General features: G+C 33.5%; 8 protein-coding genes across 14 annotated transcripts; 4 read left to right on the forward strand and 4 right to left on the reverse strand.

Annotated features, from left to right (window-relative positions):
• The first annotated feature begins 7831 nt into the window (after positions 1 to 7831).
• LOC136069277 (uncharacterized) lies at positions 7832 to 8701 on the forward strand. The gene has a single exon (XM_065777585.1). The coding sequence runs from the start codon at positions 7832 to 7834 to the stop codon at positions 8699 to 8701; it is 870 nt and encodes a 289-aa protein (XP_065633657.1).
• A 3635-nt stretch (positions 8702 to 12336) lies between these two features.
• LOC111999424 (protein REBELOTE) lies at positions 12337 to 19606 on the reverse strand. Of its 2 annotated transcripts, none has more exons than XM_024031546.2 (14): positions 19473 to 19606; positions 19255 to 19387; positions 19006 to 19066; positions 18667 to 18775; positions 18510 to 18561; positions 18312 to 18406; positions 17310 to 17375; positions 16162 to 16668; positions 14809 to 15108; positions 14317 to 14640; positions 13931 to 14137; positions 13488 to 13577; positions 13314 to 13406; positions 12337 to 12773 (listed from the first exon to the last, which is right to left on the reverse strand). In XM_024031546.2, the coding sequence occupies exons 2-14, from the start codon at positions 19361 to 19363 to the stop codon at positions 12630 to 12632; spliced, it is 2157 nt and encodes a 718-aa protein (XP_023887314.2). In that variant the 5' UTR covers positions 19364 to 19387; positions 19473 to 19606; the 3' UTR covers positions 12337 to 12629. The 2 variants fall into 2 exon arrangements, with proteins under 2 accessions (XP_023887314.2, XP_023887316.2); XM_024031548.2 differs by having other exon boundaries at positions 19255 to 19382; positions 19473 to 19604.
• An 825-nt stretch (positions 19607 to 20431) lies between these two features.
• On the forward strand, positions 20432 to 26076 carry LOC111999426 (uncharacterized). Of its 4 annotated transcripts, none has more exons than XM_065777610.1 (6): positions 20433 to 20565; positions 21244 to 21453; positions 21542 to 21723; positions 21857 to 21964; positions 22076 to 23919; positions 25847 to 26076. In XM_065777610.1, exons 2-5 carry the CDS (start codon positions 21354 to 21356, stop codon positions 22997 to 22999), a joined length of 1314 nt encoding a protein of 437 aa, XP_065633682.1. In that variant the 5' UTR covers positions 20433 to 20565; positions 21244 to 21353; the 3' UTR covers positions 23000 to 23919; positions 25847 to 26076. The 4 variants fall into 4 exon arrangements, with proteins under 4 accessions (XP_065633683.1, XP_065633682.1, XP_023887318.2 ...); XM_024031550.2 differs by having other exon boundaries at positions 21273 to 21453; XM_065777609.1 differs by having other exon boundaries at positions 20433 to 20559; positions 21273 to 21453.
• Positions 26077 to 34417: 8341 nt separating this feature from the next.
• LOC111999445 (protein IQ-DOMAIN 3) lies at positions 34418 to 40338 on the forward strand. Of its 3 annotated transcripts, none has more exons than XM_024031572.2 (6): positions 34418 to 34819; positions 35263 to 35410; positions 35554 to 35922; positions 36487 to 36714; positions 37592 to 37711; positions 39138 to 40338. In XM_024031572.2, exons 2-6 carry the CDS (start codon positions 35336 to 35338, stop codon positions 39846 to 39848), a joined length of 1503 nt encoding a protein of 500 aa, XP_023887340.1. In that variant the 5' UTR covers positions 34418 to 34819; positions 35263 to 35335; the 3' UTR covers positions 39849 to 40338. The 3 variants fall into 3 exon arrangements, with proteins under 3 accessions (XP_023887340.1, XP_023887341.1, XP_023887339.1); XM_024031573.2 differs by having other exon boundaries at positions 35266 to 35410; XM_024031571.2 differs by having other exon boundaries at positions 35332 to 35410.
• Positions 40339 to 41676: 1338 nt separating this feature from the next.
• Positions 41677 to 44551, forward strand: LOC111999411 (mitochondrial import inner membrane translocase subunit TIM14-1). The gene is given in 4 exon segments (XM_024031532.2): positions 41677 to 41904; positions 42848 to 42989; positions 42992 to 43025; positions 44062 to 44551. Coding segments are annotated over 4 exon segments (336 nt in total). The 5' UTR covers positions 41677 to 41901; the 3' UTR covers positions 44219 to 44551.
• A 5196-nt stretch (positions 44552 to 49747) lies between these two features.
• Positions 49748 to 51226, reverse strand: LOC111999410 (putative pentatricopeptide repeat-containing protein At1g53330). The gene has a single exon (XM_024031531.2). The coding sequence runs from the start codon at positions 51177 to 51179 to the stop codon at positions 49767 to 49769; it is 1413 nt and encodes a 470-aa protein (XP_023887299.2). The 5' UTR covers positions 51180 to 51226; the 3' UTR covers positions 49748 to 49766.
• A 6161-nt stretch (positions 51227 to 57387) lies between these two features.
• Positions 57388 to 57936, reverse strand: LOC111999421 (F-box protein At3g07870). The gene has a single exon (XM_024031542.1). It carries the CDS (start codon positions 57934 to 57936, stop codon positions 57388 to 57390), a length of 549 nt encoding a protein of 182 aa, XP_023887310.1.
• Positions 57937 to 61789: 3853 nt separating this feature from the next.
• LOC111999422 (F-box protein At3g07870) lies at positions 61790 to 62338 on the reverse strand. The gene has a single exon (XM_024031544.1). The coding sequence runs from the start codon at positions 62336 to 62338 to the stop codon at positions 61790 to 61792; it is 549 nt and encodes a 182-aa protein (XP_023887312.1).
• Positions 62339 to 71126: the final 8788 nt, after the last annotated feature.

Here is a 71126-nt window from a genome sequence, read left to right on the forward strand (position 1 = left end):
TGTATTTAAAATTATTTAATAAAGATAATAAAAATAAATAAAATATAAGAGAAGATTTTTATGAAACATTACTTATTTTAAAATAAATAATGAAACTCTTTTTTTAAAACAATTTTTGAAACATTTGAAAATTGAGTTTTAAATTTTTAATCCACATAGTATTTCAACTTCATTAAATATTTGGTAATAATAGAATTCCAATTAAAGTAAATTATGTTAATAATTTTTTTAAACAATAACTTTAAGTTGTTATTAATTAGAATGTACTTACAACAAGTTATATGGGAAAAAATGTTGTATAGTTTGTAGTACTTACACTGCAGTACAAAGTACTTTTTTATTTATTTATTGGAGAAAAACTTCAGTACAAATTACAAGTACTGTATATAGGACCCAAAATTTATTATTTAAACAAAAATTGTGATAGATTATTAAAATACCATAGCCTGTGTGTGTGTGTGTGTGTGTGTGGGGGGGATAAAAGATTAGAAAAAAGGCACTTAAGTTCTTAATTCTTTTTCTGAGTTGCATTTTGGTATTTTAAGCTGCATATTCAGAGAGTCGTGTTTTTCCATATACCAAAACAATCTATTTAACTAATTGGACTTTCATAACTAACATTATAAATTTATAATAAAACAGAAAGGAAAAGAAGTGGTTAAAATTGTTAAATTAAAAGAGAACGAGTTGGTTCCAATTAGCTCAACACTTCAATAGGTAAAGTTTTTTTTTTTTTTTGGTTGTAAAGATCAATTCTTATGGAGCCAATATTACATTATACAATTTCAATGTATGGTCCATATCTATCAAAAAAAAAAAAAAAAAAATATATATATATATATACACACTAAAAGGGAACCAAAAATTATGAATAAAAATATTGCAGTGCATTAATTTACATGCAGAATAGTTCTTTCTATTTATCTTATAGCTGGAATTTGGGACCCGAACAAAAGGGTCTGTGAGGATTTTGATTAGCCATTTGATGAAAATTTATTTGATTATTTGTTAAAAATACAATTGTATTTAGAAAAATAAGGTTAAAAAAAACAATACATAAACAAATAATTTTAAAAAAAAAATCAAAGAAAAAAAAATCCAAATTGACGCGAAGTGAAGAATTTAAATTGAGGTTATCAAATTTCAAAACATGGGGAATTTCAAATTTGTAGCCCATTTTCTGAGATGGTGGCAACTTTGTCAGCGTAAGGACCAATATTCTTTACACATTGGAGACTGTTGGCTCTCAAATATTGCATTAGTGCTTGTAAGTTGTAACCCAGTAAACAAGTTTATAAAGGAGACGAGGAAAAATAGTAAGCAAATTAAGTTGCTTTCAAAACAGCTAAAGATTTGGCTGTCAAATATTGCCTTTAGTCTTGGAACCCAGTAAACAAGTTTAAAAAAAAAAGATTTAAGAAAATTACGACTGACACTAGCAAGCAAAGAAGCTTCCTTTGAAAACAGTTAAAGACTTGTTGAATAGTTTATCTAAAAGTTTGTATCTGTTACAGTACTGAGCTTTACTAAATTTCGAAGTTGTTACCTAACCTGTTGAATCTGATATGTAGTTAATTTTGCTCCTCAATTTGGTCTCAACTCTCAAGTGCAAAAAATGAATGGTGGTCTTCAGCTTCCACGGTTTAATATACTATTACTAGTCTACAATTTATCAAACAAGCGTTTGAAGTTTGAATGGTACATTCGCTTCTAATTTCTATGTTGTAAATTACATACTCTCGTTGAATGTATCTTATGTTGTAAATTACATACTCTCGTTGAATGTATCTTGAGCTCATGACATCACTCTCCATCTTATTATCATGAGAAGAAGAAATGTCAATTAAGTCATGGCTCATTAGTATTTATATGTCAATTATTTATACGAAATAAACTATTTCCTTAATGTCAGTTATGTCAATTAAGTCATAACTCATTAGTATTTATATGCCAGTTATTTATACAAAATAAACTATTTCCTTAATGATTGTGTTCTCATATTAAAGAAAATAGGATTATAAACTAAGCAAAGCTGATTGTGAGCTACTGAGTTTAATTCATTAAGATGTTCAATTGAACTCGTTTATTAACTAAACAAATTAAGTTTATGAAACTCGATCTTAAATAGTCGAGCTCAATAACCAAAAAGAGAACCAACTTTGATTATGTACTGCCTCTACACGTTTCATTTCCCTCGACATATATATTGGTTAGTAATCGATTCTAAAAAAGAAACAAAAAAAAGAAAAATTAGCAATAGCCACCGACTAGACTAGACTATTACAAAAGTGAGTTTCTAAAGAATAATAAAGACAGTCTATGCTGCTGCCCAATTTTTATTTTATTTTTAACAAAAGTGTTGAAGCCGAATTCACTTTATTATTTTGGTACTTTATCTTAACTTTAATTAAAGTAGCAAGTAAACTTTTCAGCTTTTTCTTAAGAAAGATGAGAAGGTATTGCATGTTTCCGAAAGATGCAGAACCTTTTCAAGAAAGATACTAAAAAGATGAAATAGTACTACTGTCTCCTAAACATAAGGAGGTAAATTGTGTTTATCGCTGCATAAATTTTATATTAATAAACACCTTCGTCATAGGCACAAACCTATCTTAGAGCCTTCACAGTAATGATGGTGGTAAAAACCCATTAAAAAACTATTTTTAGCACATCAAACACTAAGATATATGCTATATTAATAGCAAACTACTATAGCATGTTGTTACTATTATTTAATTCATTTATCTTCATGGGTTGGAGAGGAAATGAGAGAGAGAGAGGTTACAAAGAAATTAATATGTTGGGTTGTTTATTTATATTATTTTAAAGGGTAATATGTAAAAAATAAACGATTTAATGTAGAGTGTATTGTAAAGTGAAGTGTAAAAATAAATCAAGTAACTTTTTGAGGTATTAAAAATTATATATATATTTTTAGCACATTTGATGTAAATGTAAATGCTTTTAAACACAATGAAAAATGTAGTCACACAACTCACACCTATTTTACTTTCATGCATATCCACCATTACCATAAACTTTTAACTCATCAATTTCAACTTACAACATTGACAAATTGTGAAATTAGAGGCAAATAAGCTCGCATTTTTTTCATTTTTTAAAAGTTCACTGTGTATCTCGTTGAGATAATAAATCGTAATTGGTGCAACAATGAAATCACAACATATTTCCCCTATTCGTTGCGGAAAAAAATGGGGGTGAAATTTTTTTGTGTAACAGACTAATAGGACTTACTATACACCGCAAAGACGAAGAAAAACTACAAAAAGAAGTCCAACGCGGAATTTCGGGTCCCACACCAAGTGCCAATTTTCTCAAAATTTGATTGTCGTCAAGGTGGGACCCTAACAAGAACTACACGACAAAACCCAACTCCCTGTTTAATGTTTGAGTAATGCTCACACAAAAAAAAATGCACAATTTTGTGCCATAATTCGTTATATGATGAGTTGTGATTGGTGCAAGTGTATTCTCACATGACCCACCATCACACTTATACCAATCACAACTTGTCACATAACAAGTTGTAATACAAAATTATGAATTTTTCTATGTCTTGAGCATTATTCTTAGAGTTTATTATGCTGTTTAATCTCATCNGGGGGGGAAGAGAGAAAGGAAGTTGTTGCAATTTAAGAATGATATACAAAAGTTTGTCTCTTCGACGTGAATATATTTAAGTTTCAAGCTTGTGCTTACACTGATTCATAGTAATACTTTGTTGAACGTTGTTTAATCACAACAGCCAGCTCTTTCACCATTCTCTCAAATTCATTGTTTTGGGCTTCATAAATCAAATCTTTTGGCTTGGGCTAAAATCTTACCCTACAATTGACGCCATCTGTGGGGAGAGCTTGAGCGAAAGTGAAAGCAACAGTGATAATGGCTGAACCAGGGCAACAACCAGCAGAATCTAGGGCATCCAACATGTTGATCTTTTCTTAATTTGGAGCAGAGACAGGATTGTGAAGGTAGTGTACACACTATGCATGTTGATCGAAGCCAGTCACATGGTGGAAGTCACATGTCTCATGCAGAGAAGAACCAGAATATGCAACTAGAAATTGACAGGCTAAAAAGGGAGTTGCGCCATGCAAAAAGGAAACAATTTCTTTGTATTCTGATGACGAACAGGACGTCACTTACAAGTAGAGATATCGAACACCAGTCAGTGAATCCTTTACCTATGAAGAAGAGCACTATCATGAGCGCTAACCTCGAAGTCCATCACGTGGCGGTGTGGGGAATGATGCTATGAGCAAGGTTTTGAACCAAATCTCCAAATCGTCTTCACACGCAAGATTGAAGAAGCAAGACTCCCTCGTCATTTTCATCAGCCGAGTTCACCATCTATAATGGTAAAACAGGCCCTGTGGAATGTGAGTCACTTTAACCAAAGGATGGTTGTCTACTCCAAAGATGAAACTTTGATGTGCAAGGTTTTCCCCTCCAGTCTTGGACCGGTTGAAAAAAAAAAAAAAAAAAATATATATATATATATACACACTAAAAGGGAACCAAAAATTATGAATAAAAATATTGCAGTGCATTAATTTACATGCAGAATAGTTCTTTCTATTTATCTTATAGCTGGAATTTGGGACCCGAACAAAAGGGTCTGTGAGGATTTTGATTAGCCATTTGATGAAAATTTATTTGATTATTTGTTAAAAATACAATTGTATTTAGAAAAATAAGGTTAAAAAAAACAATACATAAACAAATAATTTAAAAAAAAAATCAAAGAAAAAAAAATCCAAATTGACGCGAAGTGAAGAATTTAAATTGAGGTTATCAAATTTCAAAACATGGGGAATTTCAAATTTGTAGCCCATTTTCTGAGATGGTGGCAACTTTGTCAGCGTAAGGACCAATATTCTTTACACATTGGAGACTGTTGGCTCTCAAATATTGCATTAGTGCTTGTAAGTTGTAACCCAGTAAACAAGTTTATAAAGGAGACGAGGAAAAATAGTAAGCAAATTAAGTTGCTTTCAAAACAGCTAAAGATTTGGCTGTCAAATATTGCCTTTAGTCTTGGAACCCAGTAAACAAGTTTAAAAAAAAAAGATTTAAGAAAATTACGACTGACACTAGCAAGCAAAGAAGCTTCCTTTGAAAACAGTTAAAGACTTGTTGAATAGTTTATCTAAAAGTTTGTATCTGTTACAGTACTGAGCTTTACTAAATTTCGAAGTTGTTACCTAACCTGTTGAATCTGATATGTAGTTAATTTTGCTCCTCAATTTGGTCTCAACTCTCAAGTGCAAAAAATGAATGGTGGTCTTCAGCTTCCACGGTTTAATATACTATTACTAGTCTACAATTTATCAAACAAGCGTTTGAAGTTTGAATGGTACATTCGCTTCTAATTTCTATGTTGTAAATTACATACTCTCGTTGAATGTATCTTGAGCTCATGACATCACTCTCCATCTTATTATCATGAGAAGAAGAAATGTCAATTAAGTCATGGCTCATTAGTATTTATATGTCAATTATTTATACGAAATAAACTATTTCCTTAATGTCAGTTATGTCAATTAAGTCATAACTCATTAGTATTTATATGTCAGTTATTTATACAAAATAAACTATTTCCTTAATGATTGTGTTCTCATATTAAAGAAAATAGGATTATAAACTAAGCAAAGCTGATTGTGAGCTACTGAGTTTAATTCATTAAGATGTTCAATTGAACTCGTTTATTAACTAAACAAATTAAGTTTATGAAACTCGATCTTAAATAGTCGAGCTCAATAACCAAAAAGAGAACCAACTTTGATTATGTACTGCCTCTACACGTTTCATTTCTCTCGACATATATATTGGTTAGTAATCGATTTTAAAAAAGAAACAAAAAAAAGAAAAATTAGCAATAGCCACCGACTAGACTAGACTATTACAAAAGTGAGTTTCTAAAGAATAATAAAGACAGTCTATGCTGCTGCCCAATTTTTATTTTATTTTTAACAAAAGTGTTGAAGCCGAATTCACTTTATTATTTTGGTACTTTATCTTAACTTTAATTAAAGTAGCAAGTAAACTTTTCAGCTTTTTCTTAAGAAAGATGAGAAGGTATTGCATGTTTCCGAAAGATGCAGAACCTTTTCAAGAAAGATACTAAAAAGATGAAATAGTACTACTGTCTCCTAAACATAAGGAGGTAAATTGTGTTTATCGCTGCATAAATTTTATATTAATAAACACCTTCGTCATAGGCACAAACCTATCTTAGAGCCTTCACAGTAATGATGGTGGTAAAAACCCATTAAAAAACTATTTTTAGCACATCAAACACTAAGATATATGCTATATTAATAGCAAACTACTATAGCATGTTGTTACTATTATTTAATTCATTTATCTTCATGGGTTGGAGAGGAAATGAGAGAGAGAGAGGTTACAAAGAAATTAATATGTTGGGTTGTTTATTTATATTATTTTAAAGGGTAATATGTAAAAAATAAACGATTTAATGTAGAGTGTATTGTAAAGTGAAGTGTAAAAATAAATCAAGTAACTTTTTGAGGTATTAAAAATTATATATATATTTTTAGCACATTTGATGTAAATGTAAATGCTTTTAAACACAATGAAAAATGTAGTCACACAACTCACACCTATTTTACTTTCATGCATATCCACCATTACCATAAACTTTTAACTCATCAATTTCAACTTACAACATTGACAAATTGTGAAATTAGAGGCAAATAAGCTCGCATTTTTTTCATTTTTTAAAAGTTCACTGTGTATCTCGTTGAGATAATAAATCGTAATTGGTGCAACAATGAAATCACAACATATTTCCCCTATTCGTTGCGGAAAAAAATGGGGGTGGAATTTTTTTGTGTAATAGACTAATAGGACTTACTATACACCGCAAAGACGAAGAAAAACTACAAAAAGAAGTCCAACGCGGAATTTCGGGTCCCACACCAAGTGCCAATTTTCTCAAAATTTGATTGTCGTCAAGGTGGGACCCTAACAAGAACTACACGACAAAACCCAACTCCCTGTTTAATGTTTGAGTAATGCTCACACAAAAAAAAATGCACAATTTTGTGCCATAATTCGTTATATGATGAGTTGTGATTGGTGCAAGTGTATTCTCACATGACCCACCATCACACTTATACCAATCACAACTTGTCACATAACAAGTTGTAATACAAAATTATGAATTTTTCTATGTCTTGAGCATTATTCTTAGAGTTTATTATGCTGTTTAATCTCATCCCTTACAGGAATGACCCATAGTAGAGTAGAAGACAACCACGTTGAGATAAGCAGTGCAATCCCTAGCAAACAAGCAACCCAAAAAATAAGAAACATCCAAAAATTAAAAAGAAAGAAAGAAAGAATAAAGAGTCCATCTAGAAGAAGTAGAAGGCACATTGTCCATGTATGACCAGCTTTTAGACTAGCAAGACACACAAAGAGAAAGTACTATTTGAATTATTTCAGTTTTTGTTTTTGTTTGAGTCCACCTTTTAAAGTCTAAGCCTGCTTTTCTAGAAGACCAACCATATAGTACTACTACTACCATAAATTTAATTCACAATCTTTTATTCCTATTCCCTAATTCTCTAGAAGCCATCCCCATCAACCGCCCGGAGGTTCTCTCTCACTTCCTTTTTTTGGGAGCTTTCTGCTAATTATTCTTTCTATATATATATACAAGGCCAATTCCCTTTATTCAACAAACCAGAAGATAACCCAATAAGCAAAAACTATTTCTTCATTACTCTTATTACCTATTCAATTTCACTCATTTTGCTTATCCGATCATTCTTTGAGCTCAAGTATGGTAGCTCAAGAACAATATGTAGACCCAGTTGAGGAAAACACTGACTTTGAAGATCCATATGAGGGAGAAGAAACACTCTCTCTTTGTGATCTTCCTAACTACAGTGATGCATCCAACTGGGATGACTACTCCAAAGAAGACCAAAGCTTGTCCTCAGACAGCAATGAATTCTTTGAGTTCTTCAGCGAGGACTTCACTGCCTCTACTTGTTCAACAACAGCAGCAAACAAAAGCATCATCTTTTGTGGCAAACTCATTCCCTACAAAGAAGAGCTATCTGACCACCCCGAGAAACCTCATCAGAACCAAGAAAAGCAAAACCACACACCCAAGAAAGGGGTTTTCCGATGGAAATCACTCTCTTTCAACAAGACAAGAAGCTCTTCAAAAGGTTCAAAGCTTTTTCGATGGAAGTCACTCTCTTTCAACAAGACAAGAAGCTCATCATCAAAAGGGTCCAAAGGCAAAAAAGTTTATAATGACAAGAATGGCTCAAAGGGTTCCATTGCCTCAGCTTTGCCTGCATCAAAAAGCTACGTTTATGCAACTCGCAAGTGTGATTTATCAGTTGGAAAAGTGACAATGTTAACATCTCCAACAAAATCAAGGTGGTATTTGTTCATGTTTGGGATGACTAGATTTCCAACAGAGATGAAGCTGCGTGATATTAAGCTAAGGCAGAGTCGTAAAAAGAGCCCATCAATGATGTTTAGTTCTGTTGAATGTGATAACATGGTTAAAAGCAATGAGAGAAGTAGAAGGAAAGGGTTGTGGAGGCTGCTAAAGATTTTGGGGTCCAGGAGTCAGCATCTAAACGCTGTCGTAAAAGCTTCCTTTGGTTGCATTCCATCCACACGTGTGACATAGGGTGGTGCTAGTGCTAGTACGTGTGTCCCAACAAGCCAAGATTGACCATGTTGTACATGTGCCATGCAATAAGGGTCTGAATTTTGAATGAGAGAGGCAAGAGCTAGCCAAGAACAGAGTTGGTAGGTACTAGTTAGTGTATGATAGGGGACATTCTTGACTGGGCCATCAATGTTTTGTATCCTGGGAAAGTCAAATATTTTGTAGTAATAAATAATAACATATAAAATTGGGTTTGGTAATCGGTGATTATGTTTATTATTGATTGTTTGAGTTTACATTTCTGCCATGTCCACGTGATAGTTTTGGCACTGAAGCTGTCAAAGCAATAACTAGTAATTGCCAATGATTTCACGATCTACTGGTTAGTTTATATGAAAATTTGGATCGAGAATCCGTGATGAAAGTAACTCATCTTCTTGAATGATATCAATTATGAGAAGTACAACGAAGCTTAATGGTCTAATAGATAGACAAGCCCTTTTACCCTTTACCAGTTGCAAGCTTAGTTCCTCACCTACATTTCCCAGTCATAGCTTTCGAGCTTGGTAGGAAAATTCTTCGGTGAGCTAGCCGCCAACTAGTAATCAAGGCTCAACTCAAAAGTTCCACATAGAATATCTCAATTATGAGAAGTACCACGAAGCTTTTTTTTTTTTTAATTGTTATAATTAGTAGGGAGGAGAGAATTTTCTTTATAACTGAGGCTTGCAATGTTATTGAATTACAATACTTTTGGCCAGAATTGAGCAGGGCTGGCTCAACAATTTCGAGGGTCTTAAGGTAAAATTTTAAATTGATTATTTTTTTAATTTTAAAGTCTAAATTTGTACAAATAAAAATTAATTTATTACATGGTTTAATAAATTAGTATCACTATAATATAAATGAATTGATATAATATACATCAAATAATTAATTAGTGTGATAATTTATAATAATTGATAAAGTAAGAGTTTGCATTTAAAAAAATGTGATAACTTATTAATTAGTGTGTGGTCGTGTGGGGGCCAACTTAACTTAGGCCTTGTGATGGGTTGGGGCTTATAGACAAGACTGCACAGTGCTATGTGTATTGTACAGTCTTATCCTATCAAGTTGTGTGAATTGTATTCTGCATTTTAAGATACAATGTGACTTTTTTAATGTATACCTATTTTTTTTTTTTGTAATTTAAATATATAGATAAATATTATATATATATATATATAAATTTTTTAACAAGTGGGGGTCTTTTTTTATTTGGGGGTCTTAAGCGATTTCATCAATTGCTTATATGGTTCAGCCAGCCTTGGAACTGAGTTTTATGATATTTCAATTAAGCCGGCCTTGGAACTGAGTTTTATGATATTTCAATTAAGCATTGTTACAAGTATGACAATGCTAGCAGCCTAGCACTATTCCACTAAGCAGAATTATCTCAAGCATGAGTTAATTCAAAGGGAAGATGTTTAGAAAGTAATGATCTTATTTATGCTAACGAACGGAATGGTATTTAATTTTCGGGCATGACAAAATATTTGAGGAAAAAGTCTATGAAATAGGTATTTTTTTGTTGAATTTTATTTAACAACATACCCTAAACATAATTGTATAAAAGGCGTTTTAGAATTGTCATGTATTATTAAATTTCACAAAATAATGAATTTGAGTATGACTGTTATTGGTTTCTCAAAAAAAAGAAAAGAAAAGAAAAAGAAAAAAGTATGACTGTTATAAGATTTGTATAACAAAATTGTAATTGTAGGGTCAGTTTTTGTTGCCCAAGCCCAAAAGATATGGGTCAAAGGCCCAACGAACCCAGAACAATGAATTTGTAGAGAGTGGATCGAAAGTTTAGGCGTTGGCCGGCGTTCACGAAACATGAACTCCTTTCTTTCTTTGAAAAATACTTAGAACAATTTACAATTGGGGGATGCTCCTCGGACCATGGCCGAGGAGGCTTTTCCTTCCCTCCTCTCTCACCCAAAAAGAACCCCCTTTTACATTTTGCTCCCCTTTCTTATATATTCCTCTCTTCTTCCTCCTGTTGATCGTCTATTGGCCTTCCTCCTGACAGCCTATCCCATCAAAGGTCATCTCCGTGCTCAAGTGGTTCGCCCTGATCGATGTCGCCCTGTCAAGGGGTTACATCCCCATTAATGCTGCCAGAGGGGTTAGGTGAGCGCATTCAATGCCGAGGTGACAATTCGCCCAGGGCTTGCCCCCTCTTCGTACTGAGGTCTCGGACGATCGAGGATAAGGTCATCCTCGGACCCATCATGCGTCCTTGGCGTGGGCCATTTAGGCCTGGGTTGAAGTGGGCCAAGGCTGCCCGATTTTCTGGCCCCACAGTAATCTTATTATTTAAAATTTATTTTAAGTTCCTTTAAAGACCCTTTTTCTTTTAGGGGGGAGCAAATTAATATTTGGTTAGGGGTGAAATTTCTAAAAAGTTTTATTTCGAATAAAAATACATATAAGGCATCAAAATTTTTTTGAACTTTGCTCTAATATAATTATTTTCCTAAATCTACCCAAGAGATTTGGTGTTTTTTTGAAAAATTCTAGGATCACAACCAATTCCATATCAATTTTCATAAGTATATGAGACTTAATTAATTTCGTTAGACTTTATGGATGATAAAATGAAGTGACCATCACATTATCACATTAAAAAGACTTACCAACCAATTTGTGTCAATGATCATACGAAGGTCACATGATTTTTCCATTCATAAAAGCTAATAAAAGTTAGTCTAAGGAGTATTTGGCAGATAAATAAATTTTAGGAAGTTAAAAGAAAAAATTGAACTTATGTAAGGTATAACATATAAATTTAAATTTTCTTATGTAAGGTGTAACAACTCCTATAATATATAGTACAGCTTGTTAAAAAAATCAAACATATCTCTACTAGTATACGGCATAGACTTGATAAGCAAGACATGCAGAGACGGCGTGGACTTTGCCAGCCAAGGAATATCCGCTAATAATAAAGAAAATTCTCATTATAACAAAGGCTTTGAGCTACAAGACTTCTGATCAGAGCTGGGTTTTATGAAATTTATCCGTTTGGAAATAATTTATCTAGATTTTTGCTGAAACTTTTTGTTGAAAATGTGTATTTGTACTTTGAAAAAGTGAGAAAAAATTAGGTTTTAAAAAGCGTATAGCAATGCTAACACTATTCCACTAAGCAGAATTATCTCAAGCATGAGTTTTCTGATACCTAAGTTCATGGCACATTATATAGATCGTGAAATACTGCCCTGTTCGATGAAATTGTCTTAGAATATATCATTGTGCTTAGTGCTAGCTTTTATATATTAAAATAGACCTTGCACTAAAGACAGCCATTTATACTAAATTTGATAATTCACCAGTGAGATTAATTAGCGATTCCATGTCATGGGCACAATACTAATTCAAATTAAAAGACAAACTGCAGCCCTTTTTATTTTGAGCTGAAACCACAACATTGTGCGGCTAACATTTTTATAGTAATAAAAGCCAGAAGGCTAAACGTAATGCAATTGCTCACTTCTTTTGTTTTTTGTGTTTTGTAAATTCCTTATCTTGCAAGAACTGATTACTACATACTGCCATACCTGAATATATGAATGGTATATGGTATGGAACATATTCACCAGACATGGTTCAAAAGAATCAAAACTGAACATCACTTTCAAATATTAGGAACAGGACTCATTACTCAAGTCTAGCCCATCTGCAAATCTAAACAACCTTGAGCTTTGCATCTTGGTCTTACAATAAAAATTTCTAGAAGCCTAAGTTAGGTTTGTATCATTTCTTTTTTTAGTTTTTAAGTCTAAATTTGGTGTATATCAAATAATTGTAACATATCATAAATAATAGAATGATATCTGTCCTCTGAGTTTGATAGAGGATCAAAACCTGGTCATGACTCATGAGAAAACATTTATGTTCACACTTTAATTTTCTTTCCATTCTTTCTCTCATGAGAAAGTATTTTTCTTTTCACTGAATGTCCTTTGCCTTTACCACCCACATCTACCATGTCAGATGGATGCTGTTGTATATTCCTTCTGATTTTATCTGCTCCAGCAAACTGCAGTGAGTATTGTTGCCAAGCACAGAAATGTCAGATAAAACTAGAGTGTTGTTATGTCATATCAACATAAAACTAGAACCACATCATGGTTAGCCTTTAAAATCCAAACCATGGCTAGCTAAGAAAATCAGATAAACCCAGACACCATGAACAAAAGGGGGGAATCAGAGGGTGGCAGAAAAATCATGCCCTTTTTTATTTTATTTTATTTTTAATTATGACGTAGGAGAACTTCACTCAATTTAGTTGCACGTCACTGGACACACTGTACAAAAATTTTCATTGTTAATCAAATTCCTACGGGCATCTTACCCCCACTCACCATAACTAGTTACCGGGTAATCTAGGGGCCTTTCACCCCTAACGGGCTAAGCAATTTATCCTCTTGACCAGAAGGAAAATGCCTGTTATCTGCCTAAAGTTCACCATCTATTCTTGCTTGCCTACATGGGTCTATGCAATCATTCAAATCCATATTAAAAGGAAACATACCAGACCCAGCCAAGCGAACATTAAAAAAAGGGAGGTTTATGGCACCTTTTCATTCAAAACCAGATTTCTAGAAGCAGCCTTCTCCATGATGCTTCTGTAATACTGTGTAAATGGGAACTTGCCACTATGCTTCTCCAGCTGCACATTAACCATTTTCTGAACTAAGAAAAAGATTTATATAATCCATACAAAAGTATAGCTGACATTGCAAAAGCAAACCTGGAGAAATGATTCAACAGATTGCTGATCTTTGGGTGAAAAAGCCACCTCATCTCTTTTCTTCTGGACAAACTCTGTGTTGTGCTCCACCTATGGTGCCAGAAAAAAGAGTTATAAATAAAAAAATTGTTTGTGACCAGAAGTTGGTGTACCAAATTACAAAACTTAGAACTCTTGCCCATCTGTTATATTATTAGTCATGAAAGCAGTCCAGTCCAATCAATTAATGTTATGGTCATGAAATTACAAAAACCAACAAATCAATCATAAATCAGAATGAGCCATTATCCAATCTTAAGGTGATTGCCAGGGCCATCATAAATGGTGGGAAAATGCAACCACATATTGGATGGTGTTCAGGATTTGGCTGGTAGACAGCTGCTTAGTAGCTAAATTTCTTAGTCAATAAGAGATTCAAGTAATTCTTTAATCAGAGCTCGTACCTGATCAATAAAACGCTTCACCACACGTCTAAAACTCTCGATACTAGTTATCTCAATAAACTTCTTGAGCCGGACGAGAGGAATAGTTGCCAGTTCAGGAAAAGATATGTGGTAGCTCCATTGAGCAAAATGCTCTGCAAGAAGTTCAATGGCAGATGAAACACACTCTTCTTGGAAATTTCGTGATTTTAACCAGTGTTTTGGCAACTGTAACAATGGTATCTTATATCAATTACAGGAAAATACAGTAGGTATTATTCTAGAAAAATATGGACATCAGCAACCAACTGCTGTGCATCAAGTTCAATGGTGAAAACATTTTAACTATATAAGCAAGAGAGAATGTATGGATAGAATTACATCAGTACACATTACTACTTCCTGACCTTAACAGCAGATGAAAGGTTGACAGCCTTTTCGTTGCTCCTGCCCTCCTTACTAATATTATATTCTAAAACATCCAATACCAATGATGCAACAGGGATGAAAATCCCGCTAGAACTGGAGAGATGGTTCAGCCATTGGATGCATTTAAGTCTTAAGGGTAAATATCTTGGTCCGCTAAACAGGACAGCCACTCCATTTATAATCTGAATGATCATAAAAAGCAGTGGTTGAAGATCATAATCACGTATATTTGCTGCTATAAATGTTACCCAAATATCAATGCAATTAACGTATTGCCAACTGCATATTTTCTTTAGCGCTTCCTGGAAATAAACAATTAAAAACAAAGCATCAGAAAATGTCCCACCACATTTGATATCATGGCTCATGATAAACTAGACACTCATGAGCATCTATACAGAAGAGCAACAAGCAAATATGTCTGTATCCAATAAAACAAGCACCGAAGAAAGAGCATGTTCTTTCCATACCTTCTTCATTTGTAGACCCTGCTGCAGTGTCTTTGCAAGTTGCTTGATAGAAACCATTGCTTTCCTAGATGATTTCTGCATATCTAGGGAGCAAAGCTCAACCAAGGAATTCCTCAGAAATTGCATATGTTTAAACACAGCTGACTCCAAAAATTGGCAGTGACCAATGAAGGCCTTGTAAGTTTTAACGAAGCAGGTGTCAAAACAATTGGAGCTAAACACAGACGCCACATCTTTTATGATGAGAAAGGAATGTGATGATAGGGCTCCTCCACCTGTTGCCCACAAATGAACTGCAATCTGCATTAATATTTGAAAGATAATAAGAAACAATCTCGCATAGTATGTGATTTACATACAACACAAAAACCTTTAACTTACATTATAATAGCATGGATATAACTAGCACTCTTAAGGTTTTTGATATTTACAGGGTCCATTAGTTCAAGGTATAATGCACCTTTTTATTTGTCTGCACCCCTGTACTACAACCAACGCCACCACCAAGCCCTAGTCCCAAATTCTGGGGTATGCTATGAACCATCAATAGGCTAGTCAGGGTCAGCCATATGGATTTTTCTGTCATTCTAATCTATATTAAACAGTACTTTCTGTTATTTCCTTAGGTATTCATCTATCTTTTTTTTCATTCCCTCAACTTGAATCAACTCACTCTTTCTCACTAGTGCAATAATTGCTCTTCTCAAAACAATGACCAAACCATCTCAAGTGACTCTCTATCTTTTCATCAATAGCAGTCACCCCTATCTTTAACCAAATTTCATCATTTGAATCATATCTTACCTTGTATTTCCACTTATCCATCTTCACATTCTCATTTTATGAATATGTTGCTTCTTGATAGCCTAACATTCAACACCATTGAGAATAGCTGTTCTCATAGCAATCTTTAAAAAAAATTCCTTTTAACTTAATAGTTATACTATAATCACACAATATTCCCAATGCACTTCTCCACTTCACTCACCTTGCCCTTATCCTATAACGCACATCATTTTCAATTTCTCCATCTTTATGAATTAATGATCCAAGATATCAAAAGCTCTAGTTGTTTCATATCTCTTAACCATCAAGTCTCACAACCCACTCATATTTGTTTCAGCCTTTACCTAAACCTACACTCCATATAGTCTATTTTAATGCTATTTTAACTGGAAGCCTTTAGATTCTAAAGCATCTGCCACTGTACTGAATATGAAAAAAATTATTGATGCATTATTAACAATATAAAACGATAAAATTCTCAATACCCATCATAATATAAACATTGATAACAATGTTTCAACTGCATCAATGACAAACAAATTTGTATCATGAGCTTTTGGTGAATACCTTGATCAATCTGCGCAGTAAAGAGGGAAAAGCAGCAAAATATAAAATTGAACTTCTGAGTCTAGCTAGGGCAAAGGCCAATATCTCATAGTCGGTAACTTGACTCAGGAGAAACAGGGTACTCCTCAAATAAGATTTAATTAGTGGCCTCAGAGTTTTCCATTTTGAAGTATTCTTTAACCCCAAAATTGCTTCCTTCTTGCAATTAGAACTCGATATTTCCAGTAGCCCTCGAAATATATTATCAGCCTCATGAAGTACGAACATCAATATCTCACAGAAAGTTTCACTGTTCTGAATTCTACTCCGTGATTCAGCATCAAGGACGCCACTTGACTTGGTTCCATAGTGGCACGCAGCCCGATATCCATTTAAGAGACTAGTTAAGGCAGGCACACTGCGCTGCTCCTTCACTAGCTGACACCAACTTTTAACAGCAGAGCTAGTCAAGAACTTGCCCTCATTTGAGGCCATGCCTTCATTACTTATCTCATCCTCATCAGAATACTGTTACAAGCAAAAACACACTTAAGAGACGTTGAAATGGAAAAACCAGATAACAACATACATTAGTGTAATGATCAATGCGAGATTCCAAATGCTTATATCCGAGCAGATATTTTTCACTTATCAGTCATCTACATAAATACTCATTCCTAACCAACCAAGGTACTCTGTAGTTTCTTCTCTGTAACTCAAATTAAAAAAATCTATAACGTATTAAATGCTAAACATGGTAGATAAATTAGGTGTTGATTTGTGGCAACCAATTTCAGGTGGAAAAAAAGGGGAAAAGGGGGGGGACCCCATCCATGTGCAACTATGTAACACAAAAGCAAATTACAATAGCCACACTATGGTACTATGAAGCAGCAAATTTCCTTGAAACATGTAACTTTAGAAAAGCAATTAATCTAATACAATGCTGGAAAAAGGAAAAATCATGATCTTATGAACTAAAGGATGCTTGTTGAATGTGAGATTTCAATTCTTCTTTTCATTCCCTCTATATACTAAGCAGCCAAGTGAAGCATAAACAACATGGATACGAGTTATTTCTTTGCAAAAGTACATCCAAAATAAACCTGTAATCACCCCCAAAATGAGCACACTAATTTCCTGGATACCATATATATTAAACAACTTACAGTTTCTTCATTTCTGAAAGGTTGACCTTTATCATAGCTTTCCAAAAACTTAGCAAATTCTGGATCCTGGAAAAGTTTCAAGTTAATGCTTCATTAAGTAGATCAATAAACAAATAATAATTAGTAAACAGAAAAATTAACAATCATGGAGTAGAGAGAGAGAGAGATGTAATAACAAAAGAGAACAGCAGAACTGTCCAAGGCATAGAGCACATGTTTCACAAACATCACATACAGAAAACATAAGAAAAACAAATACAATACATAACGAGCTAAAAACATTGGTTTGCCCATTTCCAGTTAGGCATGAAACCTGACCAGGATTCATGCAGAATACATACTATCAGATGTAAGTCGGAACCCTAATGCTTAAAAGTGCAACATGGTACATGCAGAAAACTCAAAGTTAATGCAACGAATTTGTTAAACTCAAATTTCATGCTCCAAAACCCCAGCTATAATTGATCATTCAGAAAAACATTTAATTGAATTCATCATGCTCATTATTCTGCTTAAAATATCACATACAAACTGACTTACCAGGACAGCTAAAAAGAAAAATCAGTGGCTATGTAATTATTTCCTTTCATATGAAGAGTAAGGCCCATCACCCATGCCAACACCAGCATAAGCAATAGACACAGAAACGATAATATGAATACTATACTGTTGGGTGTTGATTCAATTAAATAAAGTTCACACATATGCTCAAAGCCCAAAAAAATCACTGATCAAATTTTAGAACAGGGATGGGGAGGGATTGAAAAAAAAAAAAATTAGCCCATACCAACAAAATGAAACTTTAAATTGTTCCTAAGAAAATTAGTACTTCCTCATTTACAATTGTTTATAAATTCTTCCTCATTATACATTCACAAAAATCAAGAAAGTTCTCACTGTGACAAAAATATCCAACAAATATAACATTAACTGAAAACATATACAAATTATTCAACAATTATAAAAATGATCAAAGTATGAATATCTTAACAACACGGCTACCTTTTCCTGCAACCTGTTCAATTTTTTTGTCTTCTGTACAAGATCTAAATGAATTTCGTTGTTTTGCACCGATAAATCACTACCTCCACTGCTGTCTGCATATGTATTCCATCAGAACATAAAGATGGTGAAAGGAGAGACAAAATTGGTACAGGATATATATATATATATATATAAATCAGGTAATACTGTCCTCACCTTTAAGATAATCCTCACTTCCACTTTCAGCAACATGTGCACAGCTTGAGTCCTGATGGCCCATAACAATAGTCAATCACATGAAGCCAAGTAAAGAACCAAAAAAATAAATAAAATTATAAACAACATTTTAAGCAATGATAGTATATTCCACAACCTCTGAGAGATATCCATCACTCTCAGAATCATCTCCTGTCACATCACTATCGTCCTCACTAAATATCGCATCAAGAGAAATGTCTTCAATATCTCCAGCTTCAGGGTTTCTGCAGGGGGGAAAAAAAAAAGGACATTTTCAACAACCGACTCAGAATTCGGGTATGGGTATTCCTCATAATAACTCTCCTTAGCATTTAATTGGCATAGCATTTAAATTTTAAACAAATACACACCAAATAATGTCTTAAGAGGACAACATGAGTGTTATGTTAATTATAAATTTTAGTTTCTTTAAAAGCATTTTATGGCTGGTATGCATCAATTTCACCTTTTTTACCTTCCATTAGAGAGCTCTATATCTACCTCATCTTCATCTTCAGCAGCATTATGCCGATCTCCTACAGCAAGTGAATCAATGCAACAAGCCCACAGAAATTAAATGAGTGAGAAACAAACCCAAACAAAAGCGGGAAGAAAAGTAAAGTCTTAGTCCCAATAATATGAATAATGGGAACAATAATATACACATTAGAGACAAAGGCAAATTGCTTAATTTATCAAATAGTATAACTGAAAAAAGCTTTACTTTTAGAAGCTCTCCTTTTGAACAGAGACTTGAGCTGCCTCTTTCTTTTGAGCACAGACTGAAGATTCTTCTTTGAGAACTTCCTTGCCTTCTTCCCCAGCTTCCCCATTCCTTTACAATATCAAACTCTGCTCTAAACAAATACTCAAATTCTTATATGCACAATAGTAGCCTTATATATATGTGTGTGTGTGTGTATCAATGGGTTCGAAGAGTACCTTTGAGTGTGTGATTGAGCTCTCTGGATTTGCAGGAGTTGAAGATGGAGCCGTTGCTTCGGTTTTCACACACTCTGTTACGTAAATGATTAAACCCTAATTGGCAATGGGGTTTTGGGAATTTGGATTGAAAATTCAACGTTTTGGAGCCCTTGTATTTTTATGGGCCCATGGGGTAACTGAACGTTTAAAAAGATTGTTGGGCCAAAACGGCCCGAAACAGTATGTGTAGTTATTGGGCTTTCTAACACACTCATGTCGTACTTCAGAAGCCTGCTTAGTTGGTTAAGTAAACTCTAGGAGAGTGTTTGGGAAAGTAGTTTGAGTTATATTGTTTGGGTGTTTTTGATTTACGTTTAGGTAAAAAAGTGTGTAATATTGTTTAAAATGTGTAGTTTTGTGTTTGAGATGGCTTGCCAAACAGGCCCTAGGTTTGCAATAATTTGTACTTATTAGTATTTGTTTGGACTACTTTTTAGCTGTTAATTTTTATGTACAGTTTTTTTAAAATTTCACTTTTTTTTTTATTGAAAAGTATAAATACACTTTAGCACACTTTCAACAAAAAGCTAAATAAGTTATTCTTAAACGTACACTTAATGAACCTATATTTATGCTATGATTGTCCATAAACTTGCCAAACCTAACCCAATTGGCCAATTCGGACTAACCGACGACCTGCAGTTAGTTTTTAATGCATGGACCATCAATAACAGGTCTTGAACATTAAACAAAATTTTGGGTTCAGTTCAAGTCTTGGGTCCATTGATTCTTAACCCCTTGAAAAAAAAAAAAAACATACCGAATATTTATATATTTATATTTATATTTATACTAATTTAAGAGGTTGTCCATGTTTGGACTGAATCTTTTTTTTTTCCAAAATACCCCTCCGCCTGGACAGAATTGGAGGACAATCAAGTAAAATTATATTTCTAACTTTTATAATTTTAGGTTCCCAAGTTCCCCCCTTCCCCTCTCTCTTTCTCTCTCTCTCTCTCTCTTCGGCTGCTCCAAGGCGGAGGAAGCCCTCTCCGGTCTCATCAGTCTTCGCACTCCGGTGGCAGTGGATGAACCTACGTTGCGGGTAAAGGTAGTTTCTTCTCTTTTAGCGGATTTTGGGGGGGTTTGATGTGGCCCATGTATATATATATATTTATATATGTATATGTAAGTTATTATTCCAAAACCTCACAGCCTGTGGGTAACTCTCACACTAATAAATTTTCTCTTTCTTGGGTTGTTGTTGTTGTTGTTGTTGTTGTTGTTTCTTTCTAGTAGCATTGAGTAAAGATTTCAATGTCTGATTCTAGGTTTCTTATATATACGCTATGCGATTGATAAAATGTATATAATTTGTGCTTTTTTAAGCTTTACGCATTTTCTCAAATAAACTAGGGGTTTAATGATATCTGAATTTGGTAATAGAAAGCCTTTGATACCATCCAATTCCGAATTTGAAAACCCAACTAATGCTATATAGCAAACATGTAAAACATGCCATATGATTCAATACATGATGCAACATGGTTATAGTTTGTGTCTAGGAAGCACAGATACCGGTACGACACAGTGACTCAAGCAATTTAAAAAAAATTATAACATGAAACAGCTGGTACGATACAATGACACTATGCTTCTTTGGTTTGTGTTTTACTTTTACATGGAAAACCCAACGAATGCTATGGTAAAATGAATTGCATCATGTATTGAAGCCTATAAATATGCTTTAGTCTTTATAAATAATAATTTCCAACCATTTTGTCTTTAGGATCTCAATTTTGGTTTCATTGATTTCAGCCCTTCTTTCGTCCTCATCCATTGAAGCTTAAAGCTCTTGCACTTGCACGTGGGGTGTGGTCAATAAATTTTTTGTCTCTCATGGACGGAGACGCATCCAATCGTGCTTCAAGCCTTCCATGGATTTGGGTCATTGAAGCTTTTGCGAGCTTTAAGCAAGTGGACGTTTCTGTTTTACATGGTAGTTTGAATCCAATACAACAAAAACAATTCCCTATAGTATATATGTCTAATAATCTTTTTAATCAATCTTGGTTTCTTTGTTTCAGATTTGATTGAATTGGCTCCAGACTTAGATGATAATTTAGGGAAAAACATGAGGGAAATGTTGGCTTTGAGATGTTTGGAGTCTTTATGTGGTCCCACTAATGAAGTCAGTAATGCTCATTCAAGAGTTGGGTTTGATTTTTCAGAAAGTTGTGAAGATGTTCTCCAACACATAATGCACGAGGTAAATTTTTTTTTTTCCTAATTTCAACTCTTGCTTTGTATGTAATATTGCTTGTGTATTTAATCATCTGCTTCCAAATTTTAGGAGTTTGAATTTCCATTTTGATGTTGAACATAAACATTTATTTTGTCAGAATTCATTATCAGATCTTGAAATGCTCAAACTGGAGCTCGTAAAAAGGGATCTTCGCCCCTTTATTATTCATAAAAGAGCTTGTATGCCTAAACTAGCCGTACAACAGGTAAAGGGGGGGGGTTTTTTCCCCCCTCTTCCTCTCTTATGAACTTTCCACTGTTTCATCTATTGTCATTCACTATTCATTATTTGGTTTTGTGTGCTTCTTTATCAACAGCTGAAAGATTTAATTCTCAAAGGTATTCATCCATATGCTGATTCCCTGAAGGACAGAAGTGGACTGGAATTTACAAGTGCAGGTGGTGGAATTCCTGTGAATAATGGCAGTCACAATGCACTTAAACATGGAGTTGATGGCAGCTTCCTTGATACACAACAAATGGGAGTAAAAGGGAACTTGATACCTAGAATGCTTGAGAATGAGAATAAGCTATTGGAAAAAGATCCATGTAATGGAAATTTATTACTTTCCAAGAGGGGAAGGAATGAATCAGCTACTGAAAATATAGTTAGAGACTTCCATGAAAACCAAAATATTTTAAATGATTGTGATGATCTCCACTTAACTGCCAAAAAGCAGAAGCAATGTGACTCTTCTGGAATTCATTCCATAGAAGAGAATCCAGTACCTCTACATCAAACAGAACTATTAGAAGATTCTTCTGCAAGAGTTATGCCAGTTATTGAAAGACAAGTTTGTGACTTGGCAAAAGATCAGATAGGAACTCTGAAAGAAGGCAAGGTTCTAGAGGATGGTCAAGATGAGCATACTGCCTCGGTGAGATGTGGGCATAACAGTGAGGATGAATTCCATCATAATCAGTCAAAGCCTTCTGATAGTGCCACGATGATGCGCTCTCAGTGCATGTATAGTCATGATTCCTTAGCATCAGCTGGTTCTACAGACCAAAAGTTGTGCATGAGGTGTAATGAAGGGGGTCAATTGTTAGTATGTAACACAAGTAATTGTCCGGTGATGGTTCATGAGAAGTGCTTGGGATTCTCACCCAGATTTGACAACAATGGCAACTTTTACTGCCCCTACTGTGCATATTCCCTTGCTATTTCAGAGTACCTTGAAGCTAAGAAAGAGGAGTCCTATGCAAGGAAAGAACTAGCTAATTATTTCAAATGGATTTGAAGCATCAGCCAAAGGAAGTCATTGAGAGATTGCATAGAGAATAGCATTTTCTTCCAGGACAAAGGAAATGAGGATCTTCTTGTCAAAAATGGGCACATGGAAAGAGAAGGTGATCGAGCAGGTCATATCAGTGAACATGTAAATGAAGTCAATAACCTTCATTGTCAGAAAAGTATGGATGATATGTAACAAGCAGAACCTTCTGCATCTTGTGATTATGTCAATTCACCTCTTAGAGAGGAAGTGGCAACTGTAACTACTGGGACACTAAATGAATTGACTAAAGTGAAAATAGCAGAAGAAAAGGTGATCCAAGAGTGCTTAACTATGAGAGCGCTCAAAGGACACAACCAAGAACCAGCTGACCATGAGGGTGGTGATAATTTTTCCAGTGAAAACACAGATATTATTCCTGTCTATCAAAGACAGGTGGAAGAGGGAATTTAATAGGAAGTTTTAGGGGAACAGATTGCTGATCCACCACAGGAACCTGTTTGGGCACTTGATATGATGGAGAAGGAGCTTCTAGAGATGAAATTAATTAGTCTATCATTTTTAATTATTCAATAAGATTCCAAAGGGGAGAGAGGCATCAGTAATTTGTTCATATCAAGTCTTTTCTATACAATTATCATATTCCCTTCATGTCATTCTAGGTATTAGGTATTTCTACCCTGCATGATCAGAATCTGCCTTAAAAATCTGTAATGTCCTCTGGTAACCAGATTTTGTCTTAAAATCATTCTTTCTTGCCTTCTACCCCCCATGCACTCTAGTTATGAGTGGCATTTTAGCGTTGCATTGCATTGACTGTCCTTCATTGATAATGACCCTCGAATTTGTAGTACATACCCAGTAAGTCCTCTTGAGCTAAGGCGAAAAAGGTTCCATGGACTGTCAAGGAGGTAGAGATGTTAAAGGTACTTGTTTTATCTTTTGCAGTTGTCACTTCATATTGGCAGCTTATTTAGAAGTCCATAGTTTTACTTATCACATTTATCTCTTGTCATTTTTATTTTAAGTGTATTCATATTCATATTTTAAGATTGGGTTTTGAAATTGTATATTTTTCCTGGATTTTGATTTGAGGTTTGCTAAGAAGCACTGATTCTTCAAACTAGCGGTCATAGATGTACTAGACATCAATTCAATACAGAAATTCTCAGACACTGGGGATTCTTAACTTTCCTATTCTTTTCTCCTTCAATCTTACTCACTTTATTTATGTGCCAATAATAGAGTTAAAGCTTAGTCAAATTGAAGTATTCTTGTACAAGTATAATACGGGAAACATTTAATATGTAAATACTTTTAATTATAAAAAAGTCTTTTTTCAGAGTATTCTTATTTAAGACAGTAAATTAGAGTTCTTTAAAAAAGATAATACATACGTATAGCATACCCTTAATAGTATGACTGTATGAGTATTTTAAAAATATGATCAAAATGAAGTGCTTTGTCCTGTTCAGCTTGTATATTGATATAGGGGTATATTTTGCTCTTTGATCTGCCCCTGATATCTCACTTTGACCCCATGACTTTTATTTTTTATTTTTTTTATGAATCACTTTGACCCAATGACTTGAAGTTATTATGATTGACTCTGGTGGTCAAATTTTACATAAGAAATATTTTAATATGGTTTTTAAATTTAATAATACTTACAAGGAAAACTGTATTGACTTCCTGATCATCGTAACTATGGTCAATATGATTATTTTTTTATGGAGGGACCTATAAGTATAAATGCTTTAAATTCATGTCTTGGTCATTCTTCCTAATTATTACTATTCTGCTTGAGCGTAAGTGGACTTTTTTGTTGTTGTTGTAGGTTTAACAGGTTTTTCATTTTTATGGATTGACCATAGAGGGATAAATATTAAAACAAAAAGAAAGAAAGAAGTGTGCATTGAAGTGTTTACTGTATTAATGATTTTCATTGTCTGTTGAGTTTTCTTACTCGTATATACATATGGAGGCTCAATATTTTTTTCGCTATTTAGTGTTCAATCTAAAAGCATGGATCCACGCATTCAAAAAAAGAAGCAGCATAGATCCATGTCAAGGGTGTGCCATGAAATTGAATACATTTGTTGTTGAAAACAGGAACCAGTTAACAATCATGGAATGTATTATGATTAATATATTTGATCTGTGGTTTGGAACCTCAAATAAAATCTTAGTATACATGCCATCTAGCTTAATTGGTACGGTGGATTGGGATCCCAGTCTGGGGATAATTTTCCCCTGCCCCCCTTCATTCTGGGGATCCATGTGGTAATGGGATCTGTACAACGGACTTGCAATTGTTTGTACATGTTAAGGTTTGGCAATGGTTTTTCTGTTTTTGGAAAACTACAGGAACAACAGCTGGTTTTAAGTTTTTAATTTTAAAGGTCTCTTATTGATTGGTCCTGATAAAGAACTAGGTCATATTGCAGTTTGCAGTTGAACTGAGATGCCAATTACTAGTAAAATTGTAGAGGTTTTACAAATTATTAGTTGTGCTTGCTGGTCACTGTAGATAAATGTTTGGGAATTAGTTAAACCATGAATTATAAAACCTTTTTTTTTACTAGATTCAATCTTTTATTTATCAAAAAATTCTTTATAAGATTAATGCTGTTTTTTTTGGAGTCCCTACTTTATGTCTAAGACCTATGTTGCTTAGGAATTTTCGTAACATCTTATTTTCTGGAATTCTCACGAAGAGTTCCATTAGGTTTAGTGGCAAGATCTGGTATAGTGATTCTCTTGTTACTGAATTGTTTAACACTATAATACCAGTAGCTGTAAGTTCTAAAATAATATGTTTCTTCACAATTTTTGACGGCTGTACCTGTACAGGTGGTCATCTTGAAGAGGGAGGGAGAATGTTCTCTTTAATTCTTGACCTCAGAGATCATACTGTTAGGTTCTTTGATTGTGCTATCTGGATTCTGGATGCTAAAAGTGACAATTACTCATGACTCGACCTTTGCATGAGTTGAATATGGATTTTATTTCTCTTGTTATCATCATTCCCAGAACTGAGGAAAATGTATAGAATTTGTTTTCTCTGTTGAGTATTTGCTTCTTGCCGTTTCTTTCTCCCACAAATTGAGGCAGATGCACATTTAGCTTGTCTTGATAGATGAATTTTATTGAGAGCAAAGGTTTGGGAAGGAAGAATGAAAATGAATGGATTTATCTATTCTTCTGTTTGGCAGTTTAATAGGAAGAAATGGAATAGTTACAACCGAATGCTTCTATTTCATTACCTCCTAAATCCTAAGCATTCCTCTCAAAAGTGGAGGATCATTGGCATAGGTTAGAGGATGAAAAGTGGAGGGATTAAATATATAGGAAAGATAATAAAATTAAAAAATAAAAATAAAAAAATAAAAAAAGAGGAAAAAAAAAAGATTCTCTCATTTTGCTGTGTTTTCGGTAGTGATGATGGAAAAGGGGACTGAAAGAACAAATAAGAAATAAATGTAATGTTTTATGTGTTTGTTTGGGATTTAAAATGAAATAATGGAAAATATAGTTTTGTAAATTTACAATAAAGGCATTTTTATATAATAATTAATGTTTCTACATTATATAAGAAAAAAACTGTAATTTTTTTTTTTTTGAGAAAAAAAAAGTAATTAGTTAAAGTAGTAAAGATGATATCATATAAAAGTGAACCCATCAACCATCATATTTGGTATATGCATGTCTGTTTAATCATTTTCTTATATCAAATTTATTTATAGTTTTCCCCAACAAATTTGTAATCATACATAGTAACATGGGTATAGTATTCTTATGTTACAACTTGTGTATTTTATTATATGGGAAAATGGGCAATTGCTATATTTTACTTCAATGATTTATAGAGTTTAAAGGAAATAGAACATCTTAAATTTATTCGTAACTTTTAAAACAATTTTTGAAGTTTTGCATATGGTACAAAACTAAACTACCCAAAATGTTGAGTGGAAACCTCCCCTATTTCAACTAATTGCTAACTTTGGAGGTAGGTGGATTAGTGACAATTTGAATGGTCAATGGTGGTTTAGAATTTTTCCAACTCACTAATGACAATTTTGGTTGAAATATTTTTCCTCAACATGCTTAAACCAATCAACACACATTACTATTCTAAAATATCTAGTCTAAAATATCCAAAGTATATTAAAGTTTAGAATTGTTTTAATTTTAGTTATTTACATTTTAAAATTTAACTATTTATGTTTGATTTTGTTTTCATATTAGCATTATCATTCATATAGATTAGTAATGACAAAGTTTAGTTAAAAAATTAGTTTTTACTAAAAAAAAAGTTACAAAATTAGTTGTAACCTAAGACTAGAACCTTACTCAATATCCTTTTATTGAAAGTGAATTTTGACAAATTTACAATTGGATTACATTTTCTTCTTATATTCTCTATACTTACAAAATTTCTAAAAAATTAAAGATTAATAACTATGTCATCAATAAATTGTTTAAAGTGCAAGTTTTGTAGTTTAAAATTATGTATAAAATATAATCTTATAGATCATAGAGTAAATAATATCTGTTTGTCATAAAATTTGACGTATGTATTATGAGTGTAAAGAATATACAATCCAACTGTTAGATTTTCAAAACATATAGTAATATTAATAATATTGAGTAAATTTGTAGTCGTAGTCTTAGACTACAACCAATTTTGTAGCTAATATTTCTTTGATTAGTAATATAATTGTTTAATTATTTTATGAAATACTAGCTCTAAAATGTTGTGAAAAACAAAAATTTGTATACCAGTTTTTTTTTTTTTTTTCTGAGAAAGGTATACCAGCTCATTTGACTGTTCATTCTGTTGCAAGGCTTCTATTGTATTATTGTACTTTTTTTTTTGTTGCTGAATTATTGTATTATTGTACTTAAACGAGTTTTGGAGCCATATGTGATGACCATTGATGTTGTCACGCTACGCACCTGAACACATTTTTGATTTTACACTGCTGCATTTGTTCGCCAGTATCCCAACTATCGGCATGGACAAAAATATAATATATCTTTTTGGGAAAACAAAACGGCAGAGACAGAGATTGCCATAACGTATGAAATAATTTCACCCTTACACCCGATTGAGACTTGCGAGTTGCGAGTCTTGTGACTAATATAGCTCCAAATACTGTCACATTTATTTTTCCATAATTATTTTAAACGGTAAATTGTAATTGGTTGTATGTTATTATTACAAAAACTTATTATTTTTTTCTCTACTATCTACTATTTGTCTAGTGAGATAATTGTAGTAAAGTATGTGTAAATGTGTGCAATACTAATGTTATTGCTAATCTATATATCTATACATACAATAATAGGTGAAGCAGAGAGAAAATTCAATTAGATTTCAATTAAATTCTCAATTTTGCGCCACTTGTTCTAACCAAAACTCAAAAAAAAAATCTAATTAGATTATAAATTTGACTCCAATTTTGTATCATGTATTTTATCTAAATTTTCTAATTTTTGTGTCCAAATAAATGATGCATTAACATTTAACACGGAAGCCAATAAAACCACAATGATAATGCTCATTAACCTAAGCAAGAACATCTTACCTGCACACTTTTATAGAGATTATAAATTGGACTTCAATTTTGTGTCATGTATCTTATCTAAATTTTCTAATTTTGTGCTCAAATAAATGATGCATTAACATTTAACACGGAAGCCAAGAAAATCACAATGATAATGCTCATTAGCTTAAGCAAGAACATCTTACCTGCACACTTTTATGGAGATTATAAATTGGATTTCAATTTTGTGTCATGTATCTTATCTAAATTTTCTAATTTTTGTGCCCAAATAAATGATGCATTAACATTTAACACGGAAGCCAAGAAAATCACAATGATAATACTCATTGGCCTAAGTAAGAACGTCTCACCTGCACACTTTTGTGGGTGATCTCAATAGAGTTTGAAGCTCTTCTAATCCCACAACCAGAATCAAGGAGTTCAACAAGAAAGACTATAAAAGTAAAACATCATCTCCTCCTAATTCCATATTGTCATCTCATGTCTCCTCCTCTCTCAACCTCTACCAACTAGATCCACACACTACCCTCTTCTCCTCCTTACGGATTTCTCAGAGTAAGGCTGGATTCAAACACAATGTTCAATCTCACTCTTCCTTGCTTCACACTCTCATACATTAGCGCTTCATTGGCGTCTTCAAGAAGATTCCAAGCTCAATTATCAGTTTTTATTTTTTAATGTCCCTTTATATATTTTAAATAATAAAATGCAATATTCTCTTTTTTCTTCATTGTAGTATCACTTAAATAATAAAATGCAATATTATCTCTTTTTTTTTAAAAAAAAAAAAAAAAAAAAAAAGACCAATAGCATTACTTAAATAATAAAATGCAATTTATATTTTTCATTGTTTGATTTAATTCTATCATCCGTGTGATAAACCCAAAAAAACAAAAACAAAACAAAAACAAAAAAATTGGCCAATAGCATCATTACAATTAACCAATCTTGTGCAGTAGAACGGGGTTAGATACTAGTTTAACTAATATATATATCACATACTTATATATTTTGCCAAAATTGTTTTATGTAGTAGATTGTGATTAGTTGTTTATCACTATCACGTAAATTTACTATTTTTTTCTTTACCACTCGCTATTTGTTAGGTGAGATAATTGTGGCAAAGAGTGTGTAAAAGTGTGTGGTACTAATATTATTGCTAGCGGGCATAACATGATTAGCACAATACTCTTGGATATGCAATAGGGAAAGTTCCAAGTAACCAATTGAAATCCAGCATATCATTTTCTACGAAGCTCCAAAGTTCCAACATTTCCATCAAGACCTCACAATATGGAGCCAAGTGACGCTTAGCACGAACAGCGGTTGGGAAAAGAACCTGAAATGTACTGATATACTTTATAAGTAAGATTTGATGATTACATTGAGCTATATGTAGCAGATAGTCGGTGGTCAAACTACCAAACAGGCAAGCACACACATTTATATATATAACATGTCATACATCACGCTCATATTTCAATTAAATTCCAGGGAATTGTATCTCAAAAGGTGGTGTCCTTTCAACCTGTCAATAAGGACAAGCATGAAATGAGAATCTAAGTTCTAACATGAATAAAAATCCATGGTTCCAGTTAAAAAACAAAATAATCCATGGCTTTCTTGCAATAATAATAGGGTCAATGATAAAAACAAAAACAAAGTTGAAAAGGATGTTAAAACCATGTGATCGAATGGGAGAAGCAGAGTACTAATCTTTTATTATGTGAGACAGATTGGAACTGAGAGTGGCATCTCTCAACTTTCAAGGCAATCACGTGAGAGTGGCCTCTCTCTCTCGCTCTCTCTCTCTCCGTGTTGTCTGGTTCAACTCTGTTTTTGTTTGGGCAAACAAGGTAACATGTGAAGTAATTAATGCAACCACCAAACATGCTCTTCTCTTTAGTGCAATCTTATATATTTTTAAAAGTAAAACTTAGTTGCACTACTTTAAGTTCACTTCTTAAGATTCAGTTCTATAGTTATTTAATTAAAAAAATATATACTTTTATCGCATGAGAAAAAACTCACATGGCAAAATCTTAAGAGAATAACCAAATAAACAGCACGTAAATATTATAACTAAGTCTTGCCCTATTTTTAATTATCTAGTTGTTGTATCTATCTTATATTCTTATATCATTGCATTTTTTTTAGACTATTTGGGAAGGGTGGAAAAAGCCAATCTTCATGAGTCCCTCTGATTCATTGCTGACAAAATAGGGGGTGGATCACACTGCCCCAATAGGAGCTAAAGAATGGTATTTTCTTCATGATACAATATTTTTTTCTGGTTGAATCTCTTTATGGTACAAGTTACAGACTGGATAGGCAAGAGTGATATTCTTACCTTTTCAGATTAAAAAAAAGAAAAGAAAAAGAATGATATTCTTATCCGAAATAAATAAATAAATGCACACTTGTTTGACAATTCCATATATTTAATGTCATTACACCAAGACCTTGTTGTAGAAGAGGCAACAAAAGAATAAAAGGGAAAATGATACTCTCTTATTAATTAATCTCTTTAGTAAATTAGTTTGTATTATAAAATTGAGTTCTAAAGAGACTTCGCTGTCTGCTGACACCAAAAAAGAAGCTATGATTTTTTTTTTTGGGGAGAGGGAGTGTGTGTAAAAATAAATGCGACAGGACTCTTTGTAGATCCAAACTCAACCTAGCTCAACCTAGCTCGAAATTGTGGTGCTCAAGCAATTATGTTGTAGCCTTTCATTCACATGACTTAATGTGGCCGAACAACGAATGTAGCAAACCTACCTAAGACGACACCTAATCACCTTGGCCTAGAAAGTAGCACCTACGTAAGGTACTACGTTATGATTGATAAATTAAAATGGATTAGTGCAACATCATTTTCATATGGATATAATATCAATACCTTGGGTGTATTGTATAAGAATTTTGAAATTATATAATAATTAGTGTGGGGCCCGTAGGCCTGATAGCCTCGGCCCATCATATAGCAAGCCCAAGACCCATGCCGAGGAGCACAAGCTATTTCTGAGAGAGAGGGGGAGAGCCTATTTTCCTAAGATCTACGCCGAGGATACCTCGTCCTTGGCCTGACAAAGGTGACTTTAGGGAGTGGCTAACCCCAAAGTTAGCTGTCACTCTCGCATTTAATGCACTCAACAAACCCTCCTGGCCGCATTAATGGGGAGGTAACCCCTTGGCAGGATAACGTTGATCAGAGTGAACCACTTGAGTACCGATAAGGCCTCTGATGGGACGGATGGCCAGATAAGAAGGCAAATAGACGATCAACAGATGGAGAGAGGGGATAGGAGGATGAAAACTATAAAAGAGAAGTTAGTAAAGTAAAAAAGAGGGAGGGGGGGAAGGAGAACAATAAGGCCTCCTCGGCCACAGGCCGAGGAGCATCTCCCCCCTTGAAAGAAAAACTCTTAGCATTTTTCTTCGTTGTAAGAAAATTCCTACTTGGTGATCGACGGTCAGCACCTAAACCTTTCACCCCACTCTCTATAAATTTATTGTTTGGGCTTATTGGGCTGTAAACCCGTCACTCAGGGCCAATCCAATTTGAGTCCCTACAATTAGTCATTTAGTTTTTGCCACCAAAAGATTCGTTATAAAAGTTTATAAAAGTTTAATCTCACACGTTGTGATTGTGCTAGGTAGATGCCCTTTCAATTTTTGTTTAAAATTGTCCACAATTTTATCTTTATGTGATACGACACAATATAAGTACAATACAATAATTAACATAATTGCCATAAGTGAAATTTTATTGACAAATTTTTTAAACGTTTAAAAATTACTACCCTAATAAAAAATATTTTACATGGAGTTTATAGAATTTTAGTTTTATTATTTATTTTATATTGTTTTAATTATCCATTATGATTTTATAGAACTTTTTGTTTTAATTGAATTTCATTATTTATTTTAAATAATTTTATAATCTATTATAATCTATGATTTTTGATAAAAATAGAAGACTTACATGAATTGCATTCACCATCTAATTTAAAGTAATATTTGTTATTTTTAATTATACTATGTATTTTATTATTAAATCATAATTAGATTATTGGATACATTTATTTATTTTTCATATAATTATTAATTAAGTTCATGCATTGCATTCACCATCCAATTTAAAGTAATATTTGTTATTTTTAATTATACTAAATATTTTTTATTATATCATAATTAGATTATTGATATATTTATTTATTTATTTTTCTTATAATTATTAATTAAGTCATGTATTACACGGACACAATAAAATTAGAACAAAGTTTCTCTCTAGATTAGTTTGGAGAGAAACCTTACAAACTCATCATATATATTTATATTGAGTGTGAATTTTGAAAATTTAACCGTTAAATTGCATGTTCTTATTACATCCTTAATGCTTACAATATTTCAAGAAAATCAAAGATCAATTGCTATGTCGTCAAATAAATGTTATAATTTCAAGATTTTGTAATCTAAAGTTGTATATAAAAATAAGTTAATTGATCAAATAGTAAATAATATCCGATTTGAATGAAATTTGATATGCATGTTAAGAACATAAAGAACATAAAATTTAATGATTAGATTTTCAAAATTCGCACGAAAAAAAAATATATTTGAGAAGTTTAAAGAGATTCTCTCTAAACTCCAAAAAATTATATCTCATTGAAAATCTCAACAGGTGTGTTTACCAAAGATGAAGCTGACTTTTCATATTACGATAATCATAAAAGGTGGATTCCCAATGAATCAAAAGTCTTAGCTTAACCAAGAAAAAAGAAAAAAAAAAAAAAAAACTAGTTTTTTGCTAGCTGTGCTTTTTATGGTACTTATGTACCACTTGAGGTTTTTTTTTTTTTTTTACATAGTTTAGTTACAAGATTAATTAATTGTAGTTTTAATCTACAACTTTATCTAATATCTTTTATTAGAGGTGAATTTTGACAAATTTACTATTGGATTACATTTTTTTCTTATATTCTACATGCTTGCAAAATTTATAGAAAATTAAAGATCAATAGATATATCATAAATAAATTGTTTAAATTGTAAATTTTTATATTTTAAAATTATGCATAAAATATAAGCTTATAAATTATCTAGTAAATAATGTTCGATTGATATAGAATTTGACATCTATGATAAGAGTGTAAAAAACATATTATTTAACCGTTAGATTTTCAAAATATATAGTAAAATTTATTTTATTGAGTAAGATTAAAATTTTATGCTACAACCAATTTTATAACTAAATTTTATTTATTTATTTTTAAATTATAACATATATAATATATTACTATTAATCAAAATCTTATTTATTTTTTCTTTAATTATGATTATGAAATAATGTCCATGGAAAAATTTATGAATTGAACCAACCGGAATCACTTTACATGTTGAAACTTTAAACGAGAAAGTAGAAATGACAAACATGGGCTTTGTGAACCTATATTTGGATACAGCTTATTTTGCTGAAATTAAAAAATTATTATTAAAAATATTATAAATAAAAATAAAAATTGGTTGAAATAATACAGTAAAATATATGAATAGTGTCAAAAAGTGTAATAGAGCATATAAATAGTAGAAAAATAAGTTAAATGGTTAAATAATTTTAATTTTTAATCTAGTCCAAACTTATTTCTTTTTAAAAAAAAAAAAATCTAGTCCAAACCCACACTTAAAAAAAGAAAAAGAAAAAAAGTAAGTCAAAGTTAAGTACGTGAGAGACTGCACTTGCCAATTGGACGGAGCACGAAACTGCCTTTCTCAACACGTAACGGCAGATCATTATCCATTAGATAAATAACTACCTTATTCATTGTACTTTGTTTTATTCCAAAAAAAAAAAAAAAAAAAGTGACACGAAGACAGACAGAAAGGTTGGTTTGTTGTTGCAGTTGATGATGTTGCTATTGTTGCCGTTATTAACAATCTATCTTAAAATAGGAAATCGCAATTCACAAATTTGTAGGGACCCCACACCTTCCTAACACCCCATCAAAGCTGTTATAGACTTACAGTTTTTGTTCCAATCCCACAGTTCCAAAATTTTTTTTAGGAGGAAGAGGAACTGGTCCCCAATTTCTCTCCTTCTCTCTGTCTCTCTTTCTGTGTGTGTCTCTCTGTCTTTGTTTACGGAAGATGCGTGTTCTTCATCATCATCATCAACTCCTTCAGTTCTGATCTTTTGTGTTCATTCACAAAGAGAGAGAGTTCTAAACTTCACAGAGATCCGGGAGCTCAAGTCGAGGTATTATTATTACAATGTTTTTTTGTTTTGTTTTTTTTTTTTTGTTTTTTTCAGTTGTTTTGGTCTGAATTAATGTTACATTTGTCAAAAAATTTGTCCTTATTTTATGTGGGGTAATCTGAATTGGAGATTTTGATCTGGGTTTTTTGTGAAGATCTTTCTATTTTGGCGTCTGGGGTTGAACCATTTGTTGGGTTAGAGTAATTAATTGGTGGAAAGTTACGTTTTTTCTTCTTCACATTAATGTACTTGTTAATGGGGTCAATAGGTTGTGTCATTTTGGACCTGTAACCGAAATTCAAACTCAGTATTAAAATTTTGACCTTTTAGAGGACTACATATTTTTTGGTTGTTTCCTTGTACACTTTGATGTATCAACATTCTTTTTTTAATGTAAGTATTAATTCATTCACATTTCACACATTGGTTCATTTGATTTGCAGTAGGTATATGAAATTCCTTTCATTTGAACTCGTGTGGGCTAAAATTTCGTACTTTGTGTTTATCTAAAGGCGAATGGGAAAGCGAGCCGGATGTTTTTCTTTACTGAAGAAAGCTCTCTGTGCTGAATCCAAGGAAAAAAAGGACCAGGTTTGGATATGTGTGTGTGTGTTTTATTATCTTAGAAAAACGAACAAACTTTTGTGTTGTATTTTGCTGTTAGATTTGTTTCCAATTATTTCAGCAAAGATTAGCTTATAATGGAAAACGATTTTTTTTTTTTAAAAAATCAGAAAACACACAAACCGAAGAAGAAATGGTTTGGGAAGTCAAAGAAAGCATCTCCAAATCCTTATTCCGAAGAAGCTTCGTTTGCTAGTTCTGTTCATCTTGCTCTTCCTCCTTCTCCTTCTCCTCCTCCTCCTCCTCCTCCTCCTCCTCTGCCTCCCATTGAAGACGTGACGCTAGCTGAAGCCGAGGATGAACAGAATAAGCATGCTTACTCCGTGGCAATTGCAACTGCTGTGGCTGCAGAGGCAGCTGTTGCAGCTGCTCAGGCTGCTGCTGAGGTTGTTCGTCTCACTACTGTTGGACATTACCATGGAAAATCGAAGGAAGATATTGCGGCTATCAAGATTCAGACTGCATTCAGAGGATACTTGGTATGAATTCTTTTCATATATATGCCAAGTATTTGCATATATCTTTTCCAAATATAGCAACATAATTCTTACATTATGATTTTATCTGAAAATTCGAGAATGAAATTGTCCATGTATATGAGTTTGAATGCCTTTCTTAAGTTTTAGCAGATGTGGAGCAATTACATGCATATTTTCATAGTTTCTGCAATTCTTCCATATTGAGTTTTACGTGTTCGTTCAACTTAAGAAAAATTCAACATATTGCTTTTAATGGCTAAGGGATTATTTATAAATTGATATCCTTTTTTGGAAAAGGTTTGAAGGTGTGCCATTGATTGTCTGCATTTATGTGTCAACTTCTACTCCAAATTTCAAGATTAACTTCCATATTGTTGTCTTCTCCCAAAAAAAAAAAAAAAAAATTCCATATTGTTGTTCACTGTTCATTGCTTTAGAAAAATGTCATTCGTTTCAATTTTGGAAGCCAGTAGTTAGTGGTTCCTAACATAACTTCTCCAAAGTAACCCATTTGTAACAATTTCCTGTATTTATGAAATGTTTTTTAACTACTGGGCCTCTCAGGCAAGGAGGGCATTGCGGGCTTTGAGGGGATTGGTGAGATTGAAATCAATGATACAAGGGCAATCTGTCAAACGCCAAGCAGCTACCACATTAAAATGCATGCAGACTCTTGCTCGTGTGCAATCTCAAATTCGTGAAAGGAGAATTAGAATGTCAGAGGAGAATCAGGCTCTCCAGCGGCAGCTCCAACAGAAACGTGACAAAGAGCTTGAGAAGTTGAGAACTTCTGTAAGTGTCCCCATCCTATGCTTTTTGCCTTTGTTACTGTAGGTATGTGACTATGTGAGAGGAGCTGTGCTTTTTCCCAAATAAATGACTTAACTGTGCTTTGGCCAATCTGCATTTGTCTTATTGCTTCTGTTTTTGCCTGCCTTTTTTTTATCATTCCATTTTTTTATGGTAAATTTTCAGTAAAGTAGTGTTTTTTTTATCTTTTTTGGCTTGTATTTGAATTTATTCAAATAAAGCGGTTTTTGGGTCAATTTTTGGACTATAAATATACTTTTTATGTTTTAATCCACTTTTATTTTCCAATTTAATGGGTTTCTTCTCCCTCACCGGAAAGGTGAAAAAGTCCAAAAGAAAAAATTTTAAAAATCAATTACAAATAATTTTTTTGTTCTTAAAAAAAATGAATATAATAGAGGCACCATTTATACTAACATATCAAAAGGTCAGGTTCCCAATTTGTTTGTTCCGATCTCTTAGGCTATCAAATGGCCTTTTTTTTTAAATACCCTTCCCCCCCCCCCCCCCCCCAAACACACACACATTTGAAATTCAATGATTCAATATCTCTGATTTCTCTAAAGTTTGTTCCATGTATGATGAATGTTTTAGCTTGGCCTTCCTCTTTTCTTTTAGACTCATTCGTTTATTAAGAAATTTTCTATCTTTGGCTTTTTTTTTCAATGATAAAATGTTTGTTCAGTGGATACCTTTAATCTGGCCATATCTGGTATTCATTTTCAAAAAATTCAATATGGTGGAAGCATGTGCTTAGGGCTTTTCATTATATCTTTCTTTAAATGAAACTTCACCATTATTTCTGTAAAGAAAAGCATGTGCGGGTTTATTGTAAGAGTATTAAATACTTCTGCAACAGATAGGAGAAGAGTGGAATGATAGCACTCAATCTAAGGAGCAAGTTGAAGCAAAACTGCAGAGCAGGCAAGAAGCTGCTATGCGAAGAGAAAGGGCATTGGCTTATGCATTCTCACATCAGGTACCTGTTGAATGCAAAATTTGAATTTTCAAATTTACCATTAAAAAATAATCCAATTTGAATTTTGAAGCGCATCAAGTTCTTTTGAACTGTAACCAGTATGGGGGCACATGTGATTAGAAGTATTTTAAAGTTTTAAGGCAACAAGGGATAGCAAAATTACAAATAGTGTGCAGTGTCTTGTCCTTCCTGCATTTATATTGTTCTCTCTCTTAATTCCATTGACTTCTAATTTTTAATTCTCTTAAAGTTGATCCTTTAATTTATAGGTTTTGAAGTTTTTTTTTTTTTTTTTTTTTGGCTTCCTTGATGGTTAAAATGTTAATTTAAGAATAGTTTCAGATTTTCCCAGCCTCTCATGCTTGAGGCAAAATTTTATTGATGAACTGTTGGGTACACGCATGCATGCATAAAAGTTTTTGTAAAATCAGCACAGTAGTCAGTTCACTTTTATATAAATAGCATCAAGATGCATCTTGTTTTTTTTCGGTTGCTTGGTCATTTAACTCAGCCACCCAAGATGTATCAATTATTTTCTCTGGTTGTTTCCTTAAAAGAAAAGGGTATCTAAAGTTCTCTTCTGTTCATCTTATTTTGATGAAATAACATATGTGTCTTTTTTTTCTTGGTAATTTACGCTCACACACCCAAAATGCATCAATTTATTTTCTTTTGTTGGTTCCTTTATAAATTGTTTCTCTAAATTTCTTCATCAATTCATTTTGTTTTTGTAGAATGAGAAAGATTTTTTTATCAATAGGGAATAGGGTGATAACTCAATGTTACCCAATTAACTTGTCTCTTAAGTACAGTGAACAAACTTGAGTGCTTTTCCTTTCATATGAAATTCAAATGCTTCTTTCCAGTTCAATAATGAACAAACAAATTTCTTTGAGAAGTTTTATAGACCTGTTATGCACTTTTGGTAAGAAATGTAACACAAGCATGAGAATGATGGTGATGATCAGAACTACCATCTTCCAGCATGTTTAAATGTTCTGGTGATCCTGATATTACTAAGTTTTGAAATAAGTAGAGGTGTTCACAGATCGGCCTTGGCAATCACATTTTTTTTCTACATTGGGTATTTTGTTATTAAATTTTATCCATGTATTGTATGGCGCTCTTGCTTTAGTCATTTTGTATCATATGCTACAAGTGAAAGTTTAAAGTCATTTTAAATGAAGTTTTTGGGTGTGAGTGTTGATTTTGTGAACATTGGAAGAGGGATTAGTGGTACAATAATAGGTAGTTGTTGGAGTGGAAGAAAATGACTTTATGCCTTTTGGATGATCTTATTTTCATCAGTTTATTTAGTCTATTGTTTTGAAGTACTGCTATACCTTAAAAAATGCGAAGCTTCAAAAAAGCAATAAGAATCGAACTTTGTTATGGGAACTAAACCAGATGTTAATGTTTCCAACAGCAAATGTGGAAGAACTCTTCAAAATCTGCAAACCCAACATTTATGGATCCGAACAATCCTCATTGGGGCTGGAGTTGGTTAGAGAGATGGATGGCAGCCCGGCCATGGGAGTGCCGAAGTGCAATGGATCAAAGTGACCGTGCCTCTGTAAAGAGTGCTGCAAGCCGAGCCTTTTCTGTTGGAGAAATCAACAAAGCTTATTCACGTCACATCCTTAACCAGGATATGCCTTCCCCTACTGGCCAAAAATCAAGCCGACCTCCAAGTCGTCAATCACCTTCAACTTCCCATTCCAAGGCCCCATCTTTATCATCAATATATGGGAGACGAATATCACATAGCCCTAGGGGAAGTGGGTTGAGTGGGGATGATGACATGCGTAGTGTTCAGTCAGAACGCTTCCGGAGGCATAGCATTGCAGGTTCATCATTGAGAGACGATGATAGCCTTGCAAGCTCCCCTGCTCTTCCAAGTTACATGACACCGACAGAATCAGCAAAGGCTAGGTCCCGGTTGTCAAGTCCTCTAGGATCAGAGAAAAATGGGACACCAGAGAAGGGAACAGCAGGTTCTGTAAAAAAGCGTCTCTCATTCCATTCTTCCCCAGCTGGATCAAAGAGGCATTCCAGTCCTGCTAAGAACAGCGTTAGCTCCATTAAGGACATTGGCGTGCATACTGGAGAAAAAGTTAACAATGTTGGGAGCAGGTAGTGCAGGATACATGGATGAAATTGTGAAATTAGGTAGAGTGAAGATGGAGAAGATTGAATAAAAGATGGCTTGGGACTTTGACCTTCATTTTCGTTGTCTTCTTTTCCAAAGAGTGTTCTTTTTATACGCGGAAAGGAAGAAGAATGAGTAAAAAGATGGTTACTATTGTTGTTTTCACTTGACATCTTTTTCTTCTTCTGAACAACTGATCTTGTTGGAAATGTTTATTACCCTGTATGAGATTGGTTTGGGGATGATATAGTTTATGGTGACAATTTCTGATGTCTTTGGCTGTGGTTTTGTGGGGATTGCTTTTCTCTTGTTTATTCAGTGGGGAGGGCTATTGAGATTTTGACCGTAATCTGGTGCACCATGTTCATAAACTGCTTTATGGTTTTGTTTCCTTTCTTTATTTCCTTTAAATGGAAGTAGTTCACTTCTTGTTGTAGATGTATATTTATGTGCAAGGGATGCCTCATTATGGTGTTAATTGTTTGTGTCGATAGCAGCCTATAGATACTTTGTTTCAACTGGTGATTACTCTGGAGACGATTTGAAACTTGAAAGTAGTGACAGATTTTGTTCTCAATTACATTGAGAAATTTCAATTTCTTCCAATTTGAAATGGGGACCATGCTTGTTTCACTCATAATGTTACACCTTCGAGTGGCATTGTGTTTGTGACATTTGGAGTAGCACCATGCGTTCACTTTAGTTTGTTTGCCTTCCAAGTTCCACTTCCCCCACCCAATCCCTCACACTAAAAGGTGACGTGAATGGTGAATAGCTTGTCATCTTACTAGTCATGCGAGTGATAACGACATAACGGTCATTTGAAAGTGACCTCAAACGTGCATCATGAAAGTGAAAGTTTTTCAACACAAGGGATCAAAGTAAGAAAAAGTCTAGGAAGTAGGAACACAAAATTATTCACAACTTCTCGCCACAATTGTGATGGGGTAGAGTATGAGTAGTGGAGAAAAAATTATAGATCCATGTAAAAATGATGGGCAGTCAATCACACTTTGCCATGTAAAGTAATTATGGTAAAAATTGTGACTTTTTATGTGGTACTATAATTATTCTCAAAATAAAAAGTGTCCGATTAATGAATGTTCTTAGGGTAAATATAAATCATTTATTTTAGGAAATTTTTTTTATAGATAATTGAAATGGCTATCAAAAAAGTTTTTTTTTTTTTTTTTTGTAAATTTGTAAAAAAAAAAGTAAAAAAGTTAGTTACATTTGTTATATATAAAAAATAAAAAAATAAAAAAAATCCCCAAACACAAAAGGTAGAAATGTTATTTAATCAATTATATATTTTTAAAATAGAATAGAGAAACCAATATAATTATAAGTTCATAATTTTACATATAATAGCCGGGGAATGGGGATTTGGATTCTGCTTTAAAGGCCAAATTATGCAATTGAGCTATAGGACTATTAACATGACAATTGCAATAATATATTCATTTAAAAAACATGGAGAAATTAAATATAATAATGATGGCAAATTGACAAAAGATAATCATCATAAAACACAACTTATAGCACTTTTTGTGAAATTATTTTTCTTTGAAAAAGATCCCTTCCAATTTAAAATTTTCAATTTCCTCGAAATTTTTGAGTTAGATGTAAAAACTAATACCCATTTGATTTTCTATTGTTTACATAAAATTTTAAGACCATTAATTTTTTTTTTTTTAAAAAAAAAAATCACAGGGATCCTTAAAAATGGGAAAGTGAAGAATTGAAATGACAGGGATCCTTAAAAAGAAAAAGAAAAATTGTTTGGATTAATTGTGACTGACAGGCATGAGTTTTAGGGCTTTAGCTTTAGGCCCACTTGAACTCGCTTTCTTAAATCCTAAACCTTAAAAGGGTTTAGCCGTTGGTTTATTCTAGAAGGACGCAAGAAAATCATAGTCACCGGACAAGAAATAATTCCACGGAAATGAACTAAAAACCAAGCTCATCGATTTCCATCGCACTGAATGAGATCCCCTTAAACCTTATTTAGCTTCAAATTCCGACATTTCACGGCGACAACATGGTACGCAAATATCATCTCTGTCTTCCACCACTTTTTTTTTTTTTTTTTTTTTTTTTAAGTTATTTATGTTATTTGTTACAACAATTCGCTTGTTTGTATAAATTAGAGCTTTGTTTATTGCTCTCTCTGGGTGTTTTTTTTTTTTTTTTGGGTTTTTAGGAAAGTGAAGATGGGGATTTGGGGTTTAGGGTTTTGGTGTTTGGTGTTTGAATAAAGAGAAAGAAAAAGTAATGAATGCTAAAACATGTTACTTTTGAAGGGTTATTTTGTGGGTTTCATATTGTTGTTATTTTTGGCTATTATAAATGTAGTTTGAAGCTATTGGTCACTATAGGGTACGGTACAAGAGTACTTTGATACAAGCCAAGGGAATGAAAGAAGGTACAGTATGACCTAGAATAACATATGGAAGTAGTACTAGTAACAAATGACATGTTAATTGAAGAGGCGACATCGTGATTTTGGATAGGATAGAATGACGGAGAAGAATACATGTGAATGACCCCAATTAGTCTGTTGATGATCTATAGCCAGCGACATAGTTCTAGGACAAAGGCTTTGTTGTTGTTATTGTTGTCGTCTTCATTATAGAGCATGAGTCTCTGATTAGGCTCATTACATTAGAGCCATCTTGTTTGTTTATATAGAAATCTATGCAGTTCACATATTGCTACATAATGGGGCTCTTAAGAAGCTGGTGCCTTTTTTGCAATTCATTCATTATATTATTTTTTCAGTGAAATGGAAGAAATGATCCTTTTGTCATGATGTGACACACGGTCTTTGGATGAACTGAAGCAGTGCCAATTTGGAAGGAGTTGATCCTGAACTTTATTAATTGTGTTTGAGTCATGTAAAAAAAAAACTGTTCATTTTATCAGTTGGAACTTAGGTTTTTTGTATTGCTGTTATCTAGAACTAATGATTCCTTGATGTACATCAGGCAACACCATTTATAGCCGGGCTTGCAGTAGCTGCTGCTGCTCTTGCTGGTAGATATGGGATCCAGGCTTGGCAAGCATTTAAGGCACGCCCGCCAACAGCCAAAATGCGCAGATTCTATGACGGTGGTTTCCAACCGACAATGACAAAAGGGAAGCAGCTCTTATTCTTGGTGTTAGGTAAGTGTCACTTCTTTCTTGAAAATAGATAAGTAAATCGTATTTAAACAATTTGATTACCCAGCTATATTTAGAGACATGAAACTGAAAATAAACTGAGGTCAAGTTTATTTGCTATTTTAAGACTGAACTTGCATCGTAGGATCTAGTTCATGAAAAGAGCTCATAAGGTCAGGGTGTCATCTTCTTACCATAAGAATTACTTTTTTTTATGCTTTGCATAATTAGACACCCCCCCCCCCCTCTTTTTTTTGTTCTTTTCCGAAGAATATCGTGTATAATCTTGTAAACTAGGCTCAAACATTGGAAACCAATCATTGAGAATAAGAGAAAAAGAAATTGTTACATGGATCATGTTAAGTGCATTACAAGTGAGGGTTAGAGAGTTGTAGTTAAGGGGTTGCGATGAAGGAAGATTAGAGAGGTCATTTGTCTAAATGGGTTAGTGAACACCAAGAGAAGTGATTACTTGGACCAAGTGAGGGCATTACAGTGAGAGTTGGGGTAGAGGCTAACTGTGGAGTGTTAGTTTATAAATTTGTAAATTTCATGAGGTTAGAGATTATTGTTTGATGATTTGGGGTATCTAAAGTTAATAAATCCATGATAATGATTTATGCTGGATAAACTTTAGGGTTTAGCTTCAAAAACTTTGAGAGCTAAGAACAACTTTTGGCTGTTTAAGACCTAAATTGTACAAGTGTTTTATATCTGAGCTATGTCTCAAAGTGTGCTGGAGGTTTATATGATGAACTGCTTTGTTCCAGGATTCATTTGTGTGGTTGTGATACACATTGAGGATAATTCAAACTAAACAAGTGTGGCTTCTGGTTTTAAATTGTTATGAAATTTTACTTTTGTGACTCAGCTATGCAATGTTCCTAGCTAATGCCGCTAATTTCATATCATGTGTTATTTACTGTTTATACTATTTATTCCCAACCTTGTTGAATCTACGCATTATATTATACATTTTCTTTATCTTCTACCTTTTATATTGGAAGTAAAATTATTATTCTTTTACTTGGTTTAACAGAGAGAATGCACCGGCGGACAAGGTCAAGGAAGCACATAGAAAGGTAATGGTTGCAAACCATCCTGATGCAGGTGGTAGCCATTATCTTGCTTCCAAAATTAATGAAGCTAAAGATGTGATGCTTGGTAAAACAAAGGGTAGCGGATCTGCGTTCTAAGATATAGGAAATTTCTTTGATTTTGCAATTCCTCACAAGTGAAAATTTTCATTTCATTCCATAATATTTTAACTTACAAAAGTGTCTCATGAACTGTTGTGCCTTTTGTTAAGTACATGAATTAGTCCTAGCACTGCTTCTTGTCATTCTGTTGCTCTGTTACTGTTTTACTAAAGAGTAAACCTTCTTCCCAAGTTGAGAAATTAATGTTTCATGCTCGATAACCATAATTTGAGGGAAAATAAGTCAATTCATAAATTCAGGTTGAATGCTCGTTTAAATGTGTACTTCTTAGAGCTTAATAGTAATGACTAATGAAGGTCAACAATATTACTTCTTTCTTCCAACAACTATCTGCAGCCTTTTTTTTATCTATTTTTTGTGCTTAACAAAGTGAGTAAAAAATTGTCACCTCTTATGTCTTCTGTGATGTATCTTTTGAAGTGAATAATTCAAGAATATATTTTGTTCGGTTCAAGTACAATAATAAGCAAATGCTTTATGCCCGTTTGGGTTGGGCGTTTTGAGCCCACTTTTACCAAATATGCGCATTTGCAAAATGCTGAGAAGTTATCTGCGTTTGACTCAGCCCAAACGCAACTTTTTTGAAAAAAGTTGCGTTTTGGGCCAAGGCAAAAATTGATCTGAAAACGCGCATGAAAAATGTAGCTGAGAAGGTCCATAATCAAAAGGAAATGCGCGTTTCTACCCGTTGCCTCTTTCAGATTACGAAATTACCCTGCCCATCGTTCTTCTGCTCTACCTCTCCGGGACCTTCTTCCTCTTCTTCTTCTTTTCTTTCGTCTTCTTTAACGCGCACAAAATCAACAAAATCAAACCAAACCCAACTCAAAATCAACAAAAAAAAATCAACTCAAAATCAACCCAAACCCAAAATCAAAATCAAACAGAAAATCAACTCAAAATTAAACTATTAACTGAAAATCCATAACCCAAACCCAAAATCAAAATCAAATACAAACCCAATGTTTTCAATAATCTTCATCTTCATCATCTTCTCTCTTCCTCTCGGCTTTCGAATTGTCAAAAAAAAAAAAAAAAAAAAAAAAAAGAGCTCAGCGAATCAAAACGTTCTGGAGGAAGTGAAAGGTTTCAATCATCTTCATCTTCATCATCATCGCTTTGGTTTGGATTGCACGTTTTGTTGCGGTGCGTTTTGAGCTTCACGTTTTCTCCTTTTTTTTTTTTTTTTTTTTTTTTTTTGGCCGGTTTTTTTGATTTTGGGGGACAAAATTCACTGTTCACGCACTGTTCATGCACTGTTTACGCAATATTTAATATTAAAAATGGGTCTCACAACACTATTAACACATTTAAAAATTATTTTGCTACAGTGTTTTCAAGCAACAATCAATNGACAAAATGAGAAGTGGAACGTTCTGGAGTGGTAGGGAAAAAGGGATAAGAAGGAAAAAAAAAAAAAAAAAGAAGAGAATGTTACTTGTGTGGATGAGAAAAAAAGTGAAGAAAAGAAGAGAATGTTACGTGTGTGGATGAGAAAAAAAGTGGGAAAAAACTGAAAAAAAATAAAGAAAGAAAGAAGAAAATGTTACCGTGATATTTTCACAATAAATTTTAAGAGGTAGGTTATTATTAGTTAATATTGGTGAGAAAAAAATAATTTTTTTAGAAAGAGAAAAAAATTATTTTAATAGTACGTTAAAATTAAAATTAGTATTAATTTTTATCACAATATTTTCACAATACTTTCACAATAAATCTTAAAGGGTAGGTTATTATTAGCTAATATTTGTGAGAAAAAAAAATTTTGGAAAGAGAAAAATTGATTTAAGTATAAGAAGTAGTTGATTTAAGTATGAAATAAACTCACATAAAAAAATTTTAAAAAAAAAGTATGAAATAAACTCCCTTATATATACATTGTCCTTTTTGGTAATTTATTCTTCAAACTGCCACTTTTATAAGTGCTAGCCAAATACTCAGCTTTTTCAAAAAGCACTTTTTAACAGTTTTTACTAAATACTCAGCTTTTTGAAAATGCACTTTTTCATTATGCACTTTTTGAAAACTCCACTTTTTTATTATGCACTTTTACAAAATGCTGAACCAAACTCACCCTTATTGAGATACCGTTTGGATTTATAAAGTATATTTTTACATTTAGTGGGTTTTTTTTTCCCTTTAAATTGTTATTGGCAAATCATCGACAATGGGCCCAAGAGAATATGACACGAGGTTATAGGCAAGGACTAGTTCCAAAGGTGTAAGACATTTCATATGGATACATTATCCATTATTAGTTATTATGCTTATCCACAATTCCTTCCAAATCAGCTTGTAGAAAAATTCCTTTAACCCATTATATGATGTGTATTATTTTTTTCATATGACGTATTTAGTTATTCATATAATTTGTTTAAATAATATATGTGTATGAATTTAGGAGTTGTCTTAGAGGAGATTCCAGTTTGGAAAAAAAAAATTATTCTTTTACCAAAAAAAAATCATCTTGAAAAATAAATGATAAAAAAAAATCAAGACCTATTAAGTTATTAACCACCAATTTAAGTGATAAACTTAATTGGACCTGCAACTTGTGATTAGAGAAAAATTTGTAGATGGTATGATATGTGGTTCACAGTTAGTAGCTAGTACTATTGTCTCAAATGAACAAACATATCTAATGGTTACTTGGTTAGTTTTATCTATCTATTAACATCAGTATAAATGATGTGATAAAAAAAAAATTCAAGACCTATTAAGTTATTAACCACCAATTTAAGTGATAAACTTAATTGGACCTGCAACTTGTGATTAGAGAAAAATTTGTTGATGGTATGATATGTGGTTCTCAGTTAGTAGATTTTTTTTTTTTTTTTTTCCTTTAAATTGTTATTGGTAAATCATCGACAATGGGCCCAAGAGAATATGACACGAGGTTATAGGCAAGGACTAGTTCCAAAGGTGTAAGACATTTCATATGGATACATTATCCATTATTAGTTATTATGCTTATCCACAATTCCTTCCAAATCAGCTTGTAGAAAAATTCCTTTAACCCATTATATGATGTGTATTATTTTTTTCATATGACGTATTTAGTTATTCATATAATTTGTTTAAATAATATATGTGTATGAATTTAGGAGTTGTCTTAGAGGAGATTCCAGTTTGGAAAAAAAAAATTATTCTTTTACCAAAAAAAAATCATCTTGAAAAATAAATGATAAAAAAAAAAATCAAGACCTATTAAGTTATTAACCACCAATTTAAGTGATAAACTTAATTGGACCTGCAACTTGTGATTAGAGAAAAATTTGTAGATGGATAATATGTGGTTCACATTTAGTAGCTAGTACTATTGTCTCAAATGAACAAACATATCTAATGGTTACTTGGTTAGTTTTATCTATCTATTAACATCAGTATAAATGATGTGATAAAAAAAAATTCAAGACCTATTAAGTTATTAACCACCAATTTAAGTGATAAACTTAATTGGACCTGCAACTTGTGATTAGAGAAAAATTTGTTGATGGTATGATATGTGGTTCTCAGTTAGTAGCTAGTACTATTGTCTCAAATGAACAAACATATCTAATGGTTACTTGGTTAGTTTTATCTATCTATTAACATCAGTATAAATGATGTATAGAAAGCTCAAAATACTTTAGAAATTCCTAAAATTAGCACTCTGGATCATACTAGCGTTTGAAAGTACTTGATTGCAAGGCAAGCAACCTCTAGACTGTATATTTATCTATGACATCTACTGATGGATCAACTTTTGACAAATGATGGTTTAGAAAAATACCAACGGTCAGATTACTTGTGCAGTCTAGAAATATCAAATCATCTGCATGAACCTTGACCTTATGATCATCTAAGTCACTCTTGCCTGGGCAATAAGGACCCATTTCTATCAAGCTTTTCTAGAGTTGGAATAAATATGGAAATATACTTTGTACCCTCCATCCAAAATTTGATAGACTAATTCCACTCTTCAAGAACAGGAAAACCAGGAAAAAAAATGTTGGACAATGTAAGATCTCAGAGAATTAACCAAATAAAGAAGGCTTGTGAAGCAAATGAATACTAGAACTTCAAATCACATTATGTATGGAGGCAATGGAAAGCCAGAAAGCTTACATTAAAGGGAGCAAGAAATTAAGTTCCCTAACTTCCCATCTCTAACTGCAGCAAAAATGAAAAATCTGTGACTCAACATGGCATCATTACTCGGACCATTTTCATAATCACGGAGAAGTACTCCTTTTAGAAAATGCAGTAGGTAATCTTTCAATAGAATGATAATATTTCTTAATGGGAGAATGCATCATATTATCTAATGTCAATGCCGGAAACAGCACTTACATCATAATAGTGCTGTAAATAATCAGAAGAAAGAGACTGAAAAAGAAACTTGGAGTCCTTATTTTTTACACAGGAAGTGTTTAAAAGTTCATCACAGCTCGAAATTCCAAGATTTCATCAAGCTTTGTACTATACTGGAAGAACACAACATTTTTGTAATGCTATTTGACAGAAATGTAGAGGGGGAGTGTCTTTGATCCAATTTGGGGAATGCTTTCTAAGAAACCAAATTATTTCAGAGAGGGAAGAGGTACAAAATAAGCAAAGACAAAGAAGGAAGGAACAAGAGCCAAAGAGAAGAAAAAGGAGAGAATCTCCAAGGACTCAGGAGTTGGAGATAATTAACAACACAAGAACAGTAATTTTCTTTAAAAAAAATTAAACTCCAATCCGAGTCTCCAATAAAAAGGAACAAAAAAAAAAAAATCAAGGACAAAAAACTAAAGGCAAGCTGTCTGGAAGAAGCAGAATGCAGCCTTGGTGTTCATAGTTCAGTTTCACATAACGCATAATCCTCAAACAAATTCAAGAGAAAAGCACGCATAGTTCTAAAGATCCATTAAAAGACTCCCACATGTGGTGAGTGAAGAGTCACTATAACTATTCTACTCTGCTCTCCACAAATGACCTAAAAAACTGAAATGATAAGGCATCTCCATTGGTAAGGCCTTTCAAATCCTGAAAACCAGAGAAAGAGAGTCATTATCAAGAGGAACATTGCTAACAAATGATATCACTAGTCTCCAGAGCAACTGGGATCAGTTAGTACAACTTTCCAATGAATTCTACCTTGAAACTTCAATATATATACATATGCAAGAACTAAAACGGGTACAAAGTGGTGATTTGGGACTGCTGGCAATGAGAGATATTCCATGAAATTGCCACCTTAGGATTTAAAGCAAAATTAGTTCTCCAACGTAATGCCATTGTTGTCTCTCAGTGATTTTGATGGAAAGATGTATAGCCTCAGAGAACATTAAGAATGCAATACGGAAATCACTTTGCTCCATTGCAGCCCAAATAGTACAAGAAACTATTGCAAGAGACTGAAGGTATTGAGTGGCATAGAGAAACTTCTAAGCACAATTAAATTAAGTCTGAAATTCATCATCCATGAGAAGATAGAAGAAATTAAGAAGCAAGTATTTAATTGGAAAAAGACGCTTAAGCTGATCAGCACAGCAAAAAATTATGGCATTACCAAAGTATCAATAATGTCAGAGGAATTTGACAGCATATTTTTCTTGCATACCATGTCAACTGCCATCTTCCAGGTATCTACAACAATAAAATTTCCTTTTCCTAGACTATCCAATACAGACAATAACAACTCCAAATTAACTTCATGACACAACCTATCAACAAGTATATTTACACTAGCAAGACGAGGCACAAAACGTTTGAATATCATTTCATCTAAAATAAATGCTGCCTCCTTGAACTGCCTACAATCACAAAGCCCATCAAAAAGTGTCCGGTACGACACCACATCAGGAGGAAAGCCACGTCTTGGCATATCTTCAAGCAAATCCCTTGCTTCACTCCATTTCCCCTCCTTACACAATCCACCAATTATTACATTATAGCTAATAACATCCGGCTTACACCCCTTCTCTACCATCTCATCCAAAATTCTAAATGCTGCTTCAGAATTCCTCTCCTTACAAAACCCACTAATCATCGCGTTATAAGTCACCGTATCAGGCATGCACCCAAAGCCTTTCATTTCCTCCAAAAGCCCAAAAGCCTCTTCTTTCCTCCCAACCTCAAAAAGCACACTAATCAAAGTAGAATACACTGTTGAGTTCAATTTCAACTTGTTTCTCACCATCTCCTCCTTAAGCTTAAAAGCCAAACTCAATTCACCAATCCCACAAACCCCTTTAATCAATGAGGTATAAACAAACGCATTAGGCATAACACCATAAACTCTCATCATATCATTTTTCAACTTAAAAGCTTCTTCCAACCTAAAGTTCAAACAAAGCTGATGAATCAAAGTCCCGAAAGTCACCACACTGGGACAAACACCTCTCCTCTGCATTTCATCGAACACGTACCGCGCATCCTCCAACCTCCCACTCCTACAACAAGCCTTAATCAATATATTATACGTACAAGCATCTGGGGTTCCATATTTATGAAAACCCAGAAACATTTCTCTCAGTTTGCGAAATTCTCCACAGTTACAGAGCCCATTCAGGAGCGAATTGAGAGATTTAACAGTCCGGTGGCAACGAAAATCGGGCATTCGAAAAAACGTGAGGACAGCGCGGTCGGGGAGGCGGGCTCGGGCGTAGAAGGAGATGACATTGCAGAAGATGATTTCGGTGGGAGAGAAGCGAGTTTCGTGTTTAAGCTGGTCGAGAATTCGCTCCATTTCGTCGAACATTTTGGCCCGGCCAAGCTTGGTGATGATGAGGTCGTAGGAGACGAGGGTGTAGCGGAAAGGCTTTGCCTTAGTGGGATTTGTGTTAGAGTTGGAGTTAGAGTTAGAGTTTGGGTTTTGGAAGAGGTGGAGAGCAAGGTTTGGGTCCTTTTGGAGGCGAAGGAGAGAGGAGAGCCTGAAGGGAGAGATGGGTTTTACTTTTACAGGTTTCATTTTCTATCTGAGAGAGAATTTACGACAAAGAAAAAAAAGGGCAAAGACCGGGAAGAGAATTATTTTCAAATTTATACTTCCAAAAGTAATTATTAGAAAATATAAAAATATAAAAATTTATAGAGTTTCAAACTTTCAATTAGAGAAAACATTAGGTCCTGATAGCGTTCATTCTTTATCATCAACTAGTGTATAGTTCTCATTCTCAAAAAAAAAAAAAAAAAAAAAAAAAAATCTTAGTGTATAGACTATGCACATGTATGAATACAATTAAAAAATAAAAAATGTTCAAATTATATATGGTATTAGCTTATACTTTTTTTAAACCATAAATTCCTAAAATATGTAATATAATATATAATTTAGAATTTAATTGGTTTTAAACTCTTCAATTTTTGCACCCAATAATTCACTTGCCACAAAAATCAAAAACTTAGATGGACACATGGTGGAAAAGTATACTTCAATTGAAATCTAATCTACAATCTAATTGGATTTGGACTTTTCGATTTTTACAATCAATAATTTACTTGGCACAAAAATAAAAATTAAATAGAACAAGTGGCGCAAAATTGAGAATCTAATTAAAATCTAATGGAATTTTCCCTAAGTTTTAGCTATTAATAGATACTAGTATGTAACCCCGTGCTACCGCACAGGATTGGTTAATTGTAATGATGCTATTGATCATTTTGTTTTTGTTTTTTTGGGTTTATCACACGAGTGATAGAATTAAATCAAACAATGAAAAATATATATTGCATTTTATTATTTAAGTAATGCTATTGGTCTTTTTTTTTTTTTTTGGTTTATCATACATAAGATAGCATTAGATAAAACAATGAATAAAAAAAAGAGAATATTGCATTTTATTATTTAAATGATGCTACAATGAAGAAAAAAGAGAATATTGCATTTTATTATTTAAATGATGCTACAATGAAGAAAAAAGAGAATATTGCATTTTATTATTTAAAATATATAAAAAGACATTAAAAAATAAAAACTAATCATTGAGCTTGGAATCTTCTTGGAGGCGCCAATGAAGCGCTAATGTATGAGAGCGTGAAGTAAGGAAGAGTGGGATTGAACATTGTGTTTGAACCCGATCTTGCTCTGAGAAATCCCTAAGGAGGAGGAGGGGGTAGTGTGTGAATCTAGTTGGTAGAGGTTGAGAGAGGAGGAGACATGGGATGACAATACGGAATTAGGAGAAGATGATGTTTTACTTTTATAGTCTTTCTCGTTGAACTCCTTAGTTCTGGTTGTAGAATTAGAAGAGCTCCAGACTCTATTGAGATCACCCATAAAAGTGTGCAGGTGAGATGTTCTTACTTAGGCCAATGAGTATTATTATTGTGGTTTTCTTGGCTTCCGTGTTAAATGTTAATGCATAATTTATTTAGGCACAAAAATTAAAAAATTTAGATAAGATATATGACACAAAATTGAAGTCCAATTTATAATCTCCATAAAAGTGTGCAGGTGAGATGTTCTTGTTTAGGCCAATGAGTATTATCATTGTGGTTTTCTTGGCTTCTGTGTTAAATATTAATGCATCATTTATTTAGGCATAGAAATTAGAAAATTTAGATAAAATACATGACACAAAATTGGAGTCAAATTTATAATCTAATTATATATATATATTTTTTTTTTAGTTTTGGTTAGGACAAGTGGCGCAAAATTGAGAATCCAATTGAAATCTAATTGGATTTTCTCTCTGCTTCACCTATTATTATATATATAGATTACTTTTATAGTCTTTCTCGTTGGACTCTTTGGTTCTGGTTGTGGAATTAGAAGAGCTCCAGACTCTATTGAGATCACTCATAAAAGTGTACAGGTGAGATGTTCTTGCTTAGAGCAATGAGTATTGTCATTGTGGTTTTCTTGGCTTTCGTGGTAAATGTTAATGCATCATTTATTTGGGCACAAAAATTAAAAAATTTAGATAAGATACATGACACAAAATTGGAGTCCAATTTATAATCTAATTAGATTTTTTTTTTGAGTTTTAGTTAGGACAAGTGGCGCAAAATTGAGAATCCAATTGAAATCTAATTGGATTTTCTTTCTGCTTCACCTATTATTATATATATAGATATAGATTATTGAAAATGTTTTTATTATCAAATCTAAACACAAATTGATTTTTGATGTAAGCAATCTTCATTCTCTTGTTCAACCAATGAGTTGAGTTAACAAATCCAGATCTCTATATCAATATAAATAGTAGTTTTTTTGCTAAAACTATTGGCTAGCTTTTACACGTGCTACAAGAAAGCAACATGTAGCTATATAGAGCCCCTAGAGCATCAGCATCCGGAAGTGGGAATGTCAAATGCAAGGGTTATTTAGCATTAGGAGCCACAAATCACTCATCAATGGGAAGGCCATATGGCATATGTCAAATTTTTTTTGAGATTTCGCTACAGTACCATCTCAAATGTAAGATGGTACTGTAGCTGAATGGTATTAAAAAAAAATAATTTTTTAATACTTTCATTTCTCTCTCCACTCTCATTTTAACCCGCCAACTTCTCTCTCCTCTCTCATTTTTCTCTTTCTTTTCTCTCTCTTCCTTCTCTCTCTTTCTTACTGCTCTCTCTTCTTCAACAGAATGGAGGCAACGGCGTGGAGGCTCGATGAGAAAAGCTGCGGTGGAGGCGTGGAGGTCGTGGGTTTCCGGCGTTTGGGTGCTGTTTGGCGTTTGGCGTTTGGGTCGAAGATAGTGATGATGATGACGGGTCTGGGATGAATAGAGACGGCGACCCTCTCTCTCTCGCCATCGCTGCCAGTGAGAACAGATGGGTTTGGGTTTGGTGAGAACAGATGGGTTTGATTTTGGATTTTGATTTTGATTTGGCTGGATTTGGCTGTGCCGTGTTGGCGTTGGTGGCGCTGTGTGTTTTTTTTTTTTTGGTTCAGCTACTGGGGTTTGTGGTTGCGGCTGGTGGGCCGACGGTGGAGGTGGTGGAAGTAGTTGTGGATGGTGGGCCGACAGTGGGGTGGGTGTCTGTGGCTCCGTCGGAGTGGGTTTTGGGTCAGTGGGTGGCGGCGTGGGTTTGCTGCCTGGGATTTTTTTTTTTTTTTTTGGTGTTGAGGGTATTATGGGTTGCTGCGTTGTGGTGGTGGATCGGTGGGTGGCGGAGATCGGTGGAGCTGTGGTGGGTGTTAATGGGTTTTTGTTTTTTGTTTTGTTTTGTTTTGTTTTGTATTTTTTTTTCCTGGGTTTGCTGGTATATGTGATCGGCGTTGTGGTGGCTGTGGCGTTGTGATAGGCGTGATGATTTTTTTTCTTTTCTTTTCTTTTCTGTTTCGCTGGGTTGATATGGATGATAGAGTTGTGTGGAGGAGTGGGGTTGATATGGATGATGGATTGGAGGAGGCTGGAAGAAGATGAAAAGTAAAGTAACGGAGGATATATTGAAGGGACAGGTGTGGGGTAGAAAATTGAGAAAAAATATAAAAAGAAAAAATATATTTTATTACGTAAATATATTATTTTAATGAGTAGAAGAGGGAAATAGAATTTTGGGATGTTGGGGTATTGTAAAATTGTATTGTATAATTGATAAAGTTGCTTTTTGAGATGGTAAAATATGATGAGATATAGAAACCGGCTGCGGATGCTCTAAGCAAGAACAAAGCTAGAAACGGATCACATCCCTATGATGTACTTTTTTCACAATATCTATTTGGAAACAATTTATCTAGTTTTTTGCTAAAAATATTTTGTTAAAAGTGTGCTTAAATATATTTATATCTTGAAAGTATGCTTAAGTATACTTATTTTTCATGATTACTCTTTATCATTAGTTTAAGACATCAATTGATTTTTTTATATAGACGGAATTTAACACTCTATTTTTATTCAACCCAACTTTTTTATTTTTTATTTTTATTAGTAAACATATTTTTTTCTCAACCGTAGTTAATATATATCCCAAAATAAATTTAAAAATGTAGTTAATTTTCCGACACATAAAATAAAAAAAAAAAAAATTGTGGTGGGGGTTTACCTTTTTCTTTATAGGTAATTATAAAATATTTTTGAAGTTTGAGAAATGTATATTCATTCCACTTACATAAATAATAATGAGTCTAACTAATTAATTTATGCACTAAAAAAAAAAAAAAACGAATTAATTTATAATAGGACTTATTATTCATGTGACTATATTTTATAAGTTTTTCTCTATATGTTATTATAAAATTTGGGAAATTAGTTTCTTTTAAAAACCTTCTCCCCTCTCTTTGTGTGTGTATGTTGAAAATACTTAGTATTCTCAAAAGAAAAAACAATGAATTAATCTCACATTGAAAAATGAGTGTGAGTTTAAGAGATTTAAAGCTTATGCTGTGTATCCAAAAGTTAGACATTTTTGGATATACATCACTGTAAATTTCTTTAAAAAACTTTATTCCCTCTTCCCATATGTGTATGTGTTAAAAATACTTAGTATTCTCAAAAGAAAAAATAGTGGTTTAATCCCACATTGGAAAATGATTGTGAGTTTAAGAGGTTTAAAGCCTAATTTTCTTTTAAAAAATTCTTCCCTCCTCCCGTGTGTGTATTAAAAATACTTAGTATTCTAAAAAAAAAAAATTAAATGGTGTTTTAGTAAGCAAATATTGTAATTAAAGTCTGTTGAAGTCCTTAAATTTCTTACAATTAATTTCCTACCCCTCCTAAACAACAACCAAAAAAAAAAAAAACAAAAAAAAAATTCTTAATGGACAAAATCCATACACGTTAAAACCAGAATCCAAACAATAAGGCAGTATAGTGATATACAATCATAAAACTCTCTTGTAAACCACGTTTTTGGTCCAGCCCTCTTATTGTCTCCCTGTTAAAAAAAAAAAAAAAAGATCCTGTTCAGTTTCGTGATTAACACTTGTCTTAAAATATATATAAATAGAACTAGATAAACACAAACCCTTTTTCATTTATTGGGATACGGTTTGGATTTATAGTGGGACAAAGTTTAGTTACAAAATTAAATGTAGTCTAAGGTTACAACCTTACTCAATATCATTAACATTACTACATAATTCGAAAATTTAATTGTTGGATTGCATGTTCTTTACGCTTTTAATACACATCAAATTTTGTTTCAATTGGATATTATTTACTATATGATCTGATGGTGATCAACCACAAGTAATCTTTGTCCATAATGGTCGTCCAAGACCAGTAACGTCCAAGATAGTCTTCAGAAAAGAGAAAAATTGAATATGTACCACAAACATAAAATAAAGACATCCGAGCATGTCACCAGTCATCCAAAGAGGATCTAGTCGTCCAAAGAGGATCTAGTCATCCAAAGAGAAAATGGTTGTCCATATCATGAGAAGATATGGACGAACAATAAACACTTAGCAAATTTCTGAACATTTTCCATAATCTCGAATGGTTAGACCTCTAACCCTCATCTCGGAACATGGAGTGAATTCCCCAAAATTCGCTCCACTCTCCCCACTAAGTCCACACATCTCCCAAGATGCATGTTAGTGCCACCTAACAAGTAAACCCACTCCAAACTCTTTATAAAAGGGACCAAGCCTCATCAAAACAGGTTAAGTTCCACTATTCATCCACTCACCATACTTGTGTTTTAAAGAGAAAAGTAAGTTAACTATCGGAGGGTCCTTGGCCAGTTTATCTCGGTCACTTTTGATAGTCTCATCCTTTGTTTTCAAGTCATCCAACCGTTGAAGCCCAAAGCATTCAGCTTACTGATTTTCGAGCATCATCATGATCTATAAGATTATATTATATGCATAATTTTAAACTACAAAAAAAGTGCAATTTAAACAATTTACTGATAACATAACTATTAATCTTTAATTTTCTAAAAATTTTGCAAGTATGGAAGATATAAGGTTGATCTTTAAACAATGGTGAATTTGTCAAAAGTCACCTCCACTAAAAACATATTAAGTAAGATTGTAGTTTTAAAGTACGACCAATTTTGTAACTAGTCTTTGTTCTTTATAAAGTAAATTATTACATAGGATAATTACAGATTACTCACACATGGTTTTTATTTTTGACACTTTACCCACCCGTGGTTCATTTTGTCTATGCTCCGTAACCCACCTCTAATTTTTCCGTTACTCTAACAAGTTTCATCAAAAAATCAAACAAGAAATTAGATCAAACACTCTCTACGCTTGCTCACCCACTTGGATTTCTTGATCACCTAAAAGAGACAATTCTAACCACCTTGTAGTCGTTAGATTTGTGATCATAACCAAATCCAAAACCTTCATATGTGTAGTCCACGTGAGATGGACAATGAAAATGACGTGTGGGAAGGACCTTGAATTCTTTGATTGCTGGATTCCATAAGGCTATGCGGTTGAGATCATCATTGGGATGTTGATTAGAAATCAAAAAGGGATGATCGTAGAGGCAAATTACCCCGTTGATGCAGGCACATAATATGTTCAGTTCCTGCATGTCATCATTGAAAAATGGGATTTCCATATTGAGATCAAGACTGCCATTATCATTAGAAACAGGGTGCGAAGACAAGACACTGTTTTTGGTGATACAATCTCGATGACTGACAAGAAGAGTTAGGTTTTTTTGAGAAAAATAATGGTGGTGTTTGGCAATGAAACCTGGGTTTTGGAAAAGTGTAGACCATGACTTGTTTACAAACACGAATCGCTTCAAAGATTTCACGGGAAGCCTTGACAGGATGTCCTCCACCAAGCTTTCTGGTAGATTGGCGCTCGCCATGTTGAATTATTGATGACGATGATGATTGGACGGCACAATCCAATCCAACTAGTGATTAAGCAAGCGTAGAGAGTGTTTGGGAGAGGAGTGTTTAATCTGATTTCTTGTTTGATTTTTTTATGAAATGTGTTAGAGTAACCGAAAAATTAGAGGTGGGTTACGGAGCATAGATGGAATGAACCACGAGTGGGTAAAGTGTCAAAAATAAAACCACAGGAGGGTAAGTTAAATTCGGGCTAAATCACAGATGAGTAATCTGTAATTATCCCTCATTACATTTAGTGATTTGTTTTTAACAAATCAATGACAATGGGCCCAAGAGCCCCAAGAAGAATATGACATGGGCTTCTAGGCAGGGACTAGTTCCAAAGGTGTAAGACATTTCATATGGATACATTATCTATTATTAGTTATTAACTTATTATGATCGACCATATTTCCTTTCAAATCAACTTGAAGAAAATTTCTTCTAACATTATATGATGATTAATACAATTATTTACATGAATTTTTACTCATATGATGTATTTAATTATTCATGTGAGTTGTTTAAATAATATATGTATATGATTTTATGAGTAGTTTGGGAAAAAAATTATCCACCTTGAAAAAAAAATTCAAGACATATTAAGTATTAACCACCAATTTAAGTGATAAACTTAGATTGGACCTGCCCAATTATGATTAGAGAAAAATTATTGATGATTTGATGGAAAAAAAAAAAAAAATTTTTTTTTTTTTTTTGGGTGTTGAGGGTATTATGGGTTGCTGCGTTGTGGTGGTGGATCGGTGGGTGGCGGAGATCGGTGGAGCTGTGGTGGGTGTTAATGGGTTTTTGTTTTTTGTTTTGTTTTGTTTTGTTTTGTATTTTTTTTTCCTGGGTTTGCTGGTATATGTGATCGGCGTTGTGGTGGCTGTGGCGTTGTGATAGGCGTGATGATTTTTTTTCTTTTCTTTTCTTTTCTGTTTCGCTGGGTTGATATGGATGATAGAGTTGTGTGGAGGAGTGGGGTTGATATGGATGATGGATTGGAGGAGGCTGGAAGAAGATGAAAAGTAAAGTAACGGAGGATATATTGAAGGGACAGGTGTGGGGTAGAAAATTGAGAAAAAATATAAAAAGAAAAAATATATTTTATTACGTAAATATATTATTTTAATGAGTAGAAGAGGGAAATAGAATTTTGGGATGTTGGGGTATTGTAAAATTGTATTGTATAATTGATAAAGTTGCTTTTTGAGATGGTAAAATATGATGAGATATAGAAACCGGCTGCGGATGCTCTAAGCAAGAACAAAGCTAGAAACGGATCACATCCCTATGATGTACTTTTTTCACAATATCTATTTGGAAACAATTTATCTAGTTTTTTGCTAAAAATATTTTGTTAAAAGTGTGCTTAAATATATTTATATCTTGAAAGTATGCTTAAGTATACTTATTTTTCATGATTACTCTTTATCATTAGTTTAAGACATCAATTGATTTTTTTATATAGACGGAATTTAACACTCTATTTTTATTCAACCCAACTTTTTTATTTTTTATTTTTATTAGTAAACATATTTTTTTCTCAACCGTAGTTAATATATATCCCAAAATAAATTTAAAAATGTAGTTAATTTTCCGACACATAAAATAAAAAAAAAAAAAATTGTGGTGGGGGTTTACCTTTTTCTTTATAGGTAATTATAAAATATTTTTGAAGTTTGAGAAATGTATATTCATTCCACTTACATAAATAATAATGAGTCTAACTAATTAATTTATGCACTAAAAAAAAAAAAAAACGAATTAATTTATAATAGGACTTATTATTCATGTGACTATATTTTATAAGTTTTTCTCTATATGTTATTATAAAATTTGGGAAATTAGTTTCTTTTAAAAACCTTCTCCCCTCTCTTTGTGTGTGTATGTTGAAAATACTTAGTATTCTCAAAAGAAAAAACAATGAATTAATCTCACATTGAAAAATGAGTGTGAGTTTAAGAGATTTAAAGCTTATGCTGTGTATCCAAAAGTTAGACATTTTTGGATATACATCACTGTAAATTTCTTTAAAAAACTTTATTCCCTCTTCCCATATGTGTATGTGTTAAAAATACTTAGTATTCTCAAAAGAAAAAATAGTGGTTTAATCCCACATTGGAAAATGATTGTGAGTTTAAGAGGTTTAAAGCCTAATTTTCTTTTAAAAAATTCTTCCCTCCTCCCGTGTGTGTATTAAAAATACTTAGTATTCTAAAAAAAAAAAATTAAATGGTGTTTTAGTAAGCAAATATTGTAATTAAAGTCTGTTGAAGTCCTTAAATTTCTTACAATTAATTTCCTACCCCTCCTAAACAACAACCAAAAAAAAAAAAAACAAAAAAAAAATTCTTAATGGACAAAATCCATACACGTTAAAACCAGAATCCAAACAATAAGGCAGTATAGTGATATACAATCATAAAACTCTCTTGTAAACCACGTTTTTGGTCCAGCCCTCTTATTGTCTCCCTGTTAAAAAAAAAAAAAAGATCCTGTTCAGTTTCGTGATTAACACTTGTCTTAAAATATATATAAATAGAACTAGATAAACACAAACCCTTTTTCATTTATTGGGATACGGTTTGGATTTATAGTGGGACAAAGTTTAGTTACAAAATTAGATGTAGTCTAAGGTTACAACCTTACTCAATATCATTAACATTACTACATAATTCGAAAATTTAATTGTTGGATTGCATGTTCTTTACGCTTTTAATACACATCAAATTTTGTTTCAATTGGATATTATTTACTATATGATCTGATGGTGATCAACCACAAGTAATCTTTGTCCATAATGGTCGTCCAAGACCAGTAACGTCCAAGATAGTCTTCAGAAAAGAGAAAAATTGAATATGTACCACAAACATAAAATAAAGACATTCGAGCATGTCACCAGTCATCCAAAGAGGATCTAGTCGTCCAAAGAGGATCTAGTCATCCAAAGAGAAAATGGTTGTCCATATCATGAGAAGATATGGACGAACAATAAACACTTAGCAAATTTCTGAACATTTTCCATAATCTTGAATGGTTAGACCTCTAACCCTCATCTCGGAACATGGAGTGAATTCTCCAAAATTCGCTCCACTCTCCCCACTAAGTCCACACATCTCCCAAGATGCATGTTAGTGCCACCTAACAAGTAAACCCACTCCAAACTCTTTATAAAAGGGACCAAGCCTCATCAAAACAGGTTAAGTTCCACTATTCATCCACTCACCATACTTGTGTTTTAAAGAGAAAAGTAAGTTAACTATCGGAGGGTCCTTGGCCAGTTTATCTCGGTCACTTTTGATAGTCTCATCCTTTGTTTTCAAGTCATCCAACCGTTGAAGCCCAAAGCATTCAGCTTACTGATTTTCGAGCATCATCATGATCTATAAGATTATATTATATGCATAATTTTAAACTACAAAAAAAGTGCAATTTAAACAATTTACTGATAACATAACTATTAATCTTTAATTTTCTAAAAATTTTGCAAGTATGGAAGATATAAGGTTGATCTTTAAACAATGGTGAATTTGTCAAAAGTCACCTCCACTAAAAACATATTAAGTAAGATTGTAGTTTTAAAGTACGACCAATTTTGTAACTAGTCTTTGTTCTTTATAAAGTAAATTATTACATAGGATAATTACAGATTACTCACACATGGTTTTTATTTTTGACACTTTACCCACCCGTGGTTCATTTTGTCTATGCTCCGTAACCCACCTCTAATTTTTCCGTTACTCTAACAAGTTTCATCAAAAAATCAAACAAGAAATTAGATCAAACACTCTCTACGCTTGCTCACCCACTTGGATTTCTTGATCACCTAAAAGAGACAATTCTAACCACCTTGTAGTCGTTAGATTTGTGATCATAACCAAATCCAAAACCTTCATATGTGTAGTCCACGTGAGATGGACAATGAAAATGACGTGTGGGAAGGACCTTGAATTCTTTGATTGCTGGATTCCATAAGGCTATGCGGTTGAGATCATCATTGGGATGTTGATTAGAAATCAAAAAGGGATGATCGTAGAGGCAAATTACCCCGTTGATGCAGGCACATAATATGTTCAGTTCCTGCATGTCATCATTGAAAAATGGGATTTCCATATTGAGATCAAGACTGCCATTATCATTAGAAACAGGGTGCGAAGACAAGACACTGTTTTTGGTGATACAATCTCGATGACTGACAAGAAGAGTTAGGTTTTTTTGAGAAAAATAATGGTGGTGTTTGGCAATGAAACCTGGGTTTTGGAAAAGTGTAGACCATGACTTGTTTACAAACACGAATCGCTTCAAAGATTTCACGGGAAGCCTTGACAGGATGTCCTCCACCAAGCTTTCTGGTAGATTGGCGCTCGCCATGTTGAATTATTGATGACGATGATGATTGGACGGCACAATCCAATCCAACTAGTGATTAAGCAAGCGTAGAGAGTGTTTGGGAGAGGAGTGTTTAATCTGATTTCTTGTTTGATTTTTTTATGAAATGTGTTAGAGTAACCGAAAAATTAGAGGTGGGTTACGGAGCATAGATGGAATGAACCACGAGTGGGTAAAGTGTCAAAAATAAAACCACAGGAGGGTAAGTTAAATTCGGGCTAAATCACAGATGAGTAATCTGTAATTATCCCTCATTACATTTAGTGATTTGTTTTTAACAAATCAATGACAATGGGCCCAAGAGCCCCAAGAAGAATATGACATGGGCTTCTAGGCAGGGACTAGTTCCAAAGGTGTAAGACATTTCATATGGATACATTATCTATTATTAGTTATTAACTTATTATGATCGACCATATTTCCTTTCAAATCAACTTGAAGAAAATTTCTTCTAACATTATATGATGATTAATACAATTATTTACATGAATTTTTACTCATATGATGTATTTAATTATTCATGTGAGTTGTTTAAATAATATATGTATATGATTTTATGAGTAGTTTGGGAAAAAAATTATCCACCTTGAAAAAAAAATTCAAGACATATTAAGTATTAACCACCAATTTAAGTGATAAACTTAGATTGGACCTGCCCAATTATGATTAGAGAAAAATTATTGATGATTTGATGGAAAAAAAAAAAAAAAAAGTAATCCTTGATCAACAAATCTAGGACTCTCATATTAGGGGTGGGTCCTACATGAGGAGCCCACCATAAAGGCCATCCCTTATGTGAGAGCTTAGAGCACTACTACAAGTTTATGTAAGAATTTCGCTGATTTGATATGTGGTTCCCAATTAGTAAATGGTAGTTAGTACTATTTTCTCAAATGAACAAACATATTTGATGGTTACTTGTAGCCTTGTTGGATAGTTCCTACTGAGTACCTTTTTTTTTTTTTTGGGAAGATACTACTGAGTACTTAGGTTACGTTTGGATTGAGCGTTTACTGTAAGCATTTCACGTTTGCGTTTGATGGGTGTGGGACCTGGCTATAGTGGCAGCAAGTTAAAACGCGCAAAAAATCTCCAGCTGAAATGCAAAATGAAAGGAAATATGCACCGTTTCATTAAAACGTTTGTGCGTGTACTTCTACTCCACTTGACTCAAGAGCATAAACACAAAACGTGTTGCACACATTGTACTGTTCACAAAACTTTGAGCCACGAAGCAAAAGCACAAAACAGTGCGTTCTCTCCAACGACTAAATTTTCGCATTACCCTTTCTTCCTCTCAACTACCATGCAGAGATGTCTTCAATTTTCATTAATGCCCTGTCCTCTTTGTTTTCAATAAAATGCACCTACCCACCATCTTGCAATAAACCATCAAAACAAGAGCTGAAACACGATAATTGCAATCCCACACGGAACAAATGAACCCATCCCTTCGTGCTTTGCTCGAGCTCACCTTCTCTCCGCTTGGGACGTCATTGCCGCCACTGTGGGTCTCTGCATTCACAAGTACTGTTGTGTCTAACTTTTCATACTCTTTGCCAATGAATGTGTGTGTGGTTATATTGTTTTCCATGAGGTTTCAATCTATGGTTTTGAGTTCAATGTTTGTGTGTAGTTTTTGTGTTTTTCATGACATTAGTATGTGGGTTTCTCTGTCATTCGTGTAATTTTGGGTATTTCTCTTCCTACCTATGTTGTATTTGGACTATATATGTGAGTTTTCTTTGCATATTTAATGTGGGCATGCGTAACTGATTATGATATGCATACAAACTGTTCGTTGAAATGCCTCAATAAGTATAGAAGGAAGTTGTAGCTAAAATGGGTGAGGGGAAATCGAAGGCCGATGGTAATGAAGTAAGAACTAGGTTGAAAGATCCTAAAGAACTAAAAGTTTATTGTGATTTGTCTGTTGCTCAAGTCCTAGACAGTAAGAGGCATCAAGGATTTTTGAGAAAGGAAGGGGCTGATGCAGTGATTGCGTAGTTGGGTGAAATGGGAAAAGTGGTAACTCACACGCAGTTTAAAAACAAATGGGATCATTTGAGAAAACAGTGGAAGGCTTGGAAGGAGTGTATTTGTGAGACTGGGTTGGGTTATGATCATGTAACTAGGGTTATTCAGGCCACTGATGAGTGGTGGACCTGAAAGATTCAGGTTAGTTCACTTTACATAATTGTGAAAAACTCAGCTGTCTACAACTATATTGTGTTCTAACTACCGGTTGTCCACATGTAGGCATGTCTCAAGGCATTAACCTTTAAAAACAAACCTTTGCCGAATGTTAAGTCCATGGAAATCATGTTTGAAGATACAGTTGCAACGGGAAAAAATGCATTCTGCACGAGTGGTGAAATACCAAAGGAATGCACTGAAGGTTCTAAGAACTTCACTGATAGCAAAGAATTTGTTGACCCCCCAATGTGAACCCTCTGCGAACTCAGTTGACCCAATGGAGGTTGAAGGCCCAGCATTGTCCAGAGCAAGACCGGCAGTGAATGAGGGGAAAGGCTTGGCAAGCGGTGTCTACATTTTTAGGGGAATTTGCAAGAAACTAAGAAAAAAGCGTTCACCCATGCAAGAGATGTCTGACTCTTTGAAAAGCATGTCAGATGTTATTGTTGAAAGTAGAAGTGTAAGTACTCATACACCATTTCGCACCACAGTAGCTAATGAGATGCAAGCAATTATGGACAAGGTGTTGGGTCTTCTTGGGGTGCAAGCAAGTGATCACCTTCATCTGTTTAGCACCTTCTTCTTCATGAATAACGTAGACGGTAGGAACATGTTTGTAGCTAATGTTCAAAGGAAGGAGGTCCAACTGAGGTGGCTAGAGAAGCAGTACGAAATGAACCCTCAGTTTCATGTTCTTTGAAGGGAAGGGGCTTGTCTACAGCCCGGGTTGCTTATCTTTATGTACCTCTTGGTGTTGTAGTAATTGGATTATTTTTATGTACCTCTTGCACTCTTTTTTTTTTTCTTTGTTTTTGTATTGGCACAAACTATATGTTTGCCATGGGTGTGTATGTAAAACAATGGTTACTAATAAATTGTCATCTTCTGTATGCTTACATGTTCCTTTTTCTTATGCTAGTGTTTATAATTGTCATATGTAAGTAAGAGATTTGTCACTAATTAAACCATAGTTCTAATTGCATTAATTTCTACCCTATAGTTTGAATATAAAACTACCTAAAATTATTTTTTGAAATATTTACTGTTTACATTGATAGGATTATTTTTATTTGATGGTGAGAATTCATTTCTGGTGAGCACTTTCCAAGCTCACATCAAAGCTAGACTTTGTGGTGAGAATTTATTTATTTTTTCAATTGTTTTTTATTTCCATTGTTTAATGATGGAAATCATTTCAAATTTATTTACTTCTAAAAGTGTCTTTCTGGTGATTTCTTTTTTTGAAGAGGTATCAGAAAATTGTTAGTTCTTGCTTTAATATCAAGAACAGTTGATGGATCAGGTTTCATTAGAAACTTTGTACTTCAATTATGTAATCCTAAAAAGGTGGATTTGAAGAACCACATAGATTTATTGTGAGTTGCTTGATTGTTTGAATATCTGAACAAAAGTATAAAATTCTTTGTTTAGAAATAATTGTGTTAAGAAGTATCCAGACTTTGCTGCTGCTGGCTGGCTTTGTGTGATATTTGTGTTTTTAAAATATATTTTTAGAAGGGTTTTTAGAGAGGGGAAATTGGGGTAGTAAAGCATAGGTGCAAGTGTTGCTATGCTGCCATAAACAAATAGCCAAAAAAACAATATCCTAAACTGCTAGAGAGAAACCCAAGCCAAAGATGTGATGTCTAGGTAAAAAAAACTTCCTTCAAAAGTTTAGTCCCCAAGGGTCACAAAAACAATTTTCTTTCTCTCTTCTTCCTTCTTCTCTATCTGACTTCAATGGCACCAGACTCCAATCTCAAATTCAAGTTCCTCCTATATTTTTATTAGTGTGTATTTAATATAACTTTTCTTGGAAAAATGAAGGACTTCTGATTGGTCATATCATAATAAATTAATTATATATCAGACTTAATTTTACCTCTACCTATTAGATGATTAACTCATAACTATTGTGATGCTTGTTTAATTCCGAAATTAAAAGTTTATCAACTAACTAAACCTTTATTCACATGACCATGACAATGTTAGTAAATTTCTTTGTTTAGATTAATGGAGAATTATTAACTTCTTTGTAGTTCCCTTGGATTCTTCTCATGACACTTCAGGTCACAAGATACTATGATCCATAATCCCTAACCATTAGTGAGCTTTGCTCTGACTGATCTCAGTTAAATACACAAGTTGGACTTCCTAGTAGTTTTTGGTCAGGAGACAAATAAAAGGAAATAAAAAAAATTAGTCTTTCCCTCCTTGCTGAAAACTGCTTTTTGCTACCTGAGGATTGTTAGTCCTCTGTGTGCGTGTGTGTGTTTGTGTTTTGTTAACTATCGAGGTATGTGCAGCAGCTTTGATGGAGTTTTATTCATGAAAAATGTGAACAAACTGCTAATGAGCTCTAGCTCAAATAGGATTTCCTCCCACAATATTGCATGGAGGGTGAGGTCATGAATGTAAAACCCATTGAGTGTGTGGTAACTTACTAATAACTTCGACAGTAATAAAACTAAAACTGCAAACAAACTAGACTATTTTAAAGGCATCCATTTTCTCATAAATTGAACATGCGTAGGAGAAATGGGGTAATATTTCCCTCTCTTTGTTGACAAGTTCACAATTTTTTTTTTTTAGAAGTACTGTTCTTGGAAAATGCATAGTCTGTTGTCCATCATAACAATGAGAACAAAGAAACTAATCTAATTCCAACAACTAGATGAAAACTTTAACAAAGCGTACAAAAAAAAAAATTATATATATTTTTCCTTTTTAATTTTTTTTAATTTTTCTTTTTGGGTACAAAAGCACCTTAGACCTTCTCGGGTACTATTCACTTAGCCCATGAACAATGACTATTGCCACTAGATGATGAATGTTGGTCTAGCAATGTTTGTCTAGTTGTTTTATGTATACATGCAAACAATCAGGCATTGTTTACTAAGTACTCACAGCAATTATATTCATTTGTGTGTTTGTCAACTCAGAAGTAGGATATGATAACCAGCTTTAAGGTAGGAGAGGAAGTAGACATAATTTTTGGTGCTCAGAAAAATTTAAAAGCCAAAAGTTATGTTGGAAAAATTAGTCTCACCAAATGCTGCTACTGTAAGCTCCACATATCTGTTGTACCTCTTTCCTGGAACTGCCTCATGTAGCTGAATTAGAATCCACAGTGTATAGAGTTGCCAACAGTAAGTAATGGTTAAATAAAGTATTCTCCAACTCCTGTGGAAGCAGTAAAGATTGAAAACCAAATCAATTAATATAATTTACAATGTTTGTAAATTTGTTACGAGAGCCAATCAGATATAAGGCAGCAAGCTGTTTTCTCTTTCTCCCATTAAGTTTTTCCTTTCCACATTAGTTAAAAGGCATTGACCCCCCTATAATACTGTGTAGTTGGCAAAGATGAATGAAGATTTGCTAGTAATCTCCACATTTTTTTGTCAGTTATAGTAAAAATACTCACAAGCTCACAGCTGTTGTGCACATCGCCTTCTCGAGTACTGTTCACACAACCCGTGAACAGTGAATGTTGCCACTAGATGCTGAATGTTGGCCCAACAAAGTTTGTCTAGTGGTTTTATGTAGTATTAAGTTCCTTCAATGTTTTATGTAGTAACATGATTATGAAATCCAGTTTTGATTTTGAGGTTTCTTTGAGATTATTATAGCACTAGATCAATATCATTACTATGATCATTGTAGAAGTTTTGGTCGGGTTATTAGATATTGCTATGGTATGGATTATATTCTCTAGGTGACTGCTAAATATGTGTGTATTGGCTTTCCACAGACATAAAAAGAAAGAAGTCTCAAGGTATACAAAATGATGGATTTGCTAAACGACTCATCTGATTTCCAGCACCAATAAGTTTCTATACTAATAACTTGTTTTTAGCCTACATATTATAGTATCACTCTAGATCGATATGTACGTGCAATTAAAGTTGGTAACATATGCAGGGACGCAAACTTTGAGATTAGCGACAACATTGTACTTGCAGCATATATAGCAGGGTGTGCAAGTGTTGTAGCTTACGTAGAGACCTATATGACCAAAGTACCAATGCATACGAATGTACAAACAGGGTCTGAATGGGTACAATATACATTAAATGGAAATGAGAAGAAATGTCACAATGCGTTTAGAATGTCAGGCCATGTGTTTCGACAATTGTGTAATACATTGCGCACTCGGTATGGATATGACGGTACCATAAGAGTTTGCTTGGAGGAGTCAGTGGCAATGACATTGGTGGTACTTGGTAATGCCATGGGTAACAGAATGATGTAGGATAGATTTTAGCATTCCAATGAGACAGTGCATCGACACGTGGCCACAGTAGTTACCTTGTTAGCCACGGTTATGGCACCAGACATTATCAAGCTTACTGATCCTACATTTCGTACCGTGCCATCACATATTTAGGGGTCAGATCGATATTGGCCACATTTCAAGATATTTTGTGAATTTGGTATCTTGACTTGATTGTATGTATTCCTGTTATCTGTATAGTCATATACGTATTTCATTTTCACATGGCATTTTTGTGGCAATGGTTAGGGTTGCATTGGTGCGATTGATGGGATTCACATCCCCGTGGTCTTACCAGAAGAGGAGCAACACCCATGTAGAGGAAGGAAAGGGGCCACAATAGTAAATTGCATCTGCGCATGTGATTTTGACATGAAATTCACATTTGCATTTGTGGTATGGGAAAGGTCAGCGCACGACACAAGAATCTTTTTAAATTGCCTCAATAATGAGAGTGACAACTTCCCAAAACCTCTAACTGGTTTGTTTGTATGCAGTTTAATTACAATATTAAAGTATGTATTATGTAGTGAAAATGCTAATATAATAAACGCGTTCGTTTGTAGGAAAATATTATCTTGTTGATTCAGGATACCCTATGAAGACAGGGTTCCTTGCACCATATAGGAGGGAGAGGTACCGCATCCCCAATTTTCAAAGAGGTTCACAGCTGCATTGTCCAGAGGAGAGATTTAATTATCTACATTCCTCACTTCGTTCGGTCATAGAACGAACTTTTGGAGTTTGGAAGAATATATGAAATTTTTTGAGAAGTATGCCAGCATTTCATCTATGCACTTAAAATTACATCATTGTTGTTACAATAGTTCTTCACAACTTTATTAAAGCACATGACCAGAATGACGTTCAACATTCGCGTTCTGCACGGGGCACATATGGAGGTAGTGAGAAAGGTCATTACGATGGAGTGGCAGATGTGGTCTCTTACTTGGACGAATATGAGATGAAAGAGGTTCGAAACAATATCACAGCATCGATATGTATGGACAATAACTAATAGTTCACAAACTTCAATGTAATATCATTTTGTATTATGATTCTTTTTTGTTGGTAAGCAGTACTAATGGCTCACAAAACTTGATTGTAATACCTTTGATTTATGAAGTTGTATATATTGTTAAATGTGAAACTCATCAGTATTGCAACAGTAGATTTCTTGGTTACAAAGGACTTCTGAATAGAGTCCAATCTAATCTGAATATTACTATAAACTCAATGGATTTTAAGATTTCCTGTTATTTGATATTACTTAAATATGTTTTTTTTTTTTTTTTACACAAAATCTGCTCTTAATTTTTTTTAAAGACACCAAGAATCCAATCTATCAATGGCTGGCAAATTTTGTATATATATATATATATAGACACACATATACAACAATAAAATTTACAACCTCCATCAACTTGGCCATTAACATTGTCTCCATCAAATGTCTCCACACTGTTTTAAAAAGTACAACTACGTACATATCATAAACTGACTTGCTATAGTATGATTAACATACAGAACAGTGAATGTAATAATACAACTTGTAGTTATAACATATATACACATCCCATTATAATAGACACATCTGCCTAATTTTGATTTTTCCAATCCTAGTAGACAAGATAAGCAATGCTAGAAACATGACCCCCAAGACTATTAGAGCTATTGTCAACTTCTTTACTTTCTCTTCAGAGATCATGCGTGCAGCCTTGGCTCTTTCAAACTTTCGTTTTGCAACTCGCTCCCTTTCCAATGCTGCAGCTGTCAGGGCGTGTGCTTGCTTCAACTCTTCATTGGCAACTTCCACCGCATGCTCCAGTCGGTTGAATTTGGCAATAACTATATGTGTTGTTGCTGCGCCACGCATACAACAAATGCTAGTGTCTAATCACTTGAAAAACTTGCATGCACGATCATCATTCTACACAATACAATACAACACATAAAAAAAAATACAACGAATTAGTTCTTTAACGCATAACACAAATATTTTGCCAATACTTGGATATAGTACTTTCTGGTGACCAATAGTGACAACTATAAAACCTCCTACCAAATGTATGAAGTTTCAGGGACGTCCTAATTTTGCAGTTCTCAACGTCACAAAAATGGCCATCAGAACTGGAGAGATAGTTACTTATTTCTGACATTTGTAGTTCTTGGCAGTAGATATTATGTTGGCTTGGAATAGTGAACAGTATACCAAACTCACTCTACACTATCATGTAAACAGGTCTACATGACCCCCAAGAATTACACATTAGATAATTATCATAAGTTAAGCATGTT

This window comes from Quercus suber, unplaced genomic scaffold, assembly GCF_002906115.3.
Source record: "Quercus suber isolate HL8 unplaced genomic scaffold, Cork oak 2.0 scaffold_160, whole genome shotgun sequence".
In the NCBI taxonomy this organism is placed as follows: domain Eukaryota; kingdom Viridiplantae; phylum Streptophyta; class Magnoliopsida; order Fagales; family Fagaceae; genus Quercus; species Quercus suber.

What these genes read in the sequence shown, in the direction of transcription:
- LOC111999422 (XM_024031544.1), bottom strand. Translation starts at nt 62,338, where the DNA reads ATGGCGAGCGCCAATCTACCAGAAAGCTTGGTGGAGGACATCCTGTCA.
- LOC111999445 (XM_024031572.2), top strand. Translation starts at nt 35,336, where the DNA reads ATGGGAAAGCGAGCCGGATGTTTTTCTTTACTGAAGAAAGCTCTCTGT. An exon ending in CCAAGGAAAAAAAGGACCAG is followed by an intron (nt 35,411 to 35,553) that starts GTTTGGATATGT and finishes TTAAAAAATCAG; the next exon opens with AAAACACACAAACCGAAGAA. An exon ending in TTGAGAAGTTGAGAACTTCT is followed by an intron (nt 36,715 to 37,591) that starts GTAAGTGTCCCC and finishes CTTCTGCAACAG; the next exon opens with ATAGGAGAAGAGTGGAATGA.
- LOC136069277 (XM_065777585.1), top strand. Translation starts at nt 7,832, where the DNA reads ATGGTAGCTCAAGAACAATATGTAGACCCAGTTGAGGAAAACACTGAC.
- LOC111999410 (XM_024031531.2), bottom strand. Translation starts at nt 51,179, where the DNA reads ATGAAACCTGTAAAAGTAAAACCCATCTCTCCCTTCAGGCTCTCCTCT.
- LOC111999421 (XM_024031542.1), bottom strand. Translation starts at nt 57,936, where the DNA reads ATGGCGAGCGCCAATCTACCAGAAAGCTTGGTGGAGGACATCCTGTCA.
- LOC111999426 (XM_065777610.1), top strand. Translation starts at nt 21,354, where the DNA reads ATGGACGGAGACGCATCCAATCGTGCTTCAAGCCTTCCATGGATTTGG. An exon ending in GGACGTTTCTGTTTTACATG is followed by an intron (nt 21,454 to 21,541) that starts GTAGTTTGAATC and finishes TCTTTGTTTCAG; the next exon opens with ATTTGATTGAATTGGCTCCA. An exon ending in TCCAACACATAATGCACGAG is followed by an intron (nt 21,724 to 21,856) that starts GTAAATTTTTTT and finishes TTATTTTGTCAG; the next exon opens with AATTCATTATCAGATCTTGA.
- LOC111999424 (XM_024031546.2), bottom strand. Translation starts at nt 19,363, where the DNA reads ATGGGGAAGCTGGGGAAGAAGGCAAGGAAGTTCTCAAAGAAGAATCTT. An exon ending in AGGGTCTACAAATGAAGAAG is followed by an intron (nt 14,641 to 14,808) that starts GTATGGAAAGAA and finishes GTTTATTTCCAG; the next exon opens with GAAGCGCTAAAGAAAATATG. An exon ending in CTGTTGAATCATTTCTCCAG is followed by an intron (nt 13,407 to 13,487) that starts GTTTGCTTTTGC and finishes GTTAATGTGCAG; the next exon opens with CTGGAGAAGCATAGTGGCAA.